Raw genomic sequence first — 72089 nt, forward strand, 5'->3', positions numbered from 1 at the left:
CCTGCATATGAGACAAATAGCTTCAGTTTCTGTACTCCATTTACTGTTCTACAATTATCTGAAATCTCAATCTCACTGGATAGCAAGGAACCGCAGCAGCTTTAATTAATGCTTTTGCCACTGTTTCTACTGATTATTGCAAATGTCTGTATGGCTCTCCAAATGTCTTCTGAGGGTTCTGGGCTCTTCAAAGAACCTCCACTATTGCTGCTGCAAGAGAGCTCATTAAAGCCCATAAAAAAAAAAAAAAAAATCCCTCTGCTCTTATTTCACCACGTGTGACATCACCAGGACCCATGCTGCCTTCAGATCCCTTCCCTGCTCCTTGCTTGGAGAATCTGCACTTTCCTACAATTTAGCTTTGTGTTCCCAGTGATCAATTCAAATTAGTTTTGCAAATGCATTGTTTAGGTAACAGCTTCCTGCATGTACTATAGTTGGAATACCATTTTAAGATTTGCTAAACCATATCATAAATTGCAAATAAAAACTCAGTGGGGTTTTGGATCTATGTTTTGAAAAGCAAAATCCAACACATTTATGAGACATCTCTATTTTTTTTTTTTTTTTTTTACTTCTTGCTGGCTTGTTTTGGAAGAATATATGCGAAGAGCTATAAAATGCATTATTTAAATTTCCAGGTCATCCGTGCAACCCTTTTCGGTCTAATTAGGACCAATAGATTGTGAAATGCCTAAAGCAAATCCATTAACACTTAACTGTTCCCTCCTGGATCTTCACTGGACTGATGGATTGACAGAAGATACAATCAAGATATATTAGATAGGGGCTAATGATTTGATAATGCATTCATTATGTCAAATGTCAGGCATCCAGTATGACTGCGAGAACTATGAAGAAGAAAAGAAAAGAGAAATAAATTTGCAAATGTCTTCCTGCTCTTCCCCCCACCTCCCCATCGTAGTGTCACTAGCACAGCAAGCACCAGTTCATATAGGTGGTGACAGAAGAGGGACCCCGCAGGATCAAAGGCACCTTTGCAATGATTTCTGTCTAGACTGAAGTCATGCAGGGTCTTGCTCGTCTGCTGTGTGTGAGTGGGAATGTGTGTCAGCATAAACTTTGTGTTTATCAGCTACATCCCCGTCTTTGTCTGCCTAGGTGATTAGAGGTCCCTAGGGAAGCGATGAGTCGGAATTGACTCGACAGCACTGGGTTCTGGGGTTAGGGAAGGAAAAGAAACAATCTGTATTTTTTTCTTAGTGCTCCCAAGGCTCAGGGGAGGTGTTCTCAGGCCATGGTATATGTATGTCAAGGCCGATGGCATTTAATGAATGAATAAGGCAACCGTTTAGAGGAGTCAGTGCTGCTTCTCACATGAATTGATGACAGAGTCAACTGTTAAAAGAACCAAGGTAGATTACATTAGGGTAGGAGGTAAGGGTAGACCTGCTCACTGCAAAGAGGTGGACAGTAAAGGTCTCTCTCTTACATGCACATAAACACACACAAAAACATGCACACACACAAACACACACCCTTTTTTGTACTGTGAATTATTAGAATTAACTTATGTTATTTATTCTTATTATCTTTAAATTACAAATGGCAAAGCAATAACACTACGAGCTCTAACTACAAAGTAATATGGCTGAGTTTCAAACAAACATAATAGAATTTTTACATTACACAAATAGGTTTTGTCCTCTTTAAGAATGCAAACAGTATTTTTATTTCAGGGATTCTATTCCCCAGCCTTTTGCAAATTCTTATTTGGGAATGGCTTTTAGAACCTATGACACATTCTTTTGCATATTGACCAGAATGGCAAATCTTCGTCTTCTCAGGGTACATCCAATTTGTGAAAATAGACAAAAGTCATTCAGAGCTAAGTTCATTGATTAAAAGTAGATGATCAAACTGGGTGACATCATCTGGACTCCAAAGTGAAGTGAAATTCTACAGTAGCTCACCTTATTTTCCTATGCTGGCTGCTGTTCATCTGCCCCTTTTTGGCCACCTAAGGGAGCAATAGACGCCCTACTGATGGTCATAGTTCTTATCTAGCAATGCTCTGCTATCCTTTACCTGTTTGAGTTCAACAGTATTTATCATCTCTGATCCCATCTTCGCCCTACTCTAAACTTTTAGATCTTGAATCTAAACTTTTAGATCCTACCTCTGGTTCTTTGAATTGGGTATTAGCAATGGTTTCCTCAATGTTATACCTACCACTTTTCTGACTTGAAAATCTTCTCTTGACGTTGGATATGCTGTACTTGCTGACAAAGGACTCCTACCACATCTTTTTCCCTCTAAATCTCAAACTAGGACCACGGCCATGTGATACAGACTAATTATGGAATTATGAACATGATGCCGAAAGATGAGTTTCAGAGTTATCTCAACTAGTGATGTTACCACTGGAATAAGTATATACAAAGTAAGCATACACCTTCTAAGACGACTACTTTTAAGGCAAATACTCCCTTAAATGCGTATAATCTAAAAGAGTGCTTTACTTTTTTAAATTCCTATTATGAAAAATTTCAAACATCTTGTCCAGCTTCAACAGCCACCAATGTTGTGCTATTTTTTTTCTTTAATCACCTCCTAATTTTGCTCTGGAGTATTTTAAGGCAAATTCTAGATACCATTTCATTTCCCCTGTACATAATTTAACATTTAGCTCTCACAACCAAGAAGTTTTTAAAAAAACATAATAACTATTCCATTATTACACCCAATAAAGTTAATAGTGTGTTATTATTATTGTCTGAATCCTAATCCATGTTCAATTTTCTCTGCTGTCTCAAAGTACTTTTTTAGATCCGGTGATTTGAATCCAGATCCAATCAAGGACCACATCAAATTTATTTAATAGGTCTCTGAAGCTTCTTTTAATCTTAACCTATAAGTATATTTGCTTTAAACAATAACAGACATACAATTACGTACACTGCACTCATAAAGTCACCTTCCTTAGCTAAATTATAAAGACAAATTTTGCTTTGTTTATGTATAAGTAAGAATTTCATGAATGCCTTGATCATTAGGTTCCTAAACAAAGCACTGGATTTTCTTCATCAGTAACTAGAGACAGAAATCAGGTTCTCCAGCCAAATGAACTAGATGAACATAGAATAACTGAAGGCAGTGGCCCTACTTTGGATGACCTCAAACTCTGCCTTCTTGGCCTTTGATTTTGATCCCATAAAGATGATCCACATAAATCTGTTAACTCTTAATATATAACATATCATAGAAAAATAAACATTTAAAAAATAGTGGAAAGTATTTTCCAAGACACTACTAAATGATAACCCAACCCAAGAACCCATCGCCATCGATTCCAACCCACAGCAACCCTATAGGACAGAGCAGAACTGACCCATAGAGTTTCCAAGGAGCACGTGTTAGATTTGAGCTCCCAACCTTTTGGTTAGCAGTCGAGCTCTTAATCACTACACCACCAGAGTTTCCCTAAATGATAGCAGTGTCCTTTAATTTATAGAATAAAAGCACAATAAAATCTTAATTCTTTGCCATTAGCCGTATTAAAAAGATACACCTTTACACTGCCTTCTTATGTCTTCAAGCTGTATAATCTTACTCCTGAGTCTTTATGTTAAATCCATATTTTTTTTTCAGTCTGTGTGGTTTCTTTTTAATAGCATAAGTAAATATGAAAATTGATTCAGAAAAAAATCTGCTATAAAAATTTATAGTTAGGAAAAATTTAATTAAAATTTTAAAAATCCTGGTTTAAAAGTCAGCACTCATTTAATCACACATTTCACTGCATGATAATTTTACTTTATGTCATGATTTCCAAATCCATTATTTAGTCATTTTTAAGCTAGTATATAAAACATACAAATGCAGCCCAGATATAACAGGTTAATATATTCTTGTTTCAGATGGAACTAATTCTATGTTCAAGTTATTCTCCATGGCGTGGGTGGGGGGGATAAGGAATTTAATTGAGCATTTGGAATAGCAAAAGAGAAAATTAATGTATTTAGGAATAGACTGACGCAAATAACATTCCACTCCATTAGCATTTATTTGTGCAGCAAACAGTCTCCAATTGAGCTCCTGTGCCTTAGCTTCTCAAGGTAAACATCTTCCTTTACTTTACGGAATTGACTCAATGAAAAAGGGTTTTTTTTTTTTTGTTTTTTTTTTTGGTTTTTTGGCTTTAGAAGAGATTTGAATCTGGCTTTAGAAAGCACCCCAGCTGGGCAACTGCTAATAAAATACCCAATTCTGTAGCTCATATTGAAATGTGTATATCCTACTGACTGACGCTGATATTAAAGTTTTACATTTAAAAACCTCTATTTTTTTTTTAACCAAGGATATATAGTATTCTTATCAAACTCTGATAACTACATAAACTCTGTGTATGTGCATGTGTGTGCATGCACACACGCCTAGCAGCACACACAAAAAAAGAGCAGTTGCGATTTGTGGTGCGATATCTTATAAAATGAGTAATGCTTTTAAGAGCGGCCATCCAGTATCCTACAAAGTTCTTTTATTGATATTATAAACCAGTAAGTCATTCTACTGAAAAGCTATAACAATCAATTTCCTAGACAGAAATCTATCCATTGGTGATAACAGAGGCAAGTCAATAGGGGAATGAATATTAATTAATATTTAATATCTGGAATTAAAACTTCTATCTAAGATCTGAATGACAGAAAACTATAAGGAATCATAACTTTTAGGATTTATCCCATTACTATCAAAACTCCCTTCCTAAAAATGCCTAGAAAGAACAGTCTACTTACTTTCTCAGTAAGTGCTCCTGAAAACTATGTCCAAAAAAATGGCAGCAGTCGATTTTTGTTTTAATGCACACAGGAGATTAACTTTTGCAGGAATCTCACGGTAATTCCCATTGAAAGCCACACACACACCTCCATAGTATGAATAATGATCTGCTAGACTGCCTTGTGAGTTTCAGCTTTCTAGCATAGGTTTTCCTAAAAGAAGGCTATATTTCTAGTTCTCTACATTGTCCACAGATAAATAATGAATTCTGCAGATTATTTAGAACAGCCGTGTAACTTACGTGGCTTCCCCACCTGAGATCTCAGCAGGTTACTAGGCCATGACAATGGGGCAAAGCACCAACAAAGAATCAGTTTGAAGAATAAGAGGAATGAATGGCCTCATTTTTCTAAGCATGCCTCTCAATGTTTCCCAAAAGTAAATACAATTTATTATCATAGATTCTGTTGTGATGAACAATCTGGTCTAGTTTGCCTCTTTTGCAGTACCCTTTCACTTAATATTGACAAAAGAGAATAAGCCACATTTTTCCCAATTACACACTTTTTTTTTTTTAATTAGACAAGTTATTTTTTAGGTTTTAAACACTGGAAGTATAATACAGTAATTTAATAACTTCTTAATATCTTAAAAATTTTAGAGATTAAAAGATAGCAATTTGGTGGGGCCGAAATGGCAGAATAGCCAGATGCCTCCGGCAATCCCTCTTACAACAAAGACCCAAAAACTCGAGTGAAACAATTGTATTTATAACAAGCTAAGAGCCCTGAACATCAAAGGCAAAGTTAGAAAATGGACTGAGCAGCAGGGAGAGAGAGAGGCGGTTCAGAAGCGGAGAGGAGTTGCCGGACCCGAATGGCTGGGATCCCTCAGGCACCATTCCCGGGAGCGGCTGTGGTGGGCCAGTAGTAGCGTTCGGCCACAGTTTCCTCAGGGAGAAGCAGCCAGCTGCACAGCCTACTCACACCTCCGGAACCAGAGAAGAACGGCACTCTCGGCAAAAGCTAAGTACTCGTGTATATGTTACCGTGCCCCCTGCCCCCAAGCCAGCTTCAGTGGCTGGCTTTCTCTGGGCCTGAGATAGGCCCATTTGAGCACCCTGACCCATGCTCCTAGACTTGGAGAAGGAATAAATTCACATTAGGGGAAAATGATAATTTGCCAGCTCCACTAACCGGGGGAGCGCAGGACAGAAGTCGCTCCTGTCCAGGCATAAACGGTCCGTGGACTTTGATACCTTTCCCCCCACATGTACCTGTATAAGCCAATTTCAGGAGAATAGGCCCTTGCTGGCAGACTGCATCTGTTTAAGCTGTGCAGTGGAGAAGTGCATGTTTGATATTTGACACCATTTTGCCTATCAACAGAGTCCTCACCTACTCACATCAGGGGCCTAAGGACTGGTGGCTCCATTCAGGTTGTTACCATAATAAGGTTCTTGCCTCTCACTGGTCAAGAATGAGCAGGTAAGGCATGGAGAGTTTTCCATATCAGCAAAGCTTTATTGAAGAGGCTTGCAAGCGGAGTGAGGAGGGCCTAGAGCAACGCATACCCCCAGCTCACAGAACAAAAGACTGGCCTGGGTTTTTAAAAGTTCTTGGGTGGGAAAAGATTCATGTTTATTCACAGGCACAGGAGGGGATATGTTAACTACGGTGTGCGTTCAGCAGCTTTCCAGGATGGCTCCTGTCCCGGAGACCTCTGGGATTTGTAGCAGGACTTATTATGGGGTGTCGCACCTGTGCAGGCTCTAACTCCCCAGGTTCGATTCCTCGGCTGAGGCTGCAGCCCCTCACTGGGCCTGGTGGAAGGTCACACAACAGTCACAGGTGGATATTCTGCGCATGTCCCTGGGGCTGGTTTTCTCCAGCTGCTTCTGAAAGGCAACTTTAAAGATGTTTGCTGGCTATTTTTAGATACCCTACCTCATTTTTCTGGGGAATGGCTTTGTTTCTGCACCCTGGCCCAATTCTTGTTACTTTGTTTGCAGATTTGGGGGCCCCTCTGTTCCCTGTCTTACTAAGTCCCTAGGTTCCACCCCAACAACCTATTACCTCCTGGGTAGTATAGCCTATCTCTCTTTTACTTGCTTCTCCTCTAACCACACCAGTCTCTTTGCTATTCCTCAAACAGGCACCCTCTGATCTCAGAGCCTTTGCTTAAAGTCACCCAGGCATCCATCACAGGGGTCCAAGGATAACTGATACCTCCCAGCCCTTACAACCAAAAGCATTGGGTGCCCATGGTCCATCTGCAGAACCCACCCACCTATACCCTCTAGGGAACAGGGACGCAATTTCTTCAGAGACTAAGGGGATGGTTCTCAGCCCCCTTCCTTGTTCAGAGCGTGACCCCCTGCTGCAACCAGATACTGGTACCTACACTAAACACCCTTGCCACTCTAAGACTGTATGACAAAGACTGTATCATGATCTTGATGACCAGCTACCTGGACACCTGAGCTGAATCCACACAGGAAAAGGGAATGAACTCATAAGCTCATATACCTGATAACAGCTCCAGCCATCTAGTGACAGGACATCAGAACTCCAAAGGTGAAAATAATCAAGCTAGCTCACTTAAGCAACCCATCTGGGCAAATCAAAACAAAACAAAGCAAAAAAAATAGGATACAGTAAGCAAACATAAAATAAACTAGTATAATCACTTATAGATGGCTCAGAGACAACAGTCAATATCAAACCACATAAAGAAACAGAATATGATCATTTTAACAAGCTCTCAACACAGAGAATAAAAGCATCTTCTGGATGAAGGTGCCTTCCTAGAATTACTGGATGCAGAATGCAAAAGATTAATATGCAGAACTCTTCAAGACATCAGGAAGGAGATCAGGAAATATGCAAAACAAGCCAAGGAATACACAGATAAAACAGCTGAAGAAATTAAAAAGGTTATTCAAGAACAAAATGAAAAATTTAATAAGCTGCAAGAATCCATAGAGAGGCACATATCAGAAATTCAGAAGATTAACAATAAAATTACAGAATTAGACAACTCAACGGAAAGTCAGAGGACCAGAATTGAGCAAGTGGAAGGCAGAATTATTGACCTTGAAGATAAAGCACCTGGCACCAATATATTTGTAGAAAAATCAGATAAAGGAATTTTAAAAAATGAAGAAACCTTAAGGATCATGTGGGATTCTATCAAGAGAAATAACCTACCAGTGATTGGAGTACCAGAGCAGGGAGGGATAACAGAAAATACACAGAGAATTGTTGAAGATTTGTTGGCAGAAAACTTCCCTGATAGCATGAAAGATGAGAAGATATCTATCCAAGATACTCATTGAACGCCACATAAGGTAGATTTAAAAAGAAAGTCACCAAGAAATATTGTAATCAAACTTGTCAAAAACAAAGATAAAAAGAGAATTTTAAAAGCAGCTAGGGATAAACAAAAAGTCACCTGTAAAGGAGAGTCAATAAGAATAAGCTCGTACTTTTTTTTTTTTTTTTTTAACTCAGCAGAAACCATGCAGGCAAGAAGGCAATGGGATGACTTATATAAAGCATTGAAGGAAAAAAATTGCCAACCAAGAATCATATATCCAGCAAAACTGCCTCTCAAATATGAAGGTGAAATTAGGACATTTCCAGATAAACAGAAGTTTAGGGAATTTGTGAAAACCAAACCAAAACTACAATAAGTACTAAAGGGAGTTCTTTGGTTAGAAAATCAATAATATCAGGTATCAACCCAAGACTAGAACACTGTACAGAACAATCAGATGTTAACCCAGGCAGGGAAACCACAAAAATAAAACAAGATTAAAAAATGCTCAAAACAGGGAAACAGTGATGTCATTATGTAAAAGAAGGCAACATTAAAATAATAAAGAGGGACTAAGAAATGTAGTCATAGATCTTTCATATGGAGCAGAAGGCAAGACGAAATAAAGAAATAAAAGTTAGGTTTAAACTTAGAAATACAGGGGTAAACATTAAGGTAACCAAAAGGACACTAACTATCCTATGTATCAAAATAAAAGAAAAGAAAAAAACACAGACTCAGTAGACCAAAATCAACAACAATGAATAAGAGGAAAACATGATATAAAAAGATAAACTACTCAGCACAAAAACTTAAGTAGGAAAAAGAAACTGTCAACAAGACACAAAAAAAGACACCAAAATGACACCACTAAACTCATACCTATCCATAATTATGATGAATGTAAATGGACTAAATGCACCGATAGAGAGACAGAGAGTGGCAGAATGGTTTAAAAAAACATGATCTGTCTACACGCTGCCTACAAGAGACACACATTAGACTTAGAGACACAAACAAACTAAAACTGAAAGGATGGAAAAAATATATCAAGCAAACAACAATCAAAAAAGAGCAAGAGTGGCAATATTAATTTCTGACAAAATAGACTTTAAAGTTAAATCCACCACAAAGGATAAGGAAGGACACTATAGAATGATTAAAGGGATAATATACCTAGAAGATATAACCATATTAAATATTTATGCACCCAATGACAGGGCTGCAAGATACATAAAACAAACTCTAACATCACTGAAAAGTGAGATAGACAGTTACACAGTAATAGTAGGAGAATTCAACACACTGCTTTTGGTGAAGGAAAGTACATCCAGAAAGAAGCTCAATAAAGACACAGAAGTTCTAAATGCCACAATCAACCAACTTGACCTTATAGACATATACAGAACACTTCACCCAACAGCAGCCAAGTATACTTTCTTTTCTAGTGCACATGGAACATTCTCTACAACAGACCAAAAATTAGGTCATAAAGAAAGCCTTAGCAGAACCCAAAACACTGAAATATTACAAAGCATCGTCTCAGACCATAAGGCCATAAATCAATAACAGAAAAAGCAGTGAAAAGATATTACACATTTGGAAACTGAAAAATACCCTGCTCAAAAAAGACTGGATTATAGAAGACATTAGGGATGGAATAAAGAAATTCATAGAATCCAATGAGAATGAAACACTTCCTATCAGATCCTTTGGGACACAGCGAAAGCAGTGCTCAGAGGTCAATTTATTTCAATAAATGCACAATACAAAAAGAAGAAAAGGCCAAAATCAAAAAATTATCTCCACAACTTGAACAAATAGAGTGTAACAAAGGAAACTCTCAGGCACTAGAAGAAAGGAAATAATAAAAATTAGAGCAGAACTAAATGAAATAGAAACAGAAAAACAATTGAAAGAGTTAATATGACCAAAACTTCGTCCTTTGAATAAATTAACAAAATTGATAAACCATTGGCCAAACTGGCAAAACAAAAACAGGACAGATGCAAATAACCCAAATAAGAAATGAGATGGGCGATATTACAACAGACACAACTGAATTTAAAAGAATCATATCAGTTTACCATGAAAAATTGTACTCTAACAAATTTGAAAACCTAGAAGAAATGGATGAATTTCTAGAAACACACTACCTACCTAAACTAACAGAAACAGAGGTAGGACAACTAAATAGACCCATAATGAAAGAAGAGATTGAAAAAGGTACTCAAAAAACTCCCAACAACAACAACAAAAAAATCCCTGGCCTGGACGGCTTCATTGCAGAGTTCTACCAAACTTTCAGAGACGAGTTAACACCACTACTACTACAGGTATTTTAGACCACAGAAAAGGATGGAATACTCCCAAACTCATTCTATGAAACCAGTATATTCCTAATACCAAAATCAGTTAAAGACGCCACAAAACAAGAAAATTACAAACCTATATCCGCCAAGAGCTTAGGTGCAAAAACAAAATTCTAGCCAATAGAATTCAACAACATATCAAAAAAATAATTCACCATGACCAAGTGGGATTCATACCAGGTATTCAGGGATGGTTCAATATGAGAAAAACAATTAATGTAATCCATCATATAAATAAAACAGAAGACAAGAAACACATGATTTGATTAATAGATGCAGAAAAGGCATTTGACAAAGTTCAATACACATTCATGATAAAAACTCTCAGCAATACAGGAGTAGAAGGAAAATTCCTCAACATAATAAAGCGCATTTATACAAAGTCAACAGCCAACATCATCCTAGATGGAGAGAGTTTGAAAGCATTCCCCTTGAGACTGGGAACCAGACAAGGATGCCCTTTATCATCGCTCTTATTCAACATTGTGCCGGAGGTCCTAGCCAGAGAAATTAGGTTAGATAAAGAAATAAAGGGCATCCAGATTGGCAAGGAAGAAGTAAAAGTATCTCTATTTGCAGAAGATATGATCTTATACACAGAAAACCCTAAAGAATCCACAAGAAAACTACTGAAACAAATAGAAGAGTTCAGCAGAAGATCAGGATACAAGATAAACATACAAAAATCATTTGGATTCCTCTACACCAACACAAAGAATATTGAAATCACCAAATCAATATCATTTACAGTAGCCCCCAAGAAGATAAAATACTAAGGAATAAATCTTACCAGAGATGTAAAAGACCTATACATAGAAAACTACAAGACACTACCGCAAGAAACGAAAAGAGACCTACTTAAGTGGAAAAAGATACCTCGCTCTTGGATAGAAAGACTTACCATTGTAAAAATGTCTATTCCACCAAAAGCAATCTATAGATACAATGCAATTCCAATCCAAATTCCAACGACATTTTTTAACTAGATAGAGAAACAAATCACCAGCTTCATATGGAAGGGAAAGAGGCCCCAGATAAGTAGAAACCAAAAGCCCACTGCCATCGAGTCGATTCCAACTCATAGCGACCCTATAGGGCAGAGTAGAACTGCCCCATAGAGTTTCCAAGGAACGCCTGGTGGGTTTGAACTGCTGACCTTTTGGTTAGCAGGCATAACACTTAACCACTACATGATCAGGGTTTCCAGATAAGTAAAGCATTACTGAAAAAGAAGAACAAAGTGGGAGGACTCACTCTACCTGATTTTCGAACCTATAATACCGCCACAGTAGTCAAAACAGGCTGGTACTGGTACAACAACAGATACATAGACCAATGGAATAGAATTGGGAATCCAGACATAAATCCATCCACATATGAGCAGCTGATACGTGACAAAGGCCCAAAGTCCCTTAAACGGGGTAAAGACAGTCTTTTTAACAAATGGTGCTGGCATAACTGGATATCCACCTGCAAAAAAATGAAACAAGACCCATACCTCACACCATGCACAAAAGCTAACTCAAAATGGATTTAAAGACTTAAATATAAAATCTAAGATGATGAAGATCACGGAAGAAAAAATAAGGACAACGCTAGGAGCCCTAATACATGGCATAAACAGTATACAAAACATTACTAACAATACAGAAGAGAAACCAGATAACTGGGAACTCCTAAAAATCAAACACCTATGCTCATCCAAAGACCTCGACAAAAGAGTAGAAAGATTACCTACAGACTTGGAACAAGTTTTTAGCTATGACTTTTCCGATGAGTGTCTGATCTCTAAAATCTACATAATACTGCAAAAACTCAACTACAAAAACACAAATAACTCAATTAAAAAATGGGCAAAGAATACGAACAGGCACTTCATTAAAGAAGACATTCAGGTAGCTAACAGATCCATGAGGAAATGCTCACGATCATTAGCCATTAGAGAAATGAAAATTGAAACTACAATGAGATTCCACCTCACTCCAACAAGGCTGTAATTAATCCAAAAAACACAAAATAATATATGTTGGAGAGCTTGTGGAGAGACTGGAGCACTTATACACTGCTGGTGGGAATGTAAAATGGTACAACCACTTTGGAAATTGATTTGGTGCTTCCTTAAAACACTAGAAATAGAACTACCACAGGATCCAGCAATCCCACTCCTTGGAGTATATCCTAGAGAAATAAGAGCCTTTACACGAACAGATATATTCACGACCATGTTCATTGCAGCACTGTTTACAATAGCAAAAAGATGGAAGCAACCAAGGTGCCCACCAACGGATGAATGGATAAATAAACTATGGTATATTCACACAGCGGAATACCACACATCGATAGAGAATAGTGATGAATCCATGAAACAGTTCATAACATGGAGGAATCTGGAAGGCATTATGCTGAGTGAAATTAGTCAGTTGTAAAAGGACAAATATTGTATAAGACCACTATTATAAAAACTTGAGAAATAGTTTAAACAGAGAAGAGGGGAGAGGGAGGGAGTGAGGGAGAGTGCTTTCACTAATTAGACAGTAGATAAGAACTATCTTAGGTGAAGGGAAAGACAACACACAATACAGGAGAGGTCAGCACAACTGGACTACACCAAAAGCAAAGAAGTTTACTGAATAAACTGAACACTTAGAAGGCCAGCGTAGCAGGGGCAGGGGTTTGGGGACCATGGTTTCAGGGGACATCTAAGTCAACTGGCATAATTCAGTCTATTAAGAATACATTCTGGGGGGCGGAGCCAAGATGGCGGACTAGGCAGACGCTACCTCGGATCCCTCTTACAACAAAGACACGGAAAAACAAGTGAATCGATCACATACATAACAATCTACGAACCCTGAACAACAAACACAGATTTAGAGACGGAGAACGAACAAATACGGGGAAGCAGCGATTGTTTCCAGAGCCTGGAGCCAGCGTACCAGTCAGGTACGGCACAAGCACAGACAGCTGCTCCACCCCCCTGAACTAACCCCAGGAGGGGGACCAGCCGGTTCCACGGGCGGCATGGGACACAGCCGGTAGGAGAAATCCCCGGGAGGCAATGACTGGTCTTGGAGCAGAAAGAGCAGCATCCGAGCCGGGGAACCATCCCGCAGGGATTTGGACTGGACTCAGGTACGGCTTAAACACGGAGAGTTGCTCCACCCCCCTGAACTAACCCTGGGAAGGGGACCAGCCGGGTCGCGCGGGCGGCGTGGGACTCAGCCGGTAGGAGAAGTCCCCGGTAGGCAGCGACTGGTATTGGAGCGGGGAGAACAGTGTCCCAGCCGGGACACTCGGTCATGGCACAAGCACGGGGAGCTGCTCCACCCATCTGAACTAACCCCGGGAGGAGGCCCAACTGGTTCTCGGAGGCGGCACGGCTACGCGGCTGGAGGGACAAGAAGTCCCCGGGAGGCAGCGACTGATTTTGGAGTCGAGAGTGCACCGTCCCAGTAGGGGAGCCTTGACGCTGGGCGTGGGGCTGGAAGCGGAGGATCTGACCATGACTCCAACGGGCCAGACCCCCCGGGGGCAATCTCCACACAGCCAGCACACATAGGCGACGAGCTCGCGGGAATCTCAGATATAAGAGTCATTCCAAGCAAGACAAGCAACTCTGGCTATATTCTGAGGTGCTACTCTCCTATCTCTCTGTTCCCTCCCCCACCCTCCCCAGGCGGCTTCATTAACATCTGAATAGCCTGAGCCAGAGGGAGAACTCTGATAGGGATCTGACTGTATTTTTTTTTTAGCGGATTTTCTGGAAAAACTAGTTTCCCAGTGATGGCGCGGAGACAACAATCCATATCAAACCACTTAAAGAAGCAGACCATGACAGCTTCTCCAACCCCCCAAACAAAAGAATCAAAATCTTTCCCAAATGAAGATACAATCTTGGAATTATCAGCTACAGAATATAAAAAACTAATTTACAGAATGCTTAATGATATCACAAATGAAATTAGGATAACTGCAGAAAAAGCCAAGGAACACACTGATAAAACTGTTGAAGAACTCAAAAAGATTATTCAAGAACACAGTGGAAACATTAATAAGTTGCAAGAATCCATAGAGAGACAACATGTAGAAATCCAAAAGATTAACAATAAAATAACAGAATTAGACAACGCACTAGGAAGTCAGAGGAGCAGACTCGAGCAATTAGAATGCAGACTGGGACATCTGGAGGACCAGGGAATCAACACCAACATAGCTGAAAAAAAATCAGATAAAAGAATTAAAAAAAATGAAGAAACCCTAAGAATTATGTGGGACTCTATCAAGAAGGATAACCTGCGGGTGATTGGAGTCCCAGAACAGAGAGAGGGGACAGAAAACACAGAGAAAATAGTTGAAGAACTCCTGACACAAAACTTCCCTGACATCATGAAAGACGAAAGGATATCTATCCAAGATGCTCATCGAACCCCATTTAAGATTGATCCAAAAAGAAAAACACCAAGACATATTATCATCAAACTCACCAAAACCAAAGATAAACAGAAAATTTTAAAAGCAGCCAGGGAGAAAAGAAAGGTTTCCTTCAAGGGAGAATCAATAAGAATAAGTTCAGACTACTCAGCAGAAACCATGCAGGCAAGAAGGGAATGGGACGACATATACAGAACACTGAAGGAGAAAAACTGCCAGCCAAGGATCATATATCCAGCAAAACTCTCTCTGAAATATGAAGGCGAAATTAAGATATTTACAGACAAACACAAGTTTAGAGAATTTGCAAAAACCAAACCAAAGCTACAAGAAATACTAAAGGATATTGTTTGGTCAGAGAACCAATAATATCAGATATCAGCACAACACAAGGTCACAAAACAGAACGTCCTGATATCAACTCAAATAGGGAAATCACAAAAACAAACAAATTAAGATTAATTAAAAAAAAAATACACATAACAGGGAATCATGGAAGTCAATAGGTAAAAGATCACAATAATCAAAAAGAGGGACTAAATACAGGAGGCATTGAACTGCCATATGGAGAGTGATACAAGGCGATATAGAACAATACAAGTTAGGTTTTTACTTAGAAAAATAGGGGTAAATAATAAGGTAACCACAAAAAGGTATAACAACTCTATAACTCAAGATAAAAACCAAGAAAAACGTAACGACTCAACTAACATAAAGTCAAGCACTATGAAAATGAGGATCTCACAATTTACTAAGAAAAACGCCTCAGCACAAGAAAGTATGTGGAAAAATGAAATTGTCAACAACACACATAAAAAGGCATCAAAATGACAGCACTAAAAACTTATTTATCTATAATTACCCTGAATGTAAATGGACTAAATGCACCAATAAAGAGACACAGAGTCACAGACTGGATAAAGAAACACGATCCATCTATATGCTGCCTACAAGAGACACACCTTAGACTTAGAGACACAAACAAACTAAAACTCAAAGGATGGAAAAAAGTATATCAAGCAAACAATAAGCAAAAAAGAAGAGGAGTAGCAATATTAATTTCTCACAAAATAGACTTTAGACTTAAATCCACCACAAAGGATAAAGAAGGACACTATATAATGATAAAAGGGACAATTGATCAGGAAGACATAACCATATTAAATATTTACGCACCCAATGACAGGGCTGCAAGATACATAAATCAAATTTTAACAGAATTGAAAAGCGAGATAGATACCTCCACAATTATAGTAGGAGACTTCAACACACCACTTTCGGAGAAGGACAGGACATCCAGTAAGAAGCTCAACAGAGACACGGAAGATCTAATTACAACAATCAACCAACTTGACCTCATTGACTTATACGGAACTCTCCACCCAACTGCTACAAAATATACTTTTTTTTCTAGCGCACATGGAACATTCTCTAGAATAGACCACATATTAGGTCATAAAACAAATCTTTGCAGAGTCCAAAACATCGAAATATGACAAAGCATCTTCTCAGACCACAAGGCAATAAAACTAGAGATCAATAACAGAAAAACTAGGGAAAAGAAATCAAATACTTGGAAAATGAACAATACCCTCCTGAAAAAAGACTGGGTTATAGAAGACATCAAGGAGGGAATAAGGAAATTCATAGAAAGCAACGAGAATGAAAATACTTCCTATCAAAACCTCTGGGACACAGCAAAAGCAGTGCTCAGAGGTCAATTTATATCAATAAATGCACACATACAAAAAGAAGAAAGAGCCAAAAGCAGAGAACTGTCCCTACAACTTGAACAAATAGAAAGTGAGCAACAAAAGAATCCATCAGGCACCAGAAGAAAACAAATAATAAAAATTAGAGCTGAACTAAATGAATTAGAGAACAGAAAAACAATTGAAAGAATTAACAAAGCCAAAAGCTGGTTCTTTGAAAAAATTAACAAAATTGATAAACCATTGGCTAGACTGACTAAAGAAATACAGGAAAGGAAACAAATAACCCGAATAAGAAATGAGAAGGACCACATCACAACAGAACCAAATGAAATTAAAAGAATCATTTCAGATTATTATGAAAAATTGTACTCTAACAAATTTGAAAACCTAGAAGAAATGGATGAATTCCTGGAAAAACACTACCTACCTAAACTAACACATTCAGAAGTAGAACAACTAAATAGACCCATAACAAAAAAAGAGATTGAAACGGTAATTAAAAAACTCCCAACAAAAAAAAGCCCTGGCCCGGACGGCTTCACTGCAGAGTTCTACCAAACTTTCAGAGAAGAGTTAACACCACTACTACTAAAGGTATTCCAAAGCATAGAAAATGACGGAATACTACCCAACTCATTCTATGAAGCCACCATCTCCCTGATACCAAAACCAGGTAAAGACATTACAAAAAAAGAAAATTATAGACCTATATCCCTCATGAACATTGATGCAAAAATCCTCAACAAAATTCTAGCCAATAGAATCCAACAACACATCAAAAAAATAATTCACCCTGATCAAGTGGGATTTATACCAGGTATGCAAGGCTGGTTTAATATCAGAAAAACCATTAATGTAATCCATCACATAAATAAAACAAAAGACAAAAACCACATGATCTTATCAATTGATGCAGAAAAGGCATTTGACAAAGTCCAACACCCATTCATGATAAAAACTCTTACCAAAATAGGAATTGAAGGAAAATTCCTCAACATAATAAAGGGCATCTATGCAAAGCCAACAGCCAATATCACTCTAAATGGAGAGAACCTGAAAGCATTTCCCTTGAGAACGGGAACCAGACAAGGATGCCCTTTATCACCGACCGCTCTTATTCAACATCGTGTTGGAAGTCTTAGCCAGGGCAATTAGGCTAGACAAAGAAATAAAAGGTATCCGGATTGGCAAGGAAGAAGTAAAGTTATCACTATTTGCAGATGACATGATTATATACACAGAAAACCCTAAGGAATCCTCCAGAAAACTACTGAAACTAATAGAAGAGTTTGGCAGAGTCTCAGGTTATAAAATAAACATACAAAAATCACTTGGATTCCTCTACATCAACAAAAAGAACACCGAAGAGGAAATAACCAAATCAATACCATTCACAGTAGCCCCCAAGAAGATAAGATACTTAGGAATAAATCTTACCAAGGATGTAAAAGACCTATACAAAGAAAACTACAAAGCTCTACTACAAGAAATTCAAAAGGACATGCTTAAGTGGAAAAACATACCCTGCTCATGGATAGGAAGACTTAACATAGTAAAAATGTCTATTCTACCAAAAGCCATCTATACATTTAACGCACTTCCGATCCAAATTCCAATGTCATATTTTAAGGGGATAGAGAAACAAATCACCAATTTCATATGGAAGGGAAAGAAGCCCCGGATAAGCAAAGCACTACTGAAAAAGAAGAAGAAAGTGGGAGGCCTCACCTTACCTGACTTCAGAACCTATTATACAGCCACAGTAGTCAAAACAGCCTGGTACTGGTACAACAACAGGCACAGAGACCAATGGAACAGAATTGAGAACCCAGACATAGATCCATCCACGTATGAGCAGCTGATATTTGACAAAGGACCAGTGTCAATTAACTGGGGAAAAGATAGCCTTTTTAACAAATGGTGCTGGCATAACTGGATATCCATTTGCAAAAAAATGAAACAGGACCCATACCTCACACCATACACAAAAACTAACTCCAAGTGGATCAAAGACCTAAACATAAAGACTAAAACGATAAAGATCATGGAAGAAAAAATTGGGACAACCCTACGAGCCCTAATACAAGGTATAAACAGAATACAAAACATTACCAAAAATGATGAAGAGAAACCCGATAACTGGGAGCTCCTAAAAATCAAACACCTATGCTCATCTAAAGACTTCTCCAAAAGAGTAAAAAGACCACCGACAGATTGGGAAAGAATTTTCAGCTATGACATCTCCGACCAGCACCTGATCTCTAAAATCTACATGATTCTGTCAAAACTCAACCACAAAAAGACAAACAACCCAATCAAGAAGTGGGCAAAGGATATGAACACACATTTCACTAAAGAAGATATTCAGGCAGCCAACAGATACATGAGAAAATGCTCTCGATCATTAGCCATTAGAGAAATGCAAATTAAAACTACGATGAGATTCCATCTCACACCAGCAAGGCTGGCATTAATCCAGAAAACACAAAATAATAAATGTTGGAGAGGCTGCAGAGAGATTGGAACTCTCATACACTGCTGGTGGGAATGTAAAATGGTACAACCACTTTGGAAATCTATCTGGCGTTATCTTAAACAGTTAGAAATAGAACTACCATACAACCCAGAAATCCCACTCCTGGGAATATACCCTAGAGATACAAGAGCCTTCATACAAACAGATATATGCACACCTATGTTTATTGCAGCTCTGTTTACAATAGCAAAAAGCTGGAAGCAACCAAGGTGTCCATCAACGGATGAATGGGTAAATAAATTGTGGTATATTCACACAATGGGATACTATGCATCGATAAAGAACAGTGACGAATCTGTGAAACATTTCATAACATGGAGGAACCTGGAAGGCATTATGCTGAGCGAAATTAGTCAGAGGCAAAAGGACAAATATTGTATAAGACCACTATTATAAGATCTTGAGAAATAGTAAACCTGAGAAGAACACATACTTTTGTGGTTACGAGGGGGGGAGGGAGGGAGGGTGGGAGAGGGCTTTTTATTGATTAATCAGTAGATAAGAACTGCTTTAGCTGAAGGGAAAGACAACACTCAATACATGGAAGGTCAGCTCAATTGGACTGGACCAAAAGCAAAGAAGTTTCCAGGATAAAATGAATGCTTCAAAGGTCAGCGGAGCAAGGGCGGGGGTCTGGGGAACATGGTTTAAGGGGACTTCCAAGTCAATTGGCAAAATAATTCTATTATGAAATCATTCTGCATCCCACTTTGAAATGTGGCGTCTGGGGTCTTAAATGCTAACAAGCGGCCATCTAAGATGCATCAATTGGTCTCAACCTACCTGGAGCAAAGGAAAATGAAGAACACCAAGGCCACACGACAACTAAGAGCCCAAGAGACAGAAAGGGCCACATGAACCAGAGACCTACATTATCCTGAGACCAGAAGAACTAGTTGGTGCCCGGCCACAATAGATGACTACCCTGACAGGGAGCACAGCAGAGGACCCCTGAGGGAGCAGGAGATCAGTGGGATACAGACCCCAAATTCTCATAAAAAGACCAAACTTAATGGTCTGACTGAGACTGGAGGAATCCCGGCGGCCATGCTCCCCAGACCTTCTGTTGGCACAGGACAGGAACCATCCCCGAAGACAACTCATCAGAAATGAAAGGGACTGGTCAGCGGGTGGGAGAGAGACGCTGATGAAGAGTGAGCTAATTATATCAGGTGGACACTTGAGATTGTGTTGGCAACTCTTGTCTGGAGGGGGGATGGGAGGATAGAGAGAGAGGGAAGCAGGCAAAATTGTCAAGAAAGGAGAGACTGAAAGGGCTGACTCAAGAGGGGGAGAGCAAGTGGGAGTAGGGAGTGAGATGTATGTAAACTTATATGTGACAGACTGATTGGATTTGTGAACATTCACTTGAAGCTTAATAAAAGTTATTAAAAAAAATAATAATAATACATTCTGCATCCCACTTTGGAGAGTGGCATCTGGGGTCTTAAACGCTAGCATGCGGCTTTCTAAGATGCATCAACTGGTCTTAACCAACCTGGAGCAAAGGAGAATGAAGAAACACTAAGGATGCAAGGTAATTATGAGCCCAAGAGGCAGAAAGGGCCACATAAAGCAGAGACTACTTTAGCCTGAGACCAGAAGAACTAGACGATGCCTGGCTATAACCGCAAGACTGCCCTGACAGGGAACACAACAGAGAACCCCTGAGGGAGCAGGAGAGCAGTGGGATGCAGACCCCGAATTTTCGTAAAAAGACCAGACTTAATGGTCTGAGGCTAGAAGGACCCCAGAGATCACAGTCCCCAGACCTTCTGTTAGGCCAAGACAGGAACCAGTCCCAAAGCCAACTTTTCAGACAGGGATTGGACTGGACTATGGGATAGAAAATGATACTGGGGATGAATGAGCTTCTTGGATCAAGTAGACACATGAGACTATGTGGGCATCTCCTGTCTGAAGGGGAGATGAGAGGGCAGAGGGGGTCAGAAGCTGGCCGAATGGACATGGAAGGAGAGAGTGGAGGGAAGGAGTGTGCTGTCTCATTAGGGGGAGAGCAATTAGGAGTAGTGTTTATAAATTTTTACATGAGAGTCTGACTTGATTTATACACTTTCACTTAAAGCACAATAATTTTTTTAAAAAAAGATAGCTATGGAAGATTATATATATGGCTTAGAGTACTAAAAAGATTAAAAACCTGCCTTCAGAATTATTTGGTTTTTAAAAGGCATCAAATAAATTTAGGAATTTGTATTACAAGTAGATATTTTTATATTTTAGAAAATTAATCATATTTTGCTGAAACACTTTAAAATATTAGCTTTTCCCCCAAATGATTAATCTCTTTAGCAACAAGATAGGAATGATCATTCAAACCGATTCTGATTATTTTCTACCATGGTTTGGACAAAAAAAAAAAAAACCAAACCCGTTGTCGTCGAGTCAATTCCAACTCATAGCGACCCTATAGGACAGAGTACAACTGCCTTATACAGTTTCCAAGGAGCACTTGGCAGATTCAAACTGCCAGCCTTTTGGTTAGCAGCTGTAGCTCTTAACCACTATGCCACCAGGGTTAACATGTTCTGTCCATGGTTTGAACTGAACTTGTTATTTCCCCTATTATACTAACATTTGGCATTTTTATTTCTCACAATGTATAGAATAGGGCCTTAAGCATTGAAAGTGTTCAGAAATTGCACTTTTACTCATTACAAAAAAAAAAAAAAACAGCTTCACAGAATGCCTAAAACCTTCAACACCTGTCCAATTTTTTGACCATACTGCCGTTCCCTAAAGAAAAACAAAGGAATAAAAATAAGTAGTCATTCTGCTTTACCACTTTCCCTGATTCTACTGTTCATATCTTCTGAGTGAGGGGCTATTTGCAAAGTTCACGTGGACTATTTGTCATTTCCACCAAATATTAAAATGTTTTCTTAAGGTTAAAGTTAAAATAACAATGCTAGGTGTACATCTACAAATTTCCTAACCCTGCTAGGTTTAAATGACATTAAAATATCATTCAGTAAAATGTTGACAACCCACAACTATCCACAAAAGAAAATCTTCATTGCAGAATGATGAAGCCATGGTTAAGCTGAACATAGTCTATGAAACAGCTTTTGTTTTTATTGTTCATTAAAGCAAAACCCATAAATGATGACTGGAATATCCTAAGGACAACTTCCTGGAGTCAAAGGCCATTCCTCTTTCAGTTAGTACCACTTCTTTCTCTCTGGTGACAGATGTCTGGGCTTCCAGGCACCAAGAAGGTAGCCTGGCACTGGTATTTTCAACACTGAAAGGAGGTAATGTTATTTTGCCTATAAAAATTCACTCTAGAATACTTACTGTTCCTAGAAAAAAAAAAAAAATTTTTTTTTTTTGTTCCTATATATATTGTAAAATTTATATTTGTACAAGTGCTGTTCTAGGAGGTCCATAGAGCTATTAATTCTTGCTGTTCCACTAGCCAGTGTAAGGAACTCAGGTATAGGAAGTTTTCATAAGTGGTTCACCACCTCTACATGACAATGCATAAACCAACAGAGGTGGGTCACGGTTTTGCCATCAACCACATCATAATACAGCTCCAATGTTCTATCCTAAATTTCTGAATACACTTAATTCTCTGCCAACTCATCTCATGCACGGCCACTACCTATCTGTCAGTGGAGGCTTCCATGTTGCTATGATGCTGAACACAGTTCAGTGGAACTTCCAAACTATGATGGACTAGGAAGAAAGAGCTGAAGATCTACTTCCAAAAATCAGCCAGTGAAAACCATATGTATCACAACAGTCCTATCTGCAGCTGTCTTAGTTAGCTAGTGCTTCTATAACAGAAATATCACAAGTGGGTGGCTTTCATAAAGAGAAACTTATTTCCTCACAATAAAGTAGGCTAAAAGTCCAAATACAGGGTGTCAGCTCCAGCGGAAGGCTCCCTCTCTCTGTTGGCTCTGGAGGACGATCCTTCTCATCAATCTTCCCCTGAACCAGAAGCTTCTCCACACAGGAACCCTGGGTCCAAAGAGCGGAATCTACTTCCAGGGCTGCTTTCTTGGTAGTATGATGTCCCCCTGTCTCTCTGCTCACTTCTCTCTTTTACATCCCAAAGAAACTTGCTCCAAGACACAATCCAATTCTGTAGATTGAGTCCTGCCTCATCAACACAACTGCTGCCCATTCCCCCTTATTAACATCATAGAGGCAGGATTTACAACACATAGGAAAATCACATCAGATCACAAAATGGTGGACAATCCCACAATACCAGGAATCATGGCTCAGCCAAACTGATACACACATTTTGGGGGATACAATTCAATCCATGACACCAACCAATCGTGGGGTTGGCACAGGCCCGGGAAGCGTCTTTTTCAGTTTTTCATGGGGTCATCATGAGTCGGGTGCTGACTCAATGGCAACTAAAAACAACATGAAAGCAATATTCTTTCATCAGGGCTCAAGACACAGTCTTGCATACATAAGAGTGACTTTGCTTTCAAATTCTGCTCAAAGAAAACACAAGTTGAAAGTCTTTGTGAGAGGAAGAACCATCCAGTTGCCATCAAGTCGATTCTGACTTATGGCAACCCCATGTGTTTCACAGTAGAATGGCCCCAAAAGGATTCAATGGCTGATTATTTGGAAGTAGATTGCCAGGTCTTTCTTCTTAGGTGCCTTTGGGTGAACTTGAACCTCCAACCTTTCAGATAGCAGCTGAGCATGTTAACTGTTTGTACCACCCATGGACTCCATTAAAGAAAGAAGTAGGGTGTTATATATGATGTCATATAAGACATAATTTGCCATAAAGATATTTCCACGATAATTACATGTAAAGGTTATATTGCTATTTTGAAATGATACTAAAAGTCAAAACACTAGTGAGTCCAATGAAGATAAACATCTTTTTTTAATTCTCAGCTGGTATTTTCTTTAACTAAGGCCACTTGTTACATTAATTTTAAATCTTAAGTCTCTGAAATCCCACCAAAGTAATGCTAAACAAGCCACCTTGGCATACATTGTACCATTGCCCCACTAAAATATATGAAGGCATAGAACAAGAGAAAAACAAACAGAAACTCCCCCAACAAGCTGTGATAATCACTCTGCTTCCAGAATCAGGAAAAAATATTCACTGCAAGTTCAATAAAACCATATTGAAAGACCAAATTAGTGGCCTACCCCTATTATACCATGGCTACGAATTAGAACCAACTTGAAGGCAATGTGTTTGGTTTTTGTTTTTGTTTTTTTGTTTTGTTTTTCTGCCTACAAGTAGATAAATGACGCTTATCCATCTTCTGTCTTTCCCCAGGTTTAGAAACACAGTAGTACCAAACGAAAAACTAAGCAGCCATTCTAAACCAAAAAAAAAGAAACAAATCCAAACCCGTTGCTTGTTGCCATAGAGCTGATTGTGACTAACAATGATCTCATATGTTTAAGAGTAGAACTGTGCTCCATAGGATTTTCAGTGGCTGTAATCTTACGGTAGTAGATTGCCTGGCCTTTCTTCCATAGTGCATTTGAACCATCAACCTTTTAGTTAGTAGTTGAGTGCAAATTGTTTGTGCCACCCAGAGAATTCTATCATATGGAAAATCAAAGTGTCGTTGTCCTTGCTCCCAGTATTCAACTAGAAACTTCAAATACAAAAATACAGAGCAAAAAGTTACGGGAAGAGGTCAGATATGCAGATAGTCCCAGAAATCAAAAGATAAGTCAAAATTAAGAATCCAAGAATGGTAATAAAACAGGTAAGAACTAAAACCAGCTTAATTTAGTGCAGCATAAAAATAATCATAAATTTTGTTACAAAACTGATTCGAAATATCGACGATAGTAATTGCAGTGGTTAAGTGCTTGGCTGCTAACCGTAAGTTCAGCAGTTTGAATCCCCCCAGCTGCTCTGTGGGAGAAAGATGTGGCATCTACTTTGGTAGAGATTATAGCCTTGGAAACCCTCTGGGACAGTTCTACTCTGTCCTATAGGTTTGCTATGAGTTGTGATGAATTGACGGCAATGGGTACAGACACTTTAAAGAAAATATGTATTAACTCAAAATAATCTTATAAGAATAACTTGAATTGTAAACTCTAGATTATATAAACAAAATGGGGCGTGAAAGCAAATACTCAGGCCCCAATACCTGGAAACATCTTTGGCTTCCCTCTCTCACTCACATACCATTTTTAATCGATCTGCAAATCCTGTTAGCCCTACACATCTTTAAAATATACCTAAACTCTGGTCCTTTCTCACCCTCTCTGCCAAGGCACCTTCATCTCACACCTTGATTATTGCAATAGGTCTCCTAACGGACTCCTCGCTTCCCACTTTGTCCCATTTCGCAGTCTGTTTTCAATACTGCAGTAGGAGTGGTTCTTTTGAAAATATGTCACATGCTGATAGCTGCCTTTTCCACATCTTCACATTGTTTTTCATCTATTCAGAAGAAAAGTCAAAGTCCTACAGTGGCTTATAGACCCTATGAGAGCTGACCCTTACTTCTCCAACTTCGTCTCCTAGGACTGTTCCTCACACTCACTCTAAGCACTGAACATAGCGGTGTCACCTCAGCCTCAATGTCCTTGCACATGATATAATTTTATCTAGTATCCTCTTCCCTTGGATAGCCACATGGCTCTCTCCCATGGCCACCAAGTATGGTTGTGAAGCTCTTCCTAATCCATGAATGGGAACTTTTAAAGTTAAGCAGTGTAAGGCCTGCACAACTGAACACAGTGGTCCTATCCCCTCTCTCATCTCCTTCAGGTCTTTCATCAAAAGTCGCTTTTTCAGAGAAGCATCCCCTGACCAGCCTATTTAAAAAAAAATTAATATTCCTCCAGAACTTCCCATCCCTCTCCTCTTTTTTTTCCTCCATAGCATTTATCACCATTTGACCTACCACCATATTTCATCTAATGTAAAATATCATTAATTATAAGGCTCACCATCCTTTTATATTCTACAAAAAAAGAAAAGCACTGCCAATTAAACTATATCTCATCACTTGTAAGAGGTATCCTAGTTTCAAAGGTGTTAAATTGTGAAAAAAAAATGTAATTCTTTGAATCAATAAAATATGGCCATTTATTTATTGTTTGTACAGCACAGGATGGGGCAACTTTTGGTCCTGTTATACATAAGGTTGCCATGCCTTAGAGCCGATTCAACTAACGACAACAGCCTGAATTAAGGTAATTAGAATAAAGCTCCAAGCAGGAAGGGATTTTTATTTCTCACAACTTGAACAGTACCTGGGGAAATGATATATATCCAAGATATATTTTTAATTGAATAAACGAAAACAAATAAAAGTGGGTTAAATTCCTCATTTTCCACAGGTAAAACTTGAAAGATAACACTTTTTACATCTACAAATGTAAGATGAAGAATTTATTTTTAGGTAAAATACTACGAAATTCAAGGTTAAAAAGATTAAAAGTTACAATACACAATAAAAAAAAAAAAACCCAAACCTGTTGCCGTCCAGTAAATTCCATCTCAAAGCAACCCTAGCTTCCCAATACACAATAAGATGTAAAAATCATTAACCTTAGCTGACCACGTAGCATGGCCCCAAATATATCAAATGTGTGTGTGTGTTTGGGATCATACTATGCAATTACACACACATGCATATACACACATTTTTTAAATTGGTTGAAATACAAAGAAGACAAAAAGATAATTTTTGAGAGAGACTTTAGAATACTTCTTTTAGTCTTTGACTATTTAAAAAGATAGAAAATAACATATGGAAAAATGGATCTTATGTAAGTAGTTCAACTATATAAAACTTTTTACATTCAAGTGTCATGAAAATACTTATAAAATTTGTTAATACTCTTTTCTTGGTCACAAAGAGAGTATAAATAGCAAAATTCAGAGAACAAAATAAGTAACAAGGCAACAACAACAGCAACAATAAAACCCATTGCCATGGAGCTGATTCCAACTCCTAGCGACCCTACAGGACAGAGCTGAGCTGTCCTACAGGGTTTCTGAGGCCACAAATCCTGAAGGAAGCAGACTGCCACATCTTTCTGCCCCAGAGCAGCTGGTGGGTTCCAACCGCCGACCTCTAGGTTAGCAGCGGAGTTCTTAACCATTAAGCCACCAGAAAGCAAGAAATATATCAAGTAGATATACATAAATAATTTAAACTCCTACACTAAGAAACAAAGATTCAAACCTTTCCCCCTTTTATAATTGGTAGATAACAAGCCTCCCCCGCTCCTTTTTTAATGATTTTATATTATTTCATTTATTTATTTAATCTTTTGTGACACGTTCTGTGTTTTAGTTTTATCTTTAGTTACTTGAGAGATATATATATTTACATATATACACATACATATGACATTTTGATTCCATTAGCTGCTTACTTATCCTTTTTCTTCTTTTTCCATATTAACAGAACCCCTGTTTGTTTGAGTATAGCAATATGCACAGGTAAAATAATATGTATTTCTCTGCCTCCTTTGCACATAGGGTATTAAGTGACACAATTCCAGCCAACAGTATATAAGGTTTTCAGGTGGGGCTTCTACAACATTCCTCAAAAACGTGCAGTCAGAGCCGGCATGTGCCTTTTAGCCCCCTGCCTTCATTCTTCTTTCTGAGATGATTGCCAGAACTGAAGCTGCCCCTTTATGACCACAAAGGCAGGCCTAGGCCCTGATATCCTTGAGCAAGTAAACAACCCAGCAACTGCCTGTCTCTGGACTTTGCATTTTGGAAGAAAAATCAACACATATTTGGCAGTCACAGTTATTTGGTTTTTCTTATGCAAACTATGCAACTTCTAACTAATAAATAAATCAGCAGAAAATATGGTAAAACACTAGACACATTATACCATAAAATCAGGAATGAGATAACTGCTGCCATTCCTAGTGTTATTCAACACATTAGGAAAAGAAATAGAAGCCATGCTGTATATAAGAGTATCTATATAGAAAGCAGATATAACCTAAAAAGTATAAAAAGTTAATTCAGACGCTCAGATACAATAAGCAAAAAAAGAAAAAGGAAGTGCATTTTCTTCATCTGTGAAACTCACATACGATAGTACCAACTTCATAGGGTTGTTGTGTTATTAAATGAGTTATTTTATGTAAAGGGCTTGGAGTAGTGCTGGTACAGTAAATACTCTATATGTCAGCTATGATTAACATTATTAACAAACATAACAAGTTAGAAATACAATGGAAATATAGTCCAACCACAACAGAAACAAACATATCTTGAAATAACATTAAAGGCAAATACAATAAACCTATATGAAGACATTACAAATTTAGCTGAGGTACATAGAAAAAAAATGGCAAAAGAGAGACACGTAATTTTCCTGAATATAAAACAAGCGACATTTGAAAGATAACTTTCCCAAATCAATCTAGAAATTTAATAGAATTAAGACACTCATCACTAGATTCTTATTTGTTTTTATTTGTTCATTTGACTTGACTAAATTTCTTCAAAAAGAATGAACAGGAAAGAAGAGCAAAGAGCTTTCTGGGGGAAAGAGGAGGAGGTAGTAAACGGGAAATTTGCCCTACCAGATATAGTATATTCTAATATATAATAAAAATGCAAGTGTTATAAAACTATGTTTGCCAGAGTGTAACTTAACTGGAAAATCAATGGAAAAATTTCTATTTGGGGCAACAGATCAGTTATTCTAAAACACCTCTGACACGAAACAATTTTAAGTGCTGGATAAAATATAACAAATAGCCGTTCAAGTCACAGCTGAGCTTGCAGAATTGTACGAATAATTCCAGGCCAAAAAAGATCAGGTTGCTGGAATGTAGTAGGGAAAGATGCTGCTGAAGCTTTGGCTGACACTGGATCCTCTCCTGATGTTGAAACCAAGAGGCTGAGGTTTTAGCAGCCACAGTGGGACAGGAGATCAGTAAGGCACTGGGCCCCAGCAAGGAGGGAGTGGCAACTGGAAGCCCTTCACGAAGCTGGGCCCCACAAAGGCTACACCCTTGGAGAAGTATGGACTAGAAAGAAGACCTTCTACTCCCAGCAAAAGACAGAAAAACAAATCTATGCCAGACTGAGATCTTAGCAGGAGGATCAAACAGCTGCTGAAGAATCAGTAACTACAGGTGTGCCTTCATGTGAGTTTGGTGTTTGATTTTATACAACGTGTATAGTCCCAGAAACCCCAAACCAATGAATTAATGCAAAGTGGTCCCAGTTTGGTAACAGGATGAGCTACCTCAAAGAGGCAAACATTTGTCATTCATGGACGCATGTGTCTTCCCCGAGTCCTCCCTCACAAGATTCTCATAAATGAAGCTCAATAACTCTGACTTCATATTCCAAACTTACAAAACATGTGAGAAAACAAATCATCCACAAACAAGAGTCAACAGGAACAACAACGGCACAGTGTGCAGAATTAGACAGTCAAGAATTTTGGATATCAGAATTATTGGATATAAACTAAAAAATAATTATGGTTAAAATGGGTGAGAAAAGCAGGAACTGAAAACACAAGAAAGGAAAAAAGATCACTTCATTTTCTGACATTATGAGAGATTAGATACATTGAATGATCTGCTAATTGAAACAACTAAAATGCTGAACACAGTACAAGAAAATATTTTTAACACATCACAGAGCTGGCACAAAACAAAGAATCTGTAGGTTGTCAAAATTCATGAAAAATTGGAATCGTAAGAGGAAAATGACAACAAAGCCAGAGAGTTCCCTGAGGATCAATGCTGATCCCCCAGAAATCTTGAGATTTACTTCAATTTCTCATGGGACTTTCAGGGAACAGAAGGTAGAGCCTTGGGCCCACCTGAGTTAAGAACCTAGTAAGAAATCCTAGGTAAATTGTGACAACATGGGCTGCCCCCTCAGTGTAATGACAAATTAGAAATAAATCCATCAATTGGAAGGGGAAAGCCAGAAAGCTTGCCTAATACAACCTTGGCATTTGGTGGGGGCGCAGGGGGGGGGGGATCCTTCCCTAAAAATTTGTGTCCATAAGTCAGCCCACATGCAGTTTTTCAATGTATATTCATACTACATATCTGATCCAAAAAAAAAAAATCCTTAAGAGGAAAGTTAAAGTGGTTCTGGGTTAACAATGTCCCTAGGTTTTATTTTTAAAATATACTATAATTAAGATATTTAAAGAATTAAAAGAGAACCTTGACTATATGAGCAAAAAATAACCAAAAAGAATAACTAACGGTACTTTCAGAAGTGAAATATATAATAGTTGAAATTAAAAATTCAGTGACTGATTAAACAGTAGATAGAATGTAGCCAAGAGAGATAAAGAGAAAACAATGAAAGAGAGATTAAAAGGCATGAAATTTAGAAAGAGATGGCCTGATATACATTTATTCAGAGTTCCAAAAGGGAATGATAGAGAGAAAGGTGAAGAGGGTCTCTTTAAAGAGATAATGGCTAAGAATTTTCCAGAATTATCGAAAGACATCCAACCTCAGATCCAAGAAATCTAACATACTCCAAGCAGGATAAATACCAAGAAATCCACACCTAGACAGACCACAGTGAAACAGGAGTATAACAACTTAACGGGGATCTTAAAATCTCCCCTAAGAAAGTAAGGGATCATTGATATACAAACGGCAATCAGGCCAAATGCTCGCTTCTCAAAGGTAATAGTACAAGCCAGAAGAGAAGGGAATCGTATCTTTGATGTGCTGAGAGAAAATAAATGTTATCATAGAATTCTATACCTACTGAAACTATCTTTTAAAAATACAAATGAAATAAAGACATATTCAGACAAATCAGAGTTTATCACCTAAAGATCTTCACTAAAGAAAATTCTAAAGCATATAATTCAGGAAGGAGAAGTGGAGTAGTACTATCAATAAAGACACGTATTTTTAAATTTTCTAGTAGCCACATTAAATTCCATAAAAGCATTAGGTCAGATTAATTTTAACAATAGATCTCATTTAACTAAATTTATGCAAAATATTATCATTTCAATATGTCTTTGATACAAAAAAATTACTGATGAGATATTTTACATTCATTTAGTCACCCTAAGTCTTTGAAATCCAGTATGTATTTTATACTTAAAGGTACGTCACTATTCCAATGTTAACATTTAAAGTGAAATGTATTCCTATCAAAACAGTAAATTTATGTTTAACAGAAAAATATTTTACACTGCTTTCCTTTTTAAGTTGATTTAAATTAAATAAAAATAAACTTTAGTGCCTCTGTAGCACTAGCACATTTCAAGTGTTCAGTAGCCACGTGTGGCTAGTGGTTACCAGACGGCAGAGATTTGGAAGGCCTGTGACTTAACAGGAGTCCCTGAGTGGCACAAATGGTTAAGCACTTGGCTACTAACCAAAAGATTCATGATTCAAATCCACCCTGATGTGCCCTGGAAGAAAGGCCTGGCAATCTACTTCCAAAAGGTTAGGGCCATTAAAAACCCTGTGGATACCGAGCACAGTTCTACTCTGAAACAAATGGGGTTGCCATGAGACAGGATCAACTGGATAGTAACTTTTTTTTTTTGGTGATTTAACAAAAGAATAATGGGCAAACATATCAGTAAATATATGAGGAAAAAAAAAAAAACAAATTAAACATTACCTGCATGGAACAATGACAATTATCATCATCATCTTGGAGGGTATGTGAGTAGCCTAGAGCTAAAATAAGGAGAAAAAATAGCCTATAAGTTAGGAGAAAGATAATTAGAGTGAAAACATTCTAAGATCCTTATATTTTTGAGAGAAAGGTAAAATCATTTAGACTTTGTTGAATTAAATATACATGCTAAAATATATCAGATAACCACTACATGATTATCAAGAATATATCACTCTTAATGTGGAAATTATAGAACAATATCATTAACATTACATGCAAGCAAAATTTTACGGAAGATCATTCGAAAATGGCTGCAGCAGTATATCGACAGGGAACTGCCAGAAATTCAGGCCAGTTTCAGAAGAGGACGTGGAGCCAGGGAAATCATTGCTGATGTCAGATGGATTCTGGCTGAAAGAGAATACCAGAAGGATGTTTAAAAAAAAAAAAAAGATGTTTACCTATGTTTTATTGACTATGCAAAGGCATTCAACTGTGCGGATTATAACAAATTATGGATAACATTGCAAAGAATGGGAATTCCAGAACACTTAATTGTGCTCATGAGGAACCTTTACATAGATCAAGAGGCAGTTTTTCGGACAGAACAAGGGGATACTGATTGGTTTAAAGTCAGGAAAGGTGTGCGTCAGGGTTGTACACTTTCACCATACCTATTCAATCTGTATGCTGGGCAAATAATCTGAGAAGCTGGACTGTATGAAGAGGAACAGGGCATCAGGATTGGAGGAAGACTCACTAACAACCTGCATTATGCAGATGATACAACCTTGCTTGCTGAAAGTGAAAAGGACTTGAAGCACTTATTGCTGAAGATCAAAGACCACAGCCTTCAGTATGGGTTGCACCTGAACATAAAGAAAACAAAGATCCTCACAACTGGACCAATGAGCAACATCATGATAAACAGCGAAAAGATTGATGTTGTCAAGGATTTCATTTTACTTAGATCCACAATCAACACCCATGGAAGCAGGAGTCAAGAAATCAAAAGACACATTGCATTGGGTAAATCTGCTGCAAAGGAACTCTTTAAAGTGTTAAAGAGCAAAGATGTTACCTTGAAGACTAAGGTGCACCTGACCCAAGCCATGGCATTTTCAATCCCATCATATGCATGTGAAAGCTGGACAATGAATAAGGAAGACCGAAGAAGAGTTGATGCCTTTGAATTGTGGTGTTGGCGAAGAATATTGAATATACCATGGACTGCCAAAAGAACAAATCTGTTTTAGAAGAAGTACAACCAGAATGCTCCTTAGAAGCAAGCATGGCAAGGCTTGCTTTAACAATAGATCTTATTTAACTAAATTTATGCAAAATATTATCATTTCAATATATTGTTGATATAAAAAATTACTGATGAGATATTTTACATTCAGTCACCCTAAGTCTTTGAAATCCAGTATGTATTTTATGCTTAAGGGCACATCACAATTCCAATGACATGTTGTCAGGAGGGATCAGTCCCTGGAGACAGACATCATGCTTAGCAAAGTACAGGGTCAATGGAAAAGAGAAAGACCCTCAACGAGGTGGATTGACATGGTGGCTGCAACAATGAGCTCAAGCATAGCAACGATTGTAAGGATGGTGCAGGACCAGGCAGGGTTTCATTCTGTTGTGCATAGGGTCACTATGAGTCTGAACCGACTTGACAGCACCTGACAACAAACATGCAGAAGTAGAGAAAAAAAGAATAAAAAATGAAAAAGAAACAATCCAAATGAAACTCTTGGAAGAGTACATACGTTTTGGGATTAAGGGTAAAGAAGTTGAGTTAAAGCCATGCTGGTTCTCTGAACTTCACAATAAAAGCTGATGTGTAAATTTGGGATAAGGAATATACATGAAAATAATTTACCAAATTAGGTTATGTCAAAATTCACAGTACCCTGAAGACAGCTTATACAACCTCAACTAATAATCTTGTTAGATCTCATAAAGTTAACCCAAGTACAGGTATTCAAGATGAGGACTGAAATGGTCAAGGAATACATTAGGAATTCAGGCCTTAACTTTTAAAATTTTGGCTTATTGAATAAACAATTCTGACCTGTTCTGGTAGGTCCGAGCAGTCCAATAAGGTAGCCACGAGTCCCACATGTAGCTATTGGGCATTTGAAATATGGGTGGTCCGTACTAAAGTGAGCTATTAGTGTAAAATTCACACTGGATTTTTAAGATTTAGTATCAAAAAGGAATGTGAGTTATCTTATTACAATTTCTTACATTGATTACATGTTGAAATGATAATATTCTGGATATGTTGGGTTAATAAAATATATATTATTATTATTATTTCACTTATTTCTATTTAAAATAGTTATTAAAAAAAAATAGTTATTAGGAAACTTAAAATGACATAATACCCAAAAAACCAAACCAGTTGCCGTTGAGTCGATTCTGACTCATAGCGACCCTACAGGACAGAGTAAAACTTCCCTGTATAGTTTCTAGGGAGCTCCTGCTGGATTCAAGCCGTTCAAACTGCTGACGTTTAGCAGCCATAGCACTTAACTACTACGCCACCAGGACATTAAGTGGTTCATATTCGTGGCTTGCATCATATCTCTATTGAAAGTGCTGTAGTAGATTTTCAAAGATAAAGCTCTTGGTCTTCCATAGCTGTTCTTTGTGCCCGAAGACTCCAGGAAAAGGTCACTCATTGGGCTAAAGTACTATCTATGTAACTAAAAACACTGATTAAAAAGTTTAAGTAATAGGCCAAAAGAGCTAGAATATGGATCAATATTCGATTTATCTAGGAAAAATGTTTTTTGAAGATGTGTATGACTATGACAACATAATTTTTAATGGCTCTAATGACATCTTGAAATTCTAAGGACTCTGATTTTCTTTTTTATACAACTTATCTGTTTACTGGAGCCCTGCCAAAAGGTTGGCAGTTCGAATCTACCAGGTACTCCTTGGAAACTCTATGGGGCAGTTTTACTCTGTTCTATAGGGTCGCTACGAGTTGGAATCGACTCAATGGTGATGGGTTTGGTTTTGGGTATCTGTTTACTGCTTTCAGTATAAAACCCAACACAGTATATAAATTATATACTTAACAGTGTGTATATTATATACTTAATATTTCAAAAATACCCTTCTTCTAAGCTTAATGATTCGAGTGGAGCTGACTGCCATCCCTACTGCTTACAGCATTCACATCCCCTTGGCCCCAAGAATGGGCACCAAGCAGAACCAATTTTTTGTCCCGAGGCTTTTACTGGGGCAACCAACAGAGAGGTGCTCATTGTTGCTGAGGGAATAGGATATAAATCTAAAGCCACTGTAAGCCAGTTTGTACCACAAAAGGAGAGGCCTCCTGAAAATGGAGTCAGTACAGAGAAATGAAGAGCTAAGAAATGAAGAAATAGAAATATTTAACATCAGTTGAGCCCTGGATCCCAATGTGCCTAAAAACAGGCTGCCTGGACAGCCCCAGATATGTGCGTTAAAAAATCCCCCCATAATTCCGTAAGGCAGTTGAGTTGAGTTTTCTGTCACAGGGTTGATATGTGGCTGATAGATACCAATATGGCATTGTTTTGTGGAACATCCTAATGAGTTGGTGCCATTCCACCAACCATCTTGATAGGTTGTTGCCCACATTATTCTGATTGCTAAATATTTTAAATATCACCTTTACTCCTAATCAAAAGATTTGGACTAATAAGGTAGGATTCAGAAACAGAAATATGCCAGGAATGAGGGCAAAACATTTCATTTGACAAGAAGAGACTGAGTAAGGGCAAAAATTAAATCTATTCACAAAGATTCAGTTCAACAAACAAATGCTTTACCATCAAGTTATAAAAAGACGCCAACCCCTCTTTTCAGCCTGAGCAAGCCATTTACGCTCTTGGAGTATATTTCCTCTTCTATTTATGGACATGAAAAATAACTGCCTTGCCTGCCTCACAACACCATAAACATCAAATGAGATATTACCTATAAAAACCCTTTTTTTGTAAACCATTTGACACGAGGAAGTAAGGACAAAGACAATGAATGAATGCTTCATAAATGTAAAGTAGAATTACTCTAGTTGATTCTTACATCTGATTTTTAGATTATTTGTATTCCCCATGTGTTGAAATTACAATGTCAACTTGGTTTCCATGTCAGAAAAGAGATGCATCATCATTATAGATTACAATAGCATTTCAATGCTTATTATCCCTAATATCACTTTTATTGTATTTTTGGTTTCTGTATTATCTTATTTTGTTGTTCTCCTCTGACTACCCTCTATAATATCAATCAGAAAAGTATAAAAATTGACTTCTACCACCATCATCTCTTCCAAATTCTCTAATCCACAATGTTTTAATATTTTTATTTATTACATTGAACAAGGGGGTTTCCTTTTCTATGCTTTAATTTTTAGTCAGTTATTCTTTTAACGAAAATGTGTTTTTCTTATTTAAAATATGACTCATTTTTGGAGAAATTTTTCAATATACATATAACTGGTGGTGCTGTGGTTAAGAGCTCAGCTGCTAACCAAAAGGTTGGCAGTTTGAATCCACCAGCCCCTCCTTGGAAACCCTATGGGGCAGTTATACTCTGTTCTACAGGGTCACTGTGAGTCAAAATCAACTTCATGGCAACAGGTTTATACACATACATAACTATATAAACCAAACCCACTGTTGTCTGAGTCGATTCCGACTTATACTGACCCCATAGGGTTTCAAGGCTGTAGATTTCTATGGAAGCCAACTGCCACATCTTTCTCCTGTGATAACCATATACAATTATATATAACTATACATATATTTGTTGTCATTTTTGATGTCGAGTCGATCCTGACTCATGGTGACCTCGTGTTACAGAGTAGAACTACTCCCAAGGGTTTTCTTACCTGTAATCTTGATGGAAGCCGATAGCCAGGCCTTTTCTTCTGTTGTACTGCTAGGTGAGTTAGCAGTTGAGCACAAACCATTTGCACCACCTAAGGACCTGTTACATTGTAATCTCAATATGCAAAAATAATCATTAATACGTTTTTAAATTTTAGTTAGAAATTGTACGAGTTATCTATTTTATAAAGTGTTTTTTCCACTTAAAACATACTGGACCACAATGAGATATCCCTCACCCTCATTAAAATAGCAATAATAAAAAAAAATGGAAAAAAATGTTGGCAAGGTGCGGAGAAACTGGAACCTTCATCCATTGGTGGTGGGAAGGTAAAATGGCACAGCCACTGTGAAAAACATTTTGGAAGTTCTTCAAAAAGTTGAATGAAGAATTACCACTCGATCCAGCAATCCCAATCATAATCCCAATATCCACAAGAAGTGAAGGCCCGAATGCAAACAGAAACCTGTATAACAATGTTCATTGCAGCACTTTTCACAACAGCTAAAAGGAGGAAACAACCAAAATGTCCGGCAACGGATGAATGGATAAGCAAAATGTGTTATATATGTACAATGGAATACCACAGAACCATAAACAGAAATGAAGTTCTGATGCACACCACGACATGGATGGACCCTGAAAACATTACACTGAGGGAAATAAATCAGTTGCAAAAGGACAAATACTGTATAATCTCATTTATGTGAAATAAGCAGATATGTAAAAACCAGTGATCATTAATGGTTACCAGGGGTGGGAGGGACGGGGAAAGGGGGAGTTTTCGTTTGGGGGGCATTATGTTAATAGTAGTGGAACATTTTGGAAAATAATAGTGATAATGGTCACATAAGATGAAAAATGTAATGAATGTCATTGAGTTGTAAATGTGGAAGACAGTGTGTTGGTGGATGTTTTTTTGTGTATGTTTTCACCACAATCAAAAAAGGGTGGGTGGGGATGGAATATACTGGGAACATCTTCCATATTATTAAGTGTCACTACAAGGTAGTCTGTGAGTCAGATTTTAATGTAGTCTTCATCACTGTCTGTACTTTAATTCAGAATATACCCCATTTTAGAAAGTGAACTGAGTTTCACATCCAAGAATCAACCATACTATATAGTTTCTAGCACCCACCAGTGCCAGTCTGGTGACATAGAAGTATGGAGGGGGCCACATATAAGACAACCTGCTTGTATTATGGCCAGCCATTATGCCTGACCAATGATAATGCCTTCTTAAATTTCGTGAGGGTCAAACAAAAAAGACAAATATTTCCTGCCCCAAAATTGCCATTTTGAAACTTGAATATTTTTCCTAATTGGGTGTTCATTCCCTAAAATTTGCTCGAGAATACAGAATACCTTACCTAGGAGCAAGTTATGATTACTCTTGCTTTACCTGTTTTAACATAAGCAATAAATCAGAATACCAGTAACTTTAAGTTGTGATTCCTTTTAAATAAGAAGCATGAGTATAGCATCAGTGAAATTTGTCTGATGGAAGGGGTTCCAGTGGGACATTTCTACAGTCTGCAAGTTTAGCTTTTTCAGCTACATTTGAATGTTATACGGCCATCATGCCTTTCAAACGTAGTGTTCACTATCTTAAATGAAATTACATGTGCCCATTTGAACCTTATCGGAAAGCATTCTACTAACGCAGCAAAATTCAGTTACACTTGGAGCCAGAAACCATTAATGACTATTTTAGGTGTTCCCTTAGGATTTCCCAGGTGCAAGATGATACCTATTTTATTCAGTGTTTAAGCTAGCTCATTTTCCTGAACAACTTGGTCAGATAAACGGCTTGTCAATTCTACTTCAAATTGAATACGTCTCCAGGGAAGTCATCAATTGGTAATAACTGCTGGCCAACTGATTGAAAGACTTTTGCATAGACTACAGTTTATTCAATGAATGCTTTCTTAGGCAAATTGATCTTGAATTCTTTTCAATTTTTGAAGGCAGCATCAACATTAGTCTTTAAAAGTTACTAGGTCAAATATACAATCTATTTAGCGTATAGTCATAAAAAAACAAAAAAACTAGACGATGTAAAGAAGAACTTGATTCACCCACTAATTAGCTGCTTAACCTCTGTGAGCCCTAGGTTCCCCATTATATAAAAAAAAAAAAAAAAAATTTTTTTTTTTTTTTTATAGATGGGGAAAATAATGCCATCTCTTTCACACAGTTAGCATGAGAATTAAATAAGGTAAATACATGGAATTACATTGAAAGATATTACAATTATGCAAATGGCATTGAAGTTAATTTGTATCTAAAAGGGACTCTGACACTACTAACTCTTCAGTTCATTTCTTGAAGTGCTCTCAGGAAAGTGGTGATTTTATACGAATTGCTGAACTTAGAAGATGGTAAAATAAATATATCTAGATAGATGAGCCCCTGAGTGGTGCAGATGGTTAAGTGCTCAATTATTAGCCCAAGGATTGGTGGTTCAAATCCACTCAGAGCCACTTTGGAAGACAGGCCTGGCGATCTGCTTCCAAAAGGTCACAGCCGTGAAAACCTTATAGATCAGTTCTACTCTGTACACACGGGGTCACCATGAATCAGAATTGACTCGACCGCAAAGAACAACAACAGACAGATGATAGATAGACAGACAGACAGATGCATATATATATATATATATTAATAATAACAGAGACCAGGTACCAATTTAAAGAGTGCCTTTGTAGCTTTTTTTTTTTTTTTAGCTGGATTCTATAAAATGGCTTTTTAAAATAGTAAGTGGGAATATAAATGCATTTATATTGGCGAGAAGGAGCCCTGGTGGCACAGTGTTTAAGCATTTGGCTACTAATGGAAAGGTTAGCAGTTCGAACCCACCAGCAGCTCAACGGGAGAAAGATGTGGCAGTCTGCTTCCAAAAAGATTTACAACTTTGAAAACCCTATGGAGCAGTTCTACTCTGCCCTGTAGGGTTGCTATGAGTCAGAATCTACTCGATGGCAAGAGCTTTTTTTTTTTTTTTAACAGGTTGGTCAGATGAATCAATAGTACATAAATTCTTCTGTTTGCTTCTGATAAGGCTTGACACTGGAGCTCAAGAAATGGTGTCACAAATAGAAGAAGTTGCTTTGATCAAATTCTTGCAAGATCTTCTCTTTGACAGGACAATAAAAGAGAGAGGGAGAATCAATAGAAAATTCTAAAATCAGATTATTTTAAAGTTAGTCGTACTTTGAAATCTTTAAGAAATATTTCACTTTAGATTTAGTCTAGAAGTCAGAATTGCTCTGCCACTCACTATGTAGCCTTGGGCAACTCATTTAGCTTCTCTGAGTCTCAGCTTCTTCATGTGTCAAATGAGGGGTTGAATAAGATGGTCCTTTTCAGCTCTAAAATGAACATAATTTACTGTTACTGAGAGTCATCGAAAAGGAATGGCTGTCACTACTAAAAGTTCATACTATTCAATTTCAACTCAGTCTTCATTGCTACTCAGTAATCCTGGTATGTACCCCTTCATACATTCTTCACAGTAATTGTTTCAAAGACTTGTCAGTCTCCTTAAGCCCTCATCCCACGCTACCATTCACGTCGGGCAAATGTGGACCCAAATTAATGAATTCCTCAAGTAGATCCTAAGCAGACACTAGCAACTGGCTTGTAAGGAGCAGGCAGCATGATGGTGGTACCCTCGCAAGCTAGTTTTGGTACTGAAGAGCTCATGTGCACTGTGATTAACACTACCATTTGGAATGTGATGACTTTTCTGCATTTTGACTCATGCATCATTTTTTTTTAAACAAGCATCTGTTTAGAGACCAAAAGTTGGAAATATAAAGAAATGCCACAAATCAAAAAAGAACGTTGGTGGTGGCATTTATTATGCTGGTTCAATTCCACCCCCTTATTTTCTTCTTCTAAGAAATGGTTAAATGACCTAAGTGCTAAAATTAAATGGTTGGTCCTGACAGTAGCGACACTTCACAGTAACAGTGGGATAGAGAGGATATGTTAAAATTAGAATAAGTTTAAGGAAGAATTATACACTATGACCAAGGTGGGAAAATTAGTTGAAATATCTGCCAAAGGAAAGTGGAAAGTTCTAAGATACCAGATGTCTCTGTGGGTTCCAAATTTGGAATTCTCTGTCGCCTTTTAAATCTTCCTTCAGAAGTATCAACCTTACAATGCATGTGATTTGGCATATGGGCTGTTATTTTGCATTCCAGACTCTGAGTCTGCCTTTTCAATCAGTATCCAAATGATTTTTTTTTTTTCAATTTTATGGCATCTTGAGGTAAAGCTCTCAAGAAAATGAGGCAAAAAAGGATAGCTTCTAATCTCCACCTTCATTTCATTACAAGGATCCATCAGAGAAGATTTAGGGCCCAAGGACACATAACTGCTATCTTTCTTTTCTTTCTGGAAATCTTTTAAAATGCTTTTTTGTGTGGAAATAGGGGATACAGATGAGCACCTATATTAAAAGAGCTTTACTTTTTGAATGTTAAGTTAAGTTTTTATAGAGGGTAATTTGGGCTCTTCCTCTATATCTCTTCAACACCAGGCTCTTCCTGAGCCTTCCTATGGAGAATGAATTATGACACCTGTACCTGATTTTAGGTGATCAAAACAATGTGGCTGAAGAGTATTATGAAAGATGACCACTCATTTAGTAATGATAGTTAAATTGAAAATGAATATATGATGGGGGAAGAAAAAACAATTAGTCCACTAATATAAAAGAAAAAAGAAGTACACATTCCAAAACTGAAGCACTAATTTTCATTTGTTGTTGTTGTTATGTGCTGTCGAGTCGGTTCCGACTCATAGTGACCCTATGTGCAACAGAACGAAATGCTGCCCGGTCCTGCACCATCCTTACAATTGTTATGGTTGAGCCCATTGTTGCAGCCACTGTGTCAATCCACCTCATTGAGGGTCTTCCTCTTTTCCGTTGACCCTGTACTTTGCCAAGCATGATGTCCTTCTCCAGGGATTGATCCCTCCTGACAACTTGTCCAAGGTATGTAAGATGCAGTCTTGCCATCCTTGCTTCTAAGGAACATTCTGGTTGTACTTCTTCTAAGACAGATTTGTATGTTCTTTTGACAGCCCATGGTATATTCAATATTCTTCACCAACACCACAATTCGAAGGCATCACTTCTTCTTCATTCTTCCTTATTATTCGCTGTCCAGCTTTTTCATGCATATGAAGCGATTGAAAATACCATGGCTTGGGTTAGGCGCACCGTAGTCTTCAAGGTGACATCTTTGCTTTTCCGTACTTCAGAGAGGTCCTTTGCAGCAGATTTGCCCAATGCAATGCATCTTTTGATTTCTTGACTGCTGTTTCCATGGCTGTTGATTGTGGATCCAAGTAAAATGACAACTTCAATCTTTTCTCCATTTATCATGATGTTGCTCATTGGTCCAGTTGTGAGGATTTTTGTTTTCTTTATGTTGAGGTGCAATCCATACTGAAGGCTGTGGTCTTTGATCTTCAGTAATAAGTGCTTCAAGTCCTTTTCACTTTCAGCAAGCCAGGTTGTGCCATCTGCATAATGCAGGTTGTTAATGAGTCTTCCTCCAATCCTGATGCCCTGTTCTTCTTCATACAGTCCAGCTTCTCGGATTATTTGTTCAGCATACAGATTGAATAGTTATGGCGAAAGAGTACAACCCTGACACACACCTTTCCTGACTTTAAACCAATCAGTATCCTCTTGTTCTGTACGAACAACTGCCTCTTGATCTATGTAAAGTTTCCTCATGAGCACAATTAAGTGTTCTGGAATTCCCATTCTTTGCAATGTTATCCATAATTTGTTATGATCCACACAATTGAATGCCTTTGCATAGTCAATAAAACACAGGTAAACATCCTTCTGGTATTCTCTGCTTTCAATTAGGATCCATCTGACATCAGCAATGATATTCCCGGTTCTGCATCCTCTTCTGAATCCAGCCTGAATTTCTGGCAATTCAATGTCAATATACTGCTGCAGCCATTTCTGAATGATCTTCAGCAATCCAAGATGAAGAAAAATGAGGTCTAAATTTAGATCTCATTTTTCTTCATCTTGGGTTGCAGGAATATTCAGGATTATTCACTAGACAGAATAAATTATGTTGATGGAAAGTTACTGATTTGTAAACATCACACAGAATCCTTGATGATGAGTAAATCATCAGTTTACATGTATTTCAATTGTTTTAAATCAATAGTTAAAATGTAAATAAAGTCTAAATGGATAGTTTCATAGCTTCATACTTATCAGTATTAGATAAATAATGTGAAATGTCTAAAAAAAATTCCTTTTTTCTATCTGTGAGGAAGCCATTACACAAAATTCAGTTAAAAACTGCTTTTTAGAAACATGCCAAAATGCCATGTAAAAAATAGTGGCAAACCTCTATAAGAAGTGATTTCTATAATGGAAAAAAACAATTCTGGCAGAACCATGTTGTTGTTAGTTGCTATCGAGTCGGCCTTTGACTCATGGTAACCTCAAGCGTTGCAGAATAGAACTGCTTTATAGGGTTTTCTTGGCTGTCATCTTTACAGAAGCAGTTTGCCAGGTCTTTCTTCCATGGACCCACAGGGTGCATTCCAACCTCCAACCTTTAGGTTAGTAACCAGTTGCAAACTGCTTATGCCACACAGGCTCCTCTGCAGAACCATATCACATATTAATTAAACATTCATGGAAACCAGGGGAGTGGTTAAGAGAGAGAATACAGATGCTCTACAATACAAACTATAACCTGGCAGAGGTTTATGGTCCCGAAATTAGAGGAAATAATCAAAACTTACCAGATAAACAGAGTTTTCTCTCTTTTATTTTGTACCTAGATAGAATCTGCCAGAATGGAGGGGAAAAATGGATAAAGACATATTTGAAGCTGCAACCTCTTAGGTTTAAAAAAATGTTAGCTGAGAAAGCACAGAAATATGAAGTTGTGGATTATATATGACAAGCTCCCCCTTCCCAGCCATGAAATGGTAAATTAAGCCCAGAAGCAAGAAACAATTAGCTTGCTTTCTCTCTTAAACAATAATCAGGAGGTTTTCTGACTGGAGAGTTAGAAACTACACTACGGTGAACAAAGGTCGACACATTGAAGACTCACTGCTGAGTCACAGGTAAGTGAGGGAGACGTCATGGAAGCCACAGCCTGGGAGATGAGCAAAACTTAGTCAACATCCCTTCCACTTATCCCTTGCCAACAGAACCATAATGGTGGGGGATGAAAGTGTCAGTGTGCTCAGGCACAAGAGATGACACATGGTTTATCTAATCTAGTACCAGCAATTCTATTCTCCTTTGCTAGTTAATCACTTTCCCATGTGTTTTGCAGCTGGGGTAGTAGGAAGGGGAGGAGCAGGGCATGTGACCAAGTTCTGGCCAATAAGTTATGAAAGGAAGTCTAATAAGGAGACTCTGGGAGATATATGTCTTCCTAAAAAAAAAAAAAATCCTTTCCTGCCTGCCCATTCTCTGGATCAAATATGATAGCATGAGGCCATAATGTCTCCTTAGCAGCCATCTTGTGCCAGGGACCAAAACAACAAGCTGAGGACAGCAGGGAAGACAGAAAAATCCTGGTTCTTTCAGATGAACATAGAGTTTCTGCACTAAATCTGGAAGCACCCCAGACTTCTCATTCCATGAGAACACTAAAGTTCTCTATTTTTTTCTTAATTTTTTTTGTCAGTTGTTGTCGTTGTTGAGAATATACACAGCAAAACATATACCAATTCAACAACTTCTATATGTACAATTCAGTGACATTGATTACATTCTTCAAATTATGCAACCACTCTCACCCTCCTTTTCTGAGTTGTTCCTCCTCCATTAACATAAGCTCACTGCCCCCTAAGTTCCCTATTTAATCTTTCAAGTTGCTGTTGTCAATTTGATCTTGTATAGATAGATCTTGAAAGGCCTCTATTTTTGAAGTCTCTGTTAGCTGAGAATTTTTTTTTACTGCGGCTGAATGATTCCTAAGTGATACAGAGACTTTGACTGTAAAAGTAAGAGCACCCCTTCTCCCCATGATCAAATGGGTACAGAGTCACTGCCCACTTTGCAGTGGCCACCATGGAAGGAAGAGAGTAAATCAAGGGATATCACTGTGCTGATAAACAGAGGAGATAGAAATCCATGTTCAGGATGCTATTTCTAACTCTGGTAATTAAATTTCTCACAATGAAGTGATTTAGGACACTTGTTCTTCATTAAAAGAAGTAATACTAGATATGGAAATAACACCAGTAAAATAGTCCACCAACTCTTCAATCAGTTCTGTGTCTAAACTGTGACATTTGTTTCGTTTGGCATTTATATCAATAAATTTATTAGAAACAGGCCTTCTGTTTCTAAGAGACATCAGGGAATTCAGTAATGCCTAGAAATTTTCCAAATTATACACTGAACCTCACATATGTTTTATGGTTTCATTTAAATGTGTGTGTGTGTGTGTGTGTGTATGCTAAATTCTAAATTTCTCAAAGGCAGCAACTGGGCCTGCCTATTTCCATAAGAATCCGTGGTGCAACACACTTACTGGGGAACTAATATTAATGTTAATGGACAAAAAGGAAATTTTTTAAACATAAACATTCATCTTTTATTGTGTAAACATATTGCATCATCTAGGTCTTTTATAACTTCTTACATTTATACTCAGTATAACTTTTTGCTTTCCAATAGCTGAAGAGGCAAAGGGTGATGCTCATAAAAATGTAGTTCCCTGCCTAACCCAAAGTTTTGTTTAGTAATCAGTTCTCCATTCTTAGCTTTGATTGTGCTATTGACTTAAGACATAAATTTATTTATCTCTTCCCTTCCTTGCAAAGACTACACCCATCCCCAACATCAATCTTTATTTTTTGCTGCTATTCTGAGTACAAAAAATAGTCTGGAGCATCTTTTTTTAGAATGAAAAAGTTTTCACACTTGCATAACTCATGCAGTTGAAATGCCTGAAACCAACAGCCTCCAGAAATGCATCTTTGAAAAGGCACCAGGCCTGAGAATCAGTAGCTGCAAAGAAGTACTTTGAAAAGAACAGTAAGGGAAAGCTACTGTGAAACTGTACTGGAAAGATAAAAATACCTAGAATGAGAAGACATGCAATTCGGAAACTTTCTTTATAGTTTTGAAACTTTTATATCTCTGAGTTAAAAAAAAAAAAAAAAAAAAAAAGCTTGAATTTCCCTGCGATTACATGTGTTCAAAGCTTCCAAACTGGTTACACAACTCTTGGTAGGAAACTTAGGCTTCCAGAATAGCTTTGTCACTGAATAAAATATTAGAAAAATTATTTAGTTTTCAAAATAAATGAGCAATAATTGAGTACATCTAAGATCCCTCCCAAAAAATATGGTAGGGGAAAGAAAGGTCTAGAGACAGAAGCAAAATGAACAGCTAAAGGAAAAGGTGAGTACATTGGCTTAGAAGGAGTGAGGAGAATGAACAGGTAGGCAGCAGGAGGGGCCAAGGGAAGAGGGATGGATAATTTGTGGAGGTTGAATAAGAAAATCAAACTGGTTTTTCTCAGAACTATAAGACAGAAATCCTGAGAAGTTAGTCACCACCCTATCTCTCTTACACACACACACAGATGCACATACGCACACATATACACACAAATAAGGGCATGGAAGAACCTTGTTCTACAATCCCTATAGGATCTGGCCTAGAATAAGGAAGGCCTTTCACAGTCTGTGTGTGGGCAGATAAGGGGAGATGGGACTTATGGAAGTGAACGTTCCCAAGAAAGCATGATTTGCTGATAGGCTCGTGGGTTCCCTAGGGACAAGGACTTCGGCACGTCACTATCTGAATGTTGGCAGTTATCTCCTTTACATTCTCACACAACCCTCTGAAGAATTGTGGGAATTTCATTTTTCCTTTTTCTTTTTCCCATCTGGAAAACAGTGTGATATTTTGTGTGTTCACTTCCTACCCCTTCTCATACTGGGGCTCTCTGAGCTAGGTTTTTGCTCTTTCCCTTTATACAGGCTGTAAAGTTTATCCTCACATCTCCCTTCTTCCCTTTGCTGGTATTTTGCTTAGACACAAAACCTTTTTTTCTCTTTTGTTGAAAACAACTCTGTTGCATGGATTTACCCAAGTTCATATGCTGTGAATGAAACATCATCTGAAACTCTGAGCTCCTACCACCCATGGTCTGATACAATTTGGGTGTGTTCAGATATGACTACAAGCCAGTGTGATTGCCAACCCTTTTTCCCAATCTAAAGCAATGTTTGTCCCTTGAAGCTTTTGGAAGGCCAAACACCACTAGCTCTGGGCAAAATGCATCAGTGAGGCCCTTAGATGGAACAAACTCTGCCTAACTTAAACATGGGGATAGGATTAGCACATTCACAGATCTGGCAGAAGGCCAGAGGAGCAAGGCTCTGTTTTGGACAGGAAAGGTAGCTTGGAGGGCCAAGAAAGAGAAAACGTGAGTTTTCTCCGTGGCCTCACATCAGGACATTCATGCCACTACTATAATAACTGAGCACTGAAGATCCTTTTTGCGTTTGATTCAGTCACTCTAGATTCAGAGGGCCAGAAAAGACCTTCCAACTAGCTAAAAAGAGGTTACATGCCTTCTTCTTGGTAAACACAGGTGGAAAGAGGAAGCCTCTAGCTCTGTTGGACTGTACAGTAAGAGGTGGGTACCTGGATTTTCCTGCGAAAGTACTGTCTTAGGCTGGGTTCTCTAGTGGAAGCAAAACTAGTGAAGCATCTATAGAAAGAGAGAGTGAGAAAGAGAGGAGAGAAATTTATATCAAGGAAATGGCTCACACAGTTGTAGAGGCTGGATAGTCCTAAGTCAGTGATTCAGGCTGGAGGGTTCTCCTGACTCATGCAGCTGCACGAGCTGGTGAACCCATGAGTGGCAGGTTAAACAACAGGCCTCCAGCTCACAGGCTGAGGAGGCTGACAAATCCCAAAATAAGGAGGTAAGCTGCCAGGACGCTGGCTTATAGACTGAGGAGGCCAACAAATCCCAAGATCAGCAGGTAAGCTGACAGGCCACTGGCTCACAGACTCAGGAGGCTGACAAATCCCATGATCGACAGGTAAGCTGGTAGCTCAAGTCCCAAGAACCAGAGGTCAGATGAACAGGAACCAGCTGCAGGATCCAGAGCAAGCAAAAGCCCATGAGCCTTGCCAGAAAGTCCACCTATATTGGATGCAGGCCATACCCCCATGGAAACTTCCTTTCAACTGATTGACTACTCACAGCAGATTCTATCATGGACAAACCAAAACCAGACATTACCGTTGAGTCAATTCTGGATCATAGTGACCCTATAGGACACAGTAGAACTGCCCCATAGGGTTTCCAAGGAGTTTCTGGTGGATGCAAACTGCCAACTTTTTGGTTAGCAGCTGTAGCTCTTAACTACTATCCCACAAGGGTTTCCCCCATCAAGGAGGTATCACATTATATCAGATCTCATCATGGAAGCAATTACCAAACTATATAATTGCCAAACCACTGAGAATCATGGCCCAGCCAAGTTGACATACAATTTAACAATCCCAAGTACACACATGTGCTAAAGATTAATTCCCCAAAACAAAATTATGATGCTGTAGAGAAGTATAAAGTAATGCTGCACAACCAAAAACTATATAAACCCAAACCAAACCTATTGCCATCAAGTCGCTTCTGACTCACAGCAACCCTATAGGACAGAGTACAATTGCCCCATATGGTTTCCAAGGAGTGCCTGGTAGATTCAAACTGCCGACCTTTTGGTTAGCAGCCGTAGTTCTTAACCATTACACCATGAGGGTTTCCTCAAAAACTATATAGATACACTATATAGAAGTTCTTATTAACTAAAGTTGCACAGTGTCTGATGCACGGTAGGTGCCTAATAAATATTTGTTGAATGTTGAATGCATAGAATATCTCAGCCTCCCAGAAGTCCTGATAAATGGTGATCCCAGGTCCGATTATCCAAGCTATTATGACTATCCAAAATAAATCTTGCCTGAAGCTCCGTCTGAGGCTATGCTCAAACCAATCTCTGATGTCATAGGTTAAGAACTACAAAACATGGAGATCAAGGCCACAAATACCTGTCCATTTCTCTCAAAATATATATTTAACTATATATCAGATCTTACTTTTATTACTGGCCTTTAAGACAGAAAAGAGCCTTAGTGTTATTTACTGTGGACTACTACATTATCACAGGTATTAAAAAAGATCATTGCACAATTAACACTAAAGACTTGAAAAGTATTATTCACATGCTCAAAACATCTTTTTTGGAATTCAGTTCATCTGACCAGTACTGTGTATTTTCTTTAAAAAAACCAAAATTAGAGCCCTTCAAAAAATAATTTTCATTTCATTCTGTTCATTTCAGCAAACAGTTATCACTTATCACTAAGAAAATGAAGGTACTTCACAGCAGGCTCTTGTAGGCCTAATGTTTATGGAAGATTATGTATCCCCAGTTATTTCTATAGTTTCCTTCTCTGATTATTTACTGGACAATCACTCAAATATTTTTTGGAATATAACCTTTCAGGCATGATTAGTTTAAAATAAAGTAAACCTTCCTAGCTTTACAAGTACCCTTGGACCACAAAATAAAAGATATCTTTGTTTTCTTTGGAAACTGATGATAATTCTGTAAATGGTGAAACAAATGGCAGAAAGAAATTTTGTCAGTAAGAATCAATTCCAGGCATTTTTGATTCCAAAGGAAGGCTATCTATCCTAAGGATGATCAAAGACCACAGCCTTCAGTATGGATTACACCCCAACATAAAGAAAACAAAAATCCTCACAATTGGACCAATAAGCAACATTATGATAAATGGAGAAAAGATTGAAGTTGTCAAGAATTTCATTTTACTTGGATCCACAATCAACAGCCATGGAAGCAGCAGTCAAGAAATCAAAAGACGCATTGCATTGGGCAAATCTGCTGCAAAGGAACTCTTTAAAGTGTGCAAAAGCAAAGATGTCACCTTGAAGACTATGGTGCGCCTGACCCAAGCCATGGTATTTTCAATCACATCATTTGCATATGAAAGCTGGACAATGAATAAGGAAGACCGAAGAAGAACTGAAGCCTCTAAATTGCGGTGTTGGCAAAGAATATTGAACATACCATGGACCGTCAAAAGAATGAACAAATCTGTCTTAGAGAAAGTACAACCAGACTGCTCCTTAGAAGCAAGGATGATAAGACTGCATCTTACGTACTTTGGACATGTTGTCAGGAGGAATCAGTCCCTGGAGAAAGGACATCATGCTTGGTAAAGTACATGAGTGGTGGAAAAGAGGAAGACCCTCAACAAGATAGACTGACACAGTGGCTGCAATAATGGGCTCGAGCATAACAATGACTGGAAGGATGGCGCAGGGTCCAGCAGTGTTTCATTCTGTTATGCACAGGGTCACTATGAGTCGGAAATGACTCAACGGCACCTAACAACAACAACAAGGAAGGCTGTGATAATCAATAATGATGGGTGAAGAAAACAAAGGTGAAAAATGCCATTATAATTACTACATTTTAATTGTTAACAGTAATAGATATTTAATTCTAACACAATTTGGAGAATTATTTTGACCTTAAATATGATCCAAATTGATCCGTGTATTATAAACACCTGATAAAAATGAAGATTTTAAACTAACAACCTGATAACCAATTTTTACAACTCCAGAGAATATAATGTCAACCTAGAGATATTTGCATCTTCTGTCTCCATCTGAACTAAATTCACCTGTTCACTCAGTTCTTACAGTCCTTGTTTCAAATCAGTTCAACAGGATTTATTGAGTGAAAGTTTGGGGCAGGGCTCTACGTTAGGCAGAACATGACATACAAAGGTGAGTAAAATAAATTCCCTCCCCTCTAGGTGCTTATGGTCTGATAGGTTGACAGAGGCAAGTACAATGATTCATAACAAAAGAGAGTTTAAGTGCCAAATCGAGGTACAAAGTCTGTCTTCAAATATATAAGGGGCAATTTTTTGAAAAAAGGATAGAACATCACATTTTCAAAATTGACCAGTCTGCGACAACTTATATAAACCCCACCCTTGGCCAGTTGGTGAGGAAATACCTATTCTCAGAAGCAAGCTGGTCATTGACCCTGTGAATCCTCAGGCTTCAGATCTCCTGGAGGAAATAATAAAGTTGAAGCTGAAGGAAATAATGATTACCACCTCTCTGTTTCACAGGCTTATTCTGTGGATGGATTGTGTGATATTTTTGAAACCTCAACTTTCAGGAGAAGACACTGTAAAAATGCAATGTCATTAGTCAGTGTAACCCTTTAGGTTAGGGTACACAAAAATGGTACAGAGTGCTTTCACACATTTCTTTGCATGAAAAGCAACAAAGGATTGAGCATACCACCTTATATTATCCATAAAATTACGAACGTGAAAGATGTATGCTAGCTCCAACACACATCCAATTTCTTTTTAAACAATGAAAAAGCTTACACGATAAGAGTAATATGATAATTATTCTCTGGACTTCCTAAACTCTTTTTTTACATGATCTGGCAGGTATGCAACATTTCTTATTTCTTTCCATATTCTTTTGGAGTTGAAAAAGTAATTTTCCATCATTTTTCTCATCAAATATTCGTAATAACCCTGTGCAGTGAACAGGACACATATTATTAGTCTATGCCATTTTATAAATGAGGAAGCTGAGGCCCAAGAAAGTGGTTTAACTGACCCAGGGTCACATAGCCAGTGCATAGCCCAGCTGGGAAAACACAGATGTGCTGACTCACAGAGCAACGTTCTTTCTCTGATACCACATTGACTCCCTGCTCTAGACTACAGGATAGGACAATACAAAGGACTTCAAAAGTAATTGCATACTTAGCCATAGGCATGCCTTACATTTCATTTCTTCTATGTACTATTTTTTTCTCAAAAGAGAGATTCAGGCTAATAGTATTATAAATGTAACATTTACTTAATCCATCAAAGTATATCTATATGTTTAATTCAATGGTAAAAAAAAAAAAGACATTTGACAATAATTACATGTGTTGATTAATTTACATGCTCATTTGGAAAAAGAAAATATTGCTAAAAAATAAAAAGAACTGAGTAGACTGCATTCACAAGGAAACAGAATGGACCTATTATTAATTTTAACATGATTCAAAGTTATATTCCAGTAGAACATTATTTTTAATTTGACGTTTTATTTTGTTTATATCCATTTTTATATACCAATATTTAAAAGTTAAGGAGAAATTTTTTCAAGGGCATTGAGGTAGAAACCATGTTATACACCACTAGACCACCCTAACTTTGCAGAGCTTAAGCCCAAGGAAGCAAACAGGTTTAAGCAAGGAAGAGACATCAGGAAGGCTAATACTGAGGGTCTGAAAGCCTATCATCATCTTGTTACTGAGGTCAAGGAATCCAGATAGAGTCATAAAGGAAGGGAAAAACTGGCTTACATCAATTAGAGATGGCAGTTTAAACTCTCCTTTCAAACCTATTTCATTGTTTGAGCATAGCACCCATACAAGAGGGGCAGTCTTCCCATCCACCTTGAACTACTAAATCAAGTGTGCTAAAAAGAAAGAAGCATCATTGAATTATTTCTTTATCAAAGCAAATGCAATTCTTGGTCATAAAAACTAGAGGCCATGATAACTAGCATTCAGAGCAAAACTCTGAGAAAAAAAAAATTCTACTTTTCCATCAACAACAACAGCGAAAGGGCTCTAAAACAATTTAGGATGAAAAGCACATCAAATTTTAGAATGTGGGTAACAGGTTGCTAGGGGTTACAAGCTAATTCTAATAGGTTGGACACTGGCTTTCTTAAGGGTAAGAAGGTGATGGAATATAATGGACAACCTTGGGACTTCCTAATCAATGGAGAGAAGGTTGGGTTACCAAGGTAACAACACAATACATGCTGTAGCAAGCTGGGTTAAACCAATAGAGAAGAGACGATTTAAAACGAAATATTACCAAGGAAAGATACCATTAAATATGGTCAAAATTGTATACGGAACACCCTCCTCTTGAAATACTCCAAGAAGAAAATTAATAAATCTAAGAACAAAAGAGCACATGTACATCTGGAATTATCTGTTGATATTGATAAAAGAAGTTAAAAGTATATACATTATCCCTATTCTAAAGATAAAGAAATTAAGTCGTTCTGGGGTTAAATAACCTACTCGAGGTTATATAACTAACAAGTTGTAGAAATCATTCAACCAGTTCTCTGTTCTAGTGTCTGTACTCTTTCCACAAAGATGCCTCCACACAGACCTGATGCTGGAGCATGCCAGTGGCTAAATAAGTACCTGTGTGAATGAGTCCCCTACCCTCTTCTATTTGTTTCAATAACTACAAATCTGTCCCAACAATTCTGTTTTTAAGACTTCTTTGCCAATGATGCTACTGTTGGGTGTGTAGACTCAACTTCCGAGAAGGGTCTGGGCTGTAGAAATAGATTTGGAAGTCATCAATCTATAAATGGTGGCTTAAGCCATGGGCTTTCAATGTACAAGAGATCATTAAAATGTGAGAAGACCAAAGAGCTTAGTCCTGGGAAATATAGTTAAGAGGTTCAAAGAGGAAGAAAATACCAGGAAAAACAATTTAGTTTCTATTCAAAAAAAGAAGACCTGAACACTAGGAAGAAAACCAGAAGAAACTGGTGTTCTAGAAATCCAGAGGTCAGGGACTTTGAAGAAAGAAGGAGTGGTCAACTCTGTAAAATAACAGAGGGACCAAGTAAAATGAGAATGAAATGGATACACAACATTTATAGAACAAAGTCCAAGCTCCTTAATATGTCCTTAAGCCTCCCAACTCTTCATCTTCATCTCTCATCACCACCTGCTTCATACTGGACATTACAAAAATACTGAAATACTTTTAGGTCCCTCCGTAGTCATATCTTTAGCTTTCCTTTGTGCTTTTAATCATGTTATTCCTTCTCCCTGAAGAGCTCTCCTTCTTCCTTCACCTAATTCCAGCTTATCCTTTCAGACTGATCTGAAAAATCTTCAGAAGAATTTTTTTAGCTTCCCTCTTCCACCTTCCACTGGACTAAGTTGGATTCTGCTCCTCTGAAATCTATTCCCATCATAGCACTTCCAAATACATTTTGAAGGTTCTGTTTATACTGTAGACTCTTACCCTTGACTGAAAATTTCCCTAGTAGGGTCTACATTTTACTCATGTTTTAATACACACAAACCAGCATAGTGACTGATCCAAAATTGGTATTGATAAATGAAAATTTGGGAATCCAAAAGGTAGGAATAAAAGGTCTTCTCTGAATTTTGATAATTATACACTTTCTTGCAGAAATTGTCCTATATCTCTGAAAAAACACCCCATATTATAAGACTCTACTGAATAAATTCAGAGATAGAAGATGGTCCATAGAAAGGATTTTCCATCCTAAAGTTTATGAGGAAACTACCATACCTTTGAATCAGCCCACAATTCCTGTGGACAAGAAGTGAAATCACGTAGGTGTCTCATGTGAGCTATCCAAAGCTATCCTTTTATCTCCTGTGTAGCTCATCACTTTCCTCCTGTCTTGCTCCACATTGTTAGGGTAATGTTTGATTATAACAATAAATTTTTAAAATAATAATTTTTTTACCATTTATTGAGCACTTACTATATGTCAAGTACTATGCCAAGTACTTTGCCTACCTTATCTCAGTTTTTTTTTAATGTCCTCTTTCACCTTCTCTCATTTTTGATTCTCAGAACAACTGAGGCTCAAAGAGTTGAAGAAACTTGCCCAAGGACATGCACAAGGAAGGAGCCAAACCAAGACTATAATCCAGGTCTGTCTGGCACTCCAGCCTGGACTCCACCACTGCATCATACTTAGAAGCCTCTATGAAAGACACACCATTGAAAAGTCTGTTACCCGGGAGGGGATGGCACAGCTGCTGCAGACCCTGTGTACACTGCCTCCCTGCTTTAATGCCAGGAGGCACTATGATCCTCCTCTCAGGTCTGGGTGTAGGCTAACAAGCATCCATTGTAAAGGGTGCTATGTTTGCTTCATTCACGAATAATAGATTTAAAGTGCACTCTTTTTTTTTTTTTTCTCTCGCCCTGCCACTGATATTAATGTAGGCACAGCTCTTCATCAAAGACTTACCAGTCATCCCATGAAATAAGACCCAGGTGACAGAATCCTCAGAGTGGCAGAACCTTTTTTTCATGAAGATGGAAAAATAATGGAATTACAGATGCCAAATTGTAGAGAGGGCGGAAAGCTGACACCATCACTAAACTCTGTGGTTCCCAGCATTTGAGGTGATACAGATTCAATGGAAATGGCATACTCCTGGGAAAGCCCTAGTTTAGTTCTGGATTAAGAAAATAGCAAGAGCATTATGTAGAGAAAATAAAGATGCAGGGGAGCTGGTTTATCATGGAATGAAGTTTGGATAGGGGGAGCAGTGGAGTTTGGATCCTCCTTCATTATAGGAGGTACAGATCATGATGCCAGGCAAGAAATGACCATAGAAATGCACATGTCTGAGGCATGTAGGAATAAGCTAACTTCAATGCTTCAAAGAGAATGCTGGTAAAAACAGCTTCAGTACAAATAGTAGCTGAGGTTCTCAGACAGAGTTAGAGGTCTTATGAAAATCTACTTCCATTTTAAATCACTAAAGTCACAAAGCCCTGGTGGTGCAGTGGTTAAGAGCTTGGCTGCTAACCAAAAGGTCAGCAGTTCAAATTCACCAGCTGCTCCTTGGAAACCTATGGGGCAGCTCTACTCTGTCCTTTAGGGTTACAATCAGTCAGAATCAACTAGACAGCAATGGGTTTTGTTTAAGGTCAGAGCAGGAAAATCTCAAGAGATGAAGGTCTGCTTTTGAGGCTGATTCTGGTAAAGACCTTGATAAGCCACAGGCCTTCTCAATAGGTCTAGTGACTCTGCTTAGAAATTTCAGACTAGGGAGCAGTCTCTCCTATACTGAACAGTGAATGCAAGCTACCTTCAACCAGGGCTTCCAAACTGTTCGTTCCTGTTCGACCCCCTGCTAAGTGTTTGCATTGCCACTCCAGATATACTGAATCACAATCTATGTAACAAGATTCCTGGGTGATTCTTATGTATACATACATTCATGTATGGGGAGGGTACATAAGAATCACCTACGGATCTTGTTTAAATGTAGATTCTGATTCAGTATATCTGGGGTGAAAATGCAAATTCTCACCAGGGGGCCAAATCAAGAACAAATTGTTTCAAAGCCCTGCCTTCAACTCTCACCATCATTGTCTGGCAACAACAATCTCAATCATTGACCAAAGTGCAGTTTTTTTCCAAATCACCAGCCTTTCTCCAACCAAGTCTCTTTTATTGTCTTTCCACATCAGACCCTGTTTTGCAAGATAGTATCTGCTATTGAGCAGCAAATATTGATCGGGGTGGGGGGGGACCAAAGTATTTAAAAGGCAGAAAAGACATCAAAGAGTTAAATTAAAAAAAAAAAAAAAAAAAACCCACTGCCGTCCAGTGCATTCCGACTCATAGGACAAAGTAGAACTTCCTCGTAGGATTTCCAAGGCTGTAGATCTTTACAGAAGCAGACTGCCATATCTTTCTCCCGCAGAGCGGCTGATGAGATCAAACTGCCAACCTTTTGGCTAGGAGCCAAGTGCTTTAACCATTTCGCCACTAGGGCTCCAAAGAGTTAAATAGTAAATTCTAAAAGAATTATGTAGATCAGACAGAGCTTCTAGAGAAACAGACCTTTCGGAGAAAGAAGAACAAAACGGGAAGAGCAAACTGGCAGACAGGCAGAGTGGCTTGCATTCTTTTAACTTCTCAAGAGTAAAAATAGCCAAGAACACAGAAAGAGTTTGACCAAGCAGAGGCAAAGGTCTTGGTCAAACTCAGCTGTACATATTCCATTCCTGGTTAACTACAACTGATAGCAACGACTTTAAAAAAAAAAAAAAAGTCAATGTAGATTAAGAAAATAATAGAGACAGGGTTACATTTGGTCTTGTTATTTCAAACTTGAGAATAGGACTAGGGCCAAACCAAGTACATTGCCGCTGAGTCGATTCCGATTCATGGAGATCCTATAGCACAGAGTAGAACTGCCTCCATAAGGTGTCCAGGGAGTGCTGGTGGATTCGAACTACAGCAGCTGAGCTCTTAAACCAGTGAGCCACCAGGCTGCAGGACTACAGCGGTGGTGCTCAATCTTGGCTACATATTGGAATCACCTGAACAAAAAAACCAAACCCATTGCCATCGATTAGATTCCAACTCATAGTGACCCTATTGGACAGAGAACTGCCCCACAGGATTTCCAAAAAGTGCCCGGTGGATTCGAACTACCAACATTTTGGTTAGTAGCAGTAGCTCTTAACCACCACGCCACCAAGGTTTCTGGAATCACCTGGGGAGGTTTAAAAATGCTTATTCCAGAGAGCTGTGTAAGCTGCCCAAGTGGTTCTAATGTGTATCCAAAATTGAAAACTACTGGGCTTGGGGGTAGCCTGAAAAAGGTTTATTCCAGAAACAAAGAATGTTGTTCTAAAGAATATGAAGGCTATGACTTAAGAATTAAAAAAAATAAGCTAAATTTGTGCACATTAGAGAGCTTCTGGGCCCCATGGACCTTTGTTTCTCCTATTGTCCTGGTCAAGTAAAAAATCATGCAGTTGCCAACTGCATTGATTCACCTGAGGTACACAGTAGTACCACTGCCAGAAACGGAACTCAGAACTCTGGGATGGGAAATGGTGGAGGCTCACTCTATTGGCTCCTGGGTGTGGGGAAGCTTGGCTGTCCTCACTGCCATTTCATCTCTCAGGAGGATCAGGCCCACTCCACGAGGAGAGTAGGGCAGGGACTCCACATGGTACTAAACCAAACCAAATCCACTGCCGTCCAGTTTATTCTGACTCATAGCAACCCTACAGGACAGAGCAGAACTGTCCCATAGGGTTTCCAAGGAGCAGATGGTGGATTCAAACCGCCGACCTTTTGGTTAGCAGCCAAACTCTTAACCACTGTACCACCAGGGCTCCCCACATGGTACAAACAAACCCAGTGCCGTCAGTAACCATTAATTTATTCACGTTTTCTGGTGTGAAGATACAGTGTTTGTTCATCAAAATAACTGGCATCTCACTGGAAATCATCAGAGCTGAGACTAGTTAAACACATTAAGGTTCAGGATCAAACGAGGCAGTCAGGTATGATATTGTAGTATATTTGTAAAATGAAGCTAAGGGCAAAGGCACAAAGTTTTAATTTTTTAGCCAGTGTGGCCTTGTCTCAGATGAATGAATGTAAGATGTCCTTTAGATTCTTAAAATTTTGAAAATAGTTCTCTGACCACCCTCCCTCCATTGGTTCATTTGACAGCCTTAAGGATCCAGATATTTCAGAAAGGAAACATCTGGTCTCAGAGGAAGTAATCACCTATACAACACAGCCAGACTTATGCAATGCCAGACTCAGGACCCTCAACAATAAAATCCCTTGGCCACATTTCTAAAGCTCTTTTGTTTTATGACTTGGTTTCTTATTTGTTTGTTTATAGCTTGCTGTTTATTCTTACCCTGGCAATGTGACTTGTTATGTCAGATGTATCCTCTCCGCAGGAAAGAAGAAAATTACCTTTGAAGACGTCCCCTGACACCACACCTAAATCATACAGGACTAAATTTTCAAATATTCCAGATGAGACAAACTATTAAGCAAATATTGCACACAAGAGGATTTAGTAAATTTACACACGGCTTTTAAACTGTGGCAGTATAAGCTATTCATATGAACTGCTGCCTTGTCCAAGCTGATGAATTAATCCCCAAAAGAGCTGATATACGTGCAAGTGGGGACCATCCCTGTGCCTGGTGGATCACTAACACTCAGTCATGTTCATTAGACTTGAATCCAAGTCTTACTCTTAGAAGGAAACAACAAAAGGAACTGTACAGCAGACATGATTCCAACCATCAAAACTGAAAGTGAAGAGAACATTTGGGAGAAAATGACTGCGCATTTTAGAATTGGAAATGCCAAAAAATGGGTGATGGTAGGTTTTGTCTGATGTGGTTTGGCCGTTTCAAGTGAAGCTTGAAAGGAATATTCCAGAGCATACTCAGGAGCTTGGTTCTTGAACAGGCTTCAATCTAGCAGCCTCATCTCAAACAGCCTTATTCTGACCTTACCATATTATCTTTGCTTATCTTGCTTCCTGCCTATTTTGTCTTCCCACTTTTATGAGACACTCAGCTGCAGACACACCTGCCTCATTCCCATAGTGCATTTTTTATTTTCCACCTGACATACACTGACAACTTCATAGTTCTGGTATTTGATAGTGGACCTTACTTGTCTCAGCCTTGGAAAGCCTATAGTCTAAGAACAAGCCTCACAATGAACACTAATGCGGATCAACTTCACAAAAACTTGAACCAGACATTTACTCTAGACTTTAGACAGCAAATTTTAAAAGACCCATGTCCCGTGCCAACTGCAAAATAAATAACAGGTCAACAAGGATGGGTGACTCTTTAAAATAAAATTGTCTTAATATATTTAAATATTACTTTTCTTCTTTCTCTTCTTGACCTCTAAATGTTACAGTTCCCTGGATTTTGTGCTTGGCTATTTCTCTTCTTTAACTGCACTCTCTCTTTAAGTGCTTTTATTAAATCTTGTAGTTTTAAACATATTAATTCACTGTTGACTTTCAAATTTATATCTACAGCCCAGCTCCCTCCTCTGGGCTCTTGTCTTAGATATCCTTCTACACTTCGTAGTCTTCACTCGGCTATTTGTAAACATTTCAAACTTGACATGATTACATTTGAACTCTTCATTTCCCCTCCAAAGCCTACTCTTTCTTTATTCTTGCCCATCTCAGTGAATGGCATCTTCATCCACCATGTAGGAAAGAAGGAGAAAAAGAAGTAAAAGAGGGAAGGGGGAGGGAAAAAAAGAAGTAGACAACTGGTTAATAGGAGGATAATGTGGTACTGGGAAATATGTAAGCAGAAACAAAAATTTTCCAATAGAATTTTGGCAGGTCAAATGCTTAAAAAACTGCCTTTAGGAGTTGTTTATGCTTTATTTATTGATCCAGATGTGAAAGTAAATTTTAAGAACAACAGACATCCCAAAGGGTCAATACTTTAAAATATGGATGATAGGGGCAGTAGATACCATTTAAGATCTCTCTATGGCTTAAGATGCCATTGAGCTCATCAATATTCTGCTGAGTTCAAATAAAACAATACCAGTTATTTTTGAAACACGACTGTTGCAATACAAGGACTGAGTAAAGTCTAGAATAATTGTGTATTTTAAGTATAATTTGGAAACATCTGAGGAAAGGTGTCTAAATGCACGCAGGGTGATATTTGCTCATTCTCCGAAAGGTTTCAAAACCAAATATGATGAGTAAAGTTGCAAATTTGGATTAAAAAATGGGCTAAGAAAGGAGAGAGACAGGAGGCAGAGCCAAGATGGTGGACTAGCCAGACGCTTCCGGCGATCCCTTTTACAATAAAGGCCTGAAAAATTAAGTGAAACAATTATATTCATGACAGAACCCACCCACCTGTACACTATAGGGAACAAGGACGCACTTTCCTGAACATCAAAGGCAAAGTTAGAAAATGGACTGAACGGCAGGAGGAGGGACAGTCGGATCAGAAGTGGAGAGGAGTTACCGGACCTGAATTGCTGGGATCCCACAGGCACCATTCCTGGAAGCAGCTGCGGCAGGCTGGTAGTAGCATTCGGCCGCAGTTTCCTCAAGGAGAAAAAGCCAGCTGCACAGCCTATTCACACCTCCAGAATCAGAGAAGAACAGTGCTCTCGGCAAAAGCTAAGTAATTGCATATCTTTTACTGTACCCTCTGCCCCCAATCTGGCTTCAGTGGTTGTTGATTTCCCTGGGCCTGAAACAGGCCCATTTGAGTACCTTGAGCCATGCTCTCAGACTTGGAGAAGGAATAAATTCACAACAGGGGGAAAAGATAATTTGCCAGCTCCACTAACCTGGGGAGCTCAGGACAAAAGTGGCTCCTGTCTAGGCATAAAAGGTCCATGGACTTTGAATACCTTTCCAACCTGCATGGACCTGTGTGGGCCTATTTCAGTTGGCATACTGCAAACTGCAATTGTTTAAGCTGTGTGGTGGACAGATGGCTGTTTGATATTTGACAACGTTTTGCCTATTAAACAGGGTCCTCACCTACCCACATAAGGGGCATAAGGAATGGTGGCTACGCTCACGTCACACAGCCACCCGCAACAGGGGTCCAAAGATAACTGGTACCTCTCAGTCCTTACAACTAAAAGGATTGGGTGCCCATGGTCCATTAGCAGAACCCACCCACCTGTACACTATAGGGAACAAGGACACACTTTCCTCAGAGACACTCAGGGGACAGCTCTCAGACCCCTGCCATATTCAGAGCATGATCCCCCGCTGCAACCAGATACCAGTACTGACACCAAACACCCCTGCCCCTCTAAGACTGTAGGACAGAGCTATACCACACACGTCATGACCAGCTACCTTGACACCTGAGCTGAATCCACATGAGAAGAGTGAATGGATTCATAAGCTCATATACCTGATAACAGCTCTAGCCATCTGGTGACAGGACATCAGAGATCCAAAGGTGAAAAACATCAGCTAGCTCACTCAAGCAACCCATATGGGCATATCAAAACAAAACAAGCCAAGAAACTAGTATATAGCAAGCAAACACAAAATAAACTAATACAATAACTTACAGATGGCTCGGAGACAATGGTCAATATTAAAGAAGAAAGAGACCATGATCACTTCAACAAGCACTCAACACAGAGAATCAAAGGAACTTCTGGATGAAGGTGCCTTCCTAGAATTACCAGATGCAGAATTCAAAAGATTAATATGCAGGACTCTTCAAGACATCAGGAACGAGATCAGGATATATGCAAAACAAGCCAAGGAATACACAGATAAAATAACTGAAGAAATTAAAAAAGCTATTCAAGAACAAAATGAAAAATTTAATAAGCTGCAAGAATCCATAGAGAGGCACATATCAGAAATTCAGAAGATTAACAATAAAATTACAGAATTAGACAACTCAACAGAAAGTCAGAGGAGCAGAATTGAGCAAGTGGAAGGCAGAATTGGTGACCTTGAAGATAGAGTACTTGGCACCAATATATTTGAAGAAAAATCAGATAAAAGAAATTAAAAAAAAACGAAGAACCCTTAAGAATCATGTGGGGCTCTTCAAGAGAAATAACCTATGAGTGATTGGAGTACCAGAACTGGGAGGGATAACAGAAAATACAGAGAGAATTGTTGAAGATCTTTTTGGCAGAAAACTTCCCTGATATCACAGAAGATGAGAAGATATCTATCCAAAATGCTCATCGAACTCCACATAAGGTAGATTCAAAAAGAAAGTCACCAAGACATATTATAATCAAGCTTGTCGAAACCAAAGATAAAGACAGAATTTTAAGAGCAGCTAGGGATAAACAAAAAATCACCTACAAAGGACAGTCAATAAAAATAAGCTCAGACTACTCAGCAGAAACCATGCAGGCAAGAAGGCAATAGGATGACTTATATAAAGCACTGAATGGAAAAATCACCAGCAAAGAATAATATATCCAGCAAAACCGTCTCTCAAATATGAAGGTGAAATTAGGACATTTCCAGATAAGCAGAAGTTTATGGAATTCATAAAAACCAAACTAAAACTATAAAAAATACTAAAGGGAGTTCTTTGGTTAGAAAATCAATAATATCAGGTGACAACACAAGACTAGAACACTGGACAGAGCAATCAGATGTTAACACAAACGGGCAAATCACAAAAACAAATCAAGATTAAAAAAACGATCAAAACAGGGAAACAGCAATGTCGTCATGAAAAAGAAGACAACATTAAAATAATAGAGTGACTAAGAAATCTAGTCATAGATCTTTCATACTGAGAGAGGACAAGGCAATATAAAGAAATAAAAGTTAGGTTTAAACTTAGAAAAATAGGGGTATATATTAAGGTAATCACCAAGGAGACTAACTAACCTATTCATCAAAATAAAATATAAGAAAAAAAATAGAGACTCAGAAGAAACAAAATCAACAACAACAAAGAAAAGGAAAAGGCAATATATAAAGATAAAACTACTCAGCACAAAAAATTAAGTGGGAAAAAAAAACTGTCAACAACACAAAAAAAAAGACATCAAAATGACAGCACTAAACTCATACCTATCCATAATTACACTGAATGTTAATGTACTAAATGCACCAATAAAGAGACAGAGAGTGGCAGAATGGATAAAAAAACAAGATCCATCTATATGCTGCCTACAAGAGACACACCTTAGACTTAGAGACACGAACAAACTAAAACTGAAAGGACGGAAAAAAAATATATCAAGCAAACAACAATTAAAAAAGAGCAGGAATGGCAATATTAATTTCTGTCAAAATAGACTTTAAAGTTAAATCCACCACAAAGGGTAAGGAAGGACACTACAGAATGATTAAAGGAACAATATACCAGGAGGATAAAACCATGTTAAATATTTATGCACCCAATGATAGGGCTGCAAGATACAAAACTCTAACATCACTGAAAAGTGAGATAGACAGCTCCACAATAATAGTGAGAGATTTCAACACACCACTTTCAGTGAAGGACAGAACATTCAGAAAGAAGCTCAATAAAGACATGGAAGATCTAAATGCCACAATCAACCAACTCGACCTTATAGACATATACAGAACACTCCATCCAACAGCAACCAAGTATACTTTCTTTTCTAGTGCACATGGAACATTCTCTAGAATAGACCACGTATTAGGTCATAAAGCAAGCCTTAGCAGAATCCAAAACATCGAAATATTACAAAGCATCTTCTCTGATCATAAGGCCATAAAACTGGAAATCAATAACAGGAAAAGCAGCGAAAAGAGATCAAACACTTGGAAACTGAACAATACCATGCTCAAAAAAGACTGGGTTATAAAAGACATTAAGTATGGAATAAAGAAATTCATAGAATCCAATGAGAATGAAAACACTTCCTATCAGAACCTTTGGGACACAGTGAAAGCAGTGCTCAATTTATATCGACGAATGCACACATACGAAAAAAAAAAAGAAAGGGCAAAAATCAAAGAATTACCCCTAAAACTTGAACAAATGGAAAGAGAGCAACAAAAGAATCCTTCAGGCACTAGATGAAAGGAGATAATAAAAATTAGAGCAGAACTAAATGAAATAGAAAACAGAAAAAGAATTCAAAGAGTTAATACGACCCAAAGCTGGGTCTTTGAAAAAATTAACAAAATTGATAAACCCTTGGCCAAACTGACAAAAGAAAAAAAGGAGAGGAAGCAAATAACCCAAATAAGAAATCAGATAGGTGATATTACAACAGATCCAACTGAAATTAAAAGAATCATATTACATTACTACAAAATATTGTACTCTAACACATTTGAAAACCTAGAAGAAATGGGAGAATTTCCAGAAACACACTACCTGCCTAAACTAACACAAACAGAGGTAGAACAACTGAGTAAACCCATAACAAAAGAAGAGATTGAAAAGGTAATCAAAAAACTCCCAACAAAAAAAAAGCCCAGAACTGGACCGCTTCACTGCAGAGTTCTACCAAACTTTCAGAGAAAAGTTAACATCACTACTACCAAAGGTATTTCAGAGCATAGAAAAGGACAGAATACTCCCAAACTCATTCTATGAAGCCACCATATATCTGATACCAAAACCAGGTAAAGACATCACAGAAAAACAACATTACAGACGTATCTCCCCTGAACTTAGATGCAAAAATCCTCAACAAAATTCTAGCCAATAGAGTTCAACAACATATCAAAAAGATAATTCACCATGACCAAGTGGGATTCATACCAGGTATGCAGGGATGGTTCAACATTAGAAAAACAATTAATGTAATCCATCATATAAATAAAACAAAAGACAAGAATCACATGATCTTATCAATCAATGCAGAAAGGGCATTTAACAAAGTTCAACACTCATTCATGATAAAAACTCTCAGCAAAATAGGAATAGAAAGAAAATTCCTCAACATAATAAAGGGCATTTTTTTTTTTTTTTTTTTTTATACAAAGACAACAGCCAACATCATCCTAAACGGAGAGACTCTGAAAGCATTCCCCTTGAGACTGGGAACCAGCTGAGGATGCCCTTTATCACCACTCTTATTCAACATTGTGCTGGAGGTCCTAGCCAGAGCAATCAGGCTGCATAAAGAAATAAAGGGCATCCAAATAGGTAAGGAAGAAGTCAAAGTATCTCTATTTGCAGATGACATGATCTTATACACAGAAAACCCTAAAGAATCCTCAAGAAAACTGCTGAAACTAATAGAAGAGTTCAGCAGAGCATCAGGATACAAGATAAACATACAAAAATCAGTTGGATTCCTCTACACCAACAAAAAGAATATCAAAGAGGAAATCACCAAATCAATACCATTTACAGCAGCCCCCAAGAAGATAAAATACTTAGGAATAAATCTTACCAGAGACATAAAAGACCTATACATAGAAAACTATAAGATACTACTGCAGGAAACAAAAAAAGACCTACATAAGTGCGAAAACATACCTGGCTCATGGATAGGGAGACTTAACATTGTAAAAATGTCTATTCTACCAAAAGCAATCTATAGATACACTGCAATCCCGATTCAAATTCCAATGACATTTTTTAAGGATATGGAGAAACAAATCACCAGCTTCATATGGAAGGGAAAGAGGCCCCGGATAAGTAAAGCATTACTAAAAAAGAAGAACAAAGTGGGAGGCCTCACTCTACCTGATTTTCGAACCTATTATACCACCACAGTAGTCAAAACAGGCTGGTACTGGTACAACAACAGATACATAGACCAATGGAACAGAATTGAGAATCCAGACATAAATCCATCCACATATGAGCAGCTGATATGTGACAAAGGCCCAAAGTCAGTTAAATGAGGAAAAGACAGTCTTTTTAACAAATGGTGCTGGCATAACTGGATATCCATCTGCAAAAAAATGAAACAGGACCCATACCTCACATCATGCACAAAAGCTAACTCAAAATGGATCAAAGACTAAACTCAGCTACAAAAAGACAAATAACTCAGTTAAAAATGGGCAAAGAATATGAATAGGCAGTTCACTAAAGAAGACATTCAAGTAGCTAACAGATCCATGAGGAAATGCTCACAATCATTAGCCATTAGAGAAATGCAAATCAAAACTACAATGAGATTCCTTCCCAGTCCAGCAAGGCTGGCATTAATCCAGAAAACACAAAATAATCAATGTTGGAGAGGTTGTGGAGAGATTGGAACACTTATACACTGCTGGTGGGAATGTAAAATGGTACAACCACTTTGGAAATCGATTTGGCTCTTCCTCAAAAAGCCAAAAATAGAACTACCATACAATCCAGCAATCCCACTCCTTGGAATATATCCTAGAGAAATAAGAGCCTTTACACGAACAGATATATGCACACCCATGTTCATTGTAGCACCGTTTACAACAGCAAAAAGATGGAAGCAACCAAGGTGCCCATCAACGCATGAATGGGTAAATAAATTACAGTATATTCACACAATGGAATATTACGCATCTATAAAAAACAATGATGAATCCGTGAAAAATTTTTTTTATAAAAAACAATGATGAATCCGTGAAACTTTTCATAACATGGAGGAATCTGGAAGGCATCATGCCTTTTGTAGCTGAGTGAAATTAGTCAGCTACAAAAGGATAAATATTGTATAAGACCACTATTATAAGAACTCAAGAAACAGTTAAATAGAGAAGAGAATATTCTTTGATGGTTACAAGAGGGGGGAGGGAGAAAGGGAGAGTGGTTTTCACTGATTAGATATTAGATAAGAACTATTTTAGTTGAAAGGAAAGACAACACACAATACAGGAGAGGTCAGCACTATTGGACTAAACCAAAAGCAAAGAAGTTTCCTGAATAGACTGAATGCTTCAAAGGCCAGTGTAGCAGGGTCGGGGTTTTGGGGACCATGGTTTCAGGGGACATCTAAGTCAATTGGCATAACAAAATCTATTAAGAAAACACTCTGTATCCCACTTTGGAGAGTGGCATCTGTGGTCTCAAAACGCTACCAAGAAGCCATCTAAGATGCATCAATTGGTCTCAATCCACCTGGAGCAAAGGAGAATGAAGAACACCAAAGACACAAGGTAATTAATGAGCCCAACACGCAGAAAGAGCCACATAAAGCAAAGACTACATTAGCCTGAGACTAGAAGAACTTGATGGTGCCCAGCTACAACGGATGACTGTCCTGCCAGGGGACACAACAGAGAACCCCTGAGGGAGCAGGAGAGCAGTGGGATACAGACCCCAAATTCTCATAAGAAGACCAGACTTAATGATCTGACTGAGACTAGAAGGACCCTGGTGGTCATGGCCCCCAGACCTTCTATTACTCCAAGACAGGAACCATTCCCAAAGCCAACTCTTCAGACAGGGATTGGATTGGACTATGGGATAGATAATGACACTGGTGAAGAGTGAGCTTTTTGGATCAAGTGGACACATGAGGCTATGTTGGCATCTCCTGTCTGAAGGGGAGATGAGAGGGTAAAGGGGTCAGAAGCTGGCCGAATGGACACAAAAAGAGACAATGGAGGGAAGGAGTGTGCTGTCTCATTAGGGGGAGAGCAATTAGGAGTATATAGGAAGAGTCCAACTTGATTTGTAAACTTTCACTTAAAGCATAATAAAAATTTTTTTAAAAAAGGAAGGAGAGTGTCTAGGAAGAACCTCCAGCACTTTTCCCTGTCTCTCCCTTTATGTGTGTGTATAATCATCACTGAGTGTACATCCCCACCCATGCATTTAAGTCCAAGGATGATCACCAACATCTGGCTGTGGTTAGCATTTCTACCCTTCAGTATATCAGGACAATGACACAACAAGCCTCAATTCCCCTCAAGCACCATCAATAACATCCACAAATATGTATTAGATATCCTCTGGTGCAAGACCTTGTGCTGTGCCCTGCAAAACAGTTCTCTAACTTCATCTTTTCCTGAAAACTGATACTCTATTGTGTTTTACTATGATTCGTTACTAGTTTTTAACTAAAAATCTGCAGTACAGCATGAGCTTTCCCAGAATGTACATTTTTGAAGTAGAGAAAAAACTATTTAGAGCATAACTAAGGCTTGAAAGTGGTGCTTCGTTCACCTCTTCTAATTCCAGGGATTTTTTTTTCCTTCCTTCTTTTTTGCTCTGTCATGCAGTTGGAGTGCAAGCTGACTCCAGCAATTTCACCAGATACCACAGACTAATGGTTTGTGGGACCGCTGCCAGTTGCCCCGTAGACATGTGCATCCCATTCGTTTATCTTCACTCATTATTCTGTTCTTAATATCAGAATCTGAAGATTACGAAATAACAAGGTTTTCCAATATGTTGCTGTGTTTAAACATGTGATAAATTAACAAGGGAATAGTGCAATGAAAGCATTTGCATTTAACTTCCCTTCAGGGCATACAGCTAACACAGCACCAGAAAAGGAAAGCGATCTGGTTTATTCTCAAGAGTTTGGGTGAGCACAAAACTAAATAAAACTGAACCTCTATACGGTAGGATTTATCAGATCCATACAATAGAACAAAGTATCATCCTAAAGAATGAACCACACTGCATTTCTTCTCTCCTTTGAAATCATCAGAGCAGAGATGCAAGATTTCCATAAATACAACAAAATATCATAGTGAAAAAACTATCTTGTGTGCCAGTGTCCCACGGATACAAATTTTCTTTAAAGAAAATCTGGAGTTTAAAAAAAAAGGTTATGAGAGTTACATAAGAAAAGTGGATGACAAATTTTGATCTGATACCAGTTTTTTTCACTCAGTGATCTTGGCCAACTCATATATCTTGCAGGGATTTATTTGTCATTTGTAAAAATATTACAGTAAAACAAGATCATCTTTCTATTCACCTCTTCATGAAAATGAGATGATTTTTGAGGTGACAAAGAGCACATTTAACTTTTAAATGAGCTTTTTAAAAAAGAAATTTAAGAAGAGTAGTTTTTCAATTATGTATTAATAATTCAAATAGAAAATCAGGATTTCTGTAGATATTCACTATAGGATAGTTTGTACAGGATTTACTGGATGGGTATCACTGTTTTGATAGAACCAGGCACAGGTCCAAGAAGAAAGATTTATATCTTAAATATGAAACAGTCCTTTGTTTTGCTTTTCCTATTCTTTACAAAGCTCATTTCATGGCTTTAAAAATATTGGCTCAGGGGATACTACCCTCAGGAACTATAACCAAGAAGCTCCCAACTTGATGTTATTTGAGGGGTCGCCAAAAAGATCCTTGCAAAAAACATCTTCCCCCTTTGCTCCCTGATGCCTGAAATTTCAACAGTTGTAATTCACTCCATTGTACTGATGGTTGACATCTCCCTATAGTAACCTTCTGAGCTGAGGAGGGGAGATAAGAGGTAAGGCTACTCAAACAACAACAAAATCACCACACCATATGAGCATCAAGTCTACATTTCTCAATATTATTCCAAAGACATTCTGATCTTTTCAAACGGTTTTTTGAAACTGAGCTACGCCATTGCTATGCCATGTATTTCCACACTTACTGAGAGGAGGACCGAAGGTTCCTTGAGAAGTTATTGGGTGAAGCCAAAGGGATGTTGGCAGCTAAGGTCCTGAGCAGAACAAGGAAAGGAAGCAATGCCATCAACTGGACTCCCACACACACTGTATATCCTGGGAACCCACAGGAAGGAAAACCAGATTGGCTTTCAGTGACCACTCCATTTGCAACTAAAGGCTTATAAATCACTTTTTTAGAAAATTCTTTTCAGAATTTAAGCAGATGTTCCCCTTTTTTAAAAGTTAAGACATGTATCCATCCTAGACACTCTCATTCTCCAGGTTTTCAGTGATTGCTTGGAGTTTCAGAAAGTTCCAAAATGACCCTCAAAAGATTCTTCAGCATCCTTAAGTTATAAATTGTTAAGTTCTGAACATTTTAATTCATCTAAAGTAGTTTGTTGTTTTCTTTTTACCTCTTGACCTATAATAAACTATAATTTCTTCTTTATGTTGCTTAATAAATGCTTTCTTGTTTTAAGACCATTGCTTTTGTTAGAGAAAACAGAAGCAAAACAGGAGATAATTATCTCTGCCTTCTTCTGTCATCTGTTAGCAACTATTAACATAACCAATTTTACCCAAACTGAGGGAGAGGAGAACTGGGGTTTTTGCTCTGTCTTAATAAATACGACTTGCAGAACTTATTGATGATTACCATTATTTGCACAGATAAATTTTATTTTTAAATACTACCCAATAAGGAAATAAAAAAGAGTTAGCAGGCCCAATTTCATATAATTCTGTAGGCAAGGGATCCTGTTATTTGGAAAGAAACATTTCATTAAATTCCACAACTTTTTTTCAAGTTTGGATTAATTTTGTTCTTGCAATACTCACTAGGTTCCGGGCACATACCAATAATACAGAGTTTTCTAAAGCTATCTTGATGTCTAATTTACAGACAGTTATTATCAAACCATCTCATAAAATTATTCCATGTAAAGAAGCACTAAGTATTATTTCTTGCTTTTTGTATTTTTTTTTCTATCAAGGAAGAAAAAAAGGTTGAAAACTTAAGCATGATTCAAAAATGAGTAAATAATGAAGTCAATGGGTGATGCAAAGATTCATTTATCCTTGGAATAAGTGCAAAACAAATAGCATGTTTTCCTTATCACACAGTAGTTCCCCACAAGTTACTAAACCATTTCCTTTATGATCAGCAGAAAAGAAACTAGAACGCTGGTGGTGAGTGCTCTTTCCCTTCACCAAAGGGGACTTTTCATTTAGTCCTGCTTTCCAGCATGTTCACTGTTCTCTACAGCATGAAAATCTGATAAGGCTCAGAAGAGATGGGAAAACTTAACTTCAATATTTTCCTGCTGTGTTTGAAAGTGCTTTTCAGACCACAGCAAGATGAAAATCTTAGCGGCAACATCAGAAAGAGGACACCACACTTTATCCCTTCCTAAGTCCCTATCTCTGTCAGGGAAGTTGCTCCAGAGAAGGTACTGATTAAGAAATTTCAAACAGGTTTTCTTTCATGCTGAAAGGTATTATCTCTGAAGATGACAGATTCACTTGTTTCCTATATCAACATTTTAAAATAATATACCTTCATTAGAACCAGTTTCTCTTTAATCTCCTTAAGTTGGAGGTCATGAGGAATTTGATTCATAGACAACTTACCAAAACATGGGCCATAGTAGAATTATCGATTGCGACTCACAGCAACCCTAAAGGACAGAGTAGAAAGGCCCCATGGGGTTTCCAAGGAGTGCCTGGTGGATTCAAACTACCGGCTTTTTGGTTAGCAGCCGCGGCTCTTAGTCCCTACACCACCAGGGTTTCCAAATAGTAGAATAGTGTTAGTTATATGTGGCATAAATATATTCCTGAACAGTTGCCATGTAGCTGGAGTTTCAGAGGAAGGTTTCCTTTACACACCTACTTCTCAGCGTGGGAGAGAGGAAAACAGAGAGGCAGTAGCACACTCCTACCCTGGTGGCATAGTGGTTAAGAGCTGTGGCTGCTAACCAAAGAGTTGGCAGTTCGAATTCACCAGGCACTTCTTGGAAACTCTATGGGGCAGTTCTACTCTGTCCTATAGGGTCGCCATGAGTTGGAATCGACCCGGCAACAATGGGTTAACACATCTTACAGATGGGAGTTCACTTCCCAGCTGTGCTGTTGTATTTGCTGTTTAATTACGCTGTTGTTATGTGCTGGCAAGTCAATTCTGACTCATAGTGATCCATAGGACAGAGGAGAACTACCCCTATAGGGTTTCCTAGGCTGTAATCTTTATGGAAGCAGATCTCCAGGTCTTGTCTCCAGTAGAACGGCCGGTGGGTTTGAACCACAGACCTTTCGGCTAGCAGCCAAGTGCTTAACCATTGTGCCACTGGGACTCCTTTGTTTAATTATAAGTGAATTCATCTCTCTAAGTTTTCTCATCTGCAAAGTGGGTTATACTATGAATCTCATAGATTGTTGTGAGCAATTAAATGACTTAATATGGGAAGATACAAAAAAATACATTAATTTAATCACTAGCAATTATAGTTATTATAAGAATAAAAATAATAAAATCTTTATCATTATGCTGTCATAAACATCAACTCTTGGGAACAACTATCCTGTCTCCTTCTGTTTATCTGTGCAAACATAATGGTCCACCAGAGGAATCCCTCAGGATTGAGGATGGGATCCTGTGAGAGAACAAAACACGTGTGGTCAAAGAGCTCAACCTGAAGTGGATCAGGTTGAGACACTGA

General features: G+C 38.2%; 1 long non-coding RNA gene across 1 annotated transcript; it reads right to left on the reverse strand.

The window, feature by feature from the left end:
- Positions 1-31706: 31706 nt before the first annotated feature.
- On the reverse strand, positions 31707-37147 carry LOC135231348 (uncharacterized). Its single transcript, XR_010321993.1, has 5 exons — positions 36617-37147; positions 32801-32949; positions 32394-32588; positions 31993-32130; positions 31707-31778 (listed from the first exon to the last, which is right to left on the reverse strand). It is a non-coding gene; the product is annotated as an uncharacterized LOC135231348 (long non-coding RNA).
- Positions 37148-72089: the final 34942 nt, after the last annotated feature.

The sequence above is a fragment of the Loxodonta africana genome, chromosome 4 (genome assembly GCF_030014295.1).
Source record: "Loxodonta africana isolate mLoxAfr1 chromosome 4, mLoxAfr1.hap2, whole genome shotgun sequence".
Classification (NCBI taxonomy): domain Eukaryota; kingdom Metazoa; phylum Chordata; class Mammalia; order Proboscidea; family Elephantidae; genus Loxodonta; species Loxodonta africana.